We start from the raw sequence: 72,089 nt of genomic DNA on the forward strand, positions 1-72,089 counted from the left end.
AAACAACCTGCAAATGCGGATTGTTTTCAGTTTAAATTTAGTTTCTGCATGGGATTCATGGCATGTGATAATCTCCCCAGGCATGTTTCCCAGCAAGGATAATAGGAAGAACACCAAGGCAGTACACTATAATCTTTCTCTTAAAGGTTTTAGTAAATGTAACCTACACAAAGGGGAACAGATTGCGAATTTCATAGAATCATAGAATCATAGAATCGTAGAGTTGGAAGAGACCACTAGGGCCATCCAGTCCAACCCCCTGCCATGCAGGAAATCCAATTCAAAGCATCCCTGACAGATGGCCATCCAGCCTCTGTTTAAAGACCTCCAAGGAAGGAGACTCTATCACCCTCCGAGGGAGTGCATTCCACTGTCGAACAGCCCTTACTGTCAGGAAGTTCCTCCTAATGTTGAGGTGGAATCTCTTTTCCTGTAGCTTGCATCCATTGTTCCGGGTCCTGTTCTCTGGAGCAGCAGAAAACAAGCTTGCTCCCTCTTCAATATGACATCCTTTCAAATATTTAAACAGGGCTATCATATCACCTCTTAACCTTCTTTTCTCCAGGCTAAACATCCCCAGCTCCCTAAGTCGTTCCTCATAGGGCATGGTTTCCAGACCCTTCACCATTTTTGTCGCCCTCCTTTGGACACGCTCCAGTTTCTCAATGTCCTTTCTGGATTGTGGTGCCCAGAACTGGACACAATATTCTAGGTGGGGCCTGACCAGAGCAGAATACAGTGGCACTATTACTTCTCTTGATCTAGACACTATACTTCTATTGATGCAGCCTAAAATAGCATTGGCCTTTTTAGCTGCCGCATCACACTGTTCACTCATGTTCAACTTGTGGTCTACTTGGACTCCTAGATCCCTTTCACATGTAGTTTCATTCAGCCAGGTGTCACCCATCCTATATCTGTGCATTTTATTTTTCCGCCCTAAGTGCAATACCTTACATTTTTCTGTGTTGAATTTCATTTTGTTAGCTTTGGCCCAGCTTTCTAGTCTATTCAGGTCGTTTTGAATCTTGATCCTGTCCTCTGGGGTATTAGCTATTCCCCCTAATTTGGTGTCATCTGCAAATTTGATAAGTATGCTCCCAATTCTGTCATCCAGGTCACTGATAAAGATGTTGAATAGCACTGGGCCCAGGACAGAGCCCTGTGGGATCCCACTGGTCACTTCTCTCCAGGATGAAAAGGAGCCATTGTTGAGCACCCTTTGGGTTCGGCCGGTCAACCAATTACAGATCCATGTAACAGTTCCTTTGTCTAGCCCACATTTTACAAGCTTGTTTGCAAGTATGTCATGGGAAACCTTGTCAAAGGCCTTAGTGAAATCAAGATATACTATATCCACAGCATTCCCTTCATCTACCAAGCTGGTAATTTTATCAAAGAAAGAGATAAGGTTTGTCTGGCATGACTTGTTTCTCTGAAACCCATGTTGACTTTTTGTGATTATGACATTGCCTTCTAGATGTTCACAGACTCTCTGTTTAATGATCTGCTCCAGAATTTTTCCTAGTACTGATGTTAGACTAATTGGACGATAATTGTTGGGATCCTCTTTCTTCCCCTTTTTGAAGATGGGGACAACGTTTGCCCTTCGCCAGTCTGCTGGGATCTCTCCTGTTCTCCAGGAGTTTTCAAAGATTATTGCCAATGGCTCCGATATTACATTTGCCAGTTCTTTTAATACCCTTGGATGGAGTTCATCTGGTCCCGGAGACTTAAATTCATTTAGATTAATAAGGTGTTCCTCTACTATCTCTTTACTTATTCTGTGCTGAAATGCCCCTATTCTGTCCTCTGCTCCATTATCCTCAGGTTCAGCACCCTTTGCCTTTTCTGAGAAGACTGAGGCAAAGAAGGTGTTAGTCATCCATCCTGGTTTCTTGAGACACCTCCCGTTTTTCTTTCTCACTGGAACTGTTTGAAATTGTGCCTTCAGTATCTCTCTTTTGAGAAACTCCCATCCATCCTGAACTCCTTTATCTTTTAGTATTTCTGACCATGGAATCGCCCTTAATACTTCTCTAAGTTTACTGAAATTCGCTCTCCTAAAGTCTAGGATGCGTGTCTGACTATGCCTGGCTTCTCCTTTCCACTGTATTACAAACTCCAAGAGAACATGGTCACTTCCACCTAATGATCCCACCACTTGCACCCCATTAACCAAGTCATCTTTGTTGGTTAGGATCAAATCTAAAATAGCTGACCCCCTTGTTGCCTCTTCCACCTTTTGGACCATGAAATTGTCTTCCAGGCAAGTGAGGAATTTGCTAGGCCTTGAGGATTTTGCTGAGTTTGACTTCCAGCAAATATCAGGATAGTTGAAGTCGCCCATCACTACTACATCTCTCTTTTCTGACTGTGTGGTCATCTGTTCTAGAAAGATATCATCCAATTCCTCAGTCTGACTTGGGGGTCTGTAGTAGACTCCCACCGTAACATCCTTGTTGTTTCCCTCCCCTTTAATTCTTATCCAGATGCTCTCCACCTGGCTTCCAGGATCAATGTCCTAGATCTCTTCACTGGTGTAAATATCTCTGACATATAGTGCTATTCCTCCTCCTTTCCTGTTTGGCCTATTTCTCTTAATAAGGTTATACCCCTCTATTTCCACATTCCAATCATGAGACTCATCCCACCAGGTTTCAGTGATGCCTATTATATCATATTTGCTTTCTTGTACTAGGAGTTCGAGTTCATCTTGCTTATTTCCCATGCTCTGTGCATTAGTGTAGAGACATCGCAGACCATGGTTCCCTTTTACTTGCTGCCTGTGCAAGTTTTTTTGCCTCCCACTGTTGGGCCCTTGCACTGTTTGCCTTGCTTCCTCTGTGTCATTTTGACTATTTTCGCCATCCCTTTCGCCTTCCTTAATATTGTCTCCCTTCCCCTCGGAACTCAGTTTAAAGCTCTCCTGATCAAGTTCTTGAGACTGTTGGCAAAAACATTTCTTCCAACTGGCGTGAGATGCAACCCGTCTGTTGCAAGAAGTCCCTCCTCATGGAACCGCAGCCCATGATCGAAGAATCCAAATCTTTCTCGGTGGCACCATCTGCGAAGCCAGTTGTTCACATCTGCTATTTTCCTCTCCCTTCCTGGACCATGCCCTTCAACTGGCAGAAGAGACGAGATGACAACCTGTACATCCATTCCTTTCAGCTTCCTACCAAGTGCCTCGTAATCCCTTTTGATGTTCTGAATGCTGTGTCTTGCAGTATCATTAGTTCCCACGTGGACCAAAAGGAAGGGGTATTTGTCAGTAGGCTTGACCAGTCTTGTCAGCCTCTCTGTCACATCATGGATCTTTGCACCTGGAAGACAACACACCTCTCGAGACATCTTGTCAGGCCTACAAATCACTGCTTCTGTACCCCTCAGCAAGGAGTCCCCCACTACGACCACACGCCTCCTCCGAGGCTTAGCAGCGACTGTTCCCTCGGGTGGGACTCTCGGGCACCCCTGCTCTGTCCCTGAATTTGACCATTAACTTGTATCTACACCAACACAACATCATTTTCTTCAAAGTTGCACTACATAAAAGACATCTGGCTTAAGGGAAAAGTCACAAGTGACCCCAAAAGCCATCTAGTTGATACCCCATGTCCACAGATGATGTAGACTCCAGTGTATATTAAGTGTATGTGTCCTGAAAAGGAGGATGTCTGGTCATGCTGCTTGAGGGAAACTCAGAAGGGACCCAAAAGGTTATCTAGTCGAGACTCAGAAGATTATTAGATGAGGGACGTCCTGTCCCTTCATGCTCCCATCCTTTGCGAGAATGACTTTCAGATGGGATTTGCACTTATACTATCTGGGAAGTGTGAATGACAGCAATTGCACAACAGGATTTCAGATGAAGTCAGATGGATCATTAAAGCAACATTAGCTGGCATTTTGCATTAATGGAAGTTTGTGTTAATGCAACATCATTTAAATGACAGGCTAATGGTGGGGATTGGTGCTACCGTTTGAAAGCCTTTTGTGCCATTGCAGTCATGGACGGGTTAAGGACGGGGGAGTGATCCCGTCCCTATTGTGTCCCCATGTGAAAATCTCGCCCTTGTCCACAGAGGATGCAGACTTCAGTGTGTATATTTAGCGCATATGTCCTGGAAAAGGAGGATGCCTGCTCACCCTGCTTGAGAGAAAAGTCAGAAGGGACTCAAAAGGTCATCTAGTCGAGACCCCATGTCCACAGGAGATGCAGACTCCACTGTATATTCAATGTATATGTCCTGGGATGTTATCACATGGGGGAAATTGGAAGGTCAATGCAGTGTGATCCCCGATGCAATCATGGGGTTTCACGTTGTTGCGTGAGAGGTTATCACACATAATCGAAGTCAATGCTAGGTCAATTCGAACCCAATCCAGGGTCAACTGAGAGATGTGTAAATCTGGGGAAATACAGAATTTAAAAATCCTGTTTCACTTCAAAGTTGCATTCAATTCGAATTTGGCAGGTATGGAACGCACGTCTCGGTCGCCCTTGGATTGCCTCCCAATCAGACTACAATTCCCATGCCCCTTTGCTGGCTGCAATTTCCCCCTCCCTCCCTCCCTCCCTCCCTCTGGTGTGTGGGGGACTTTTCTCTCCTCTTGAAGTACTTCTGGAGCTGTTTTGGGGATGAAGCAGCCCTCCTTCCCCACAGAGAGACACACACACTGCCTCCCTCCCTCCTCCTCTCGGCCCTTTCCGGCTCTTTCCCTTTGTAAACTCATCCTCTCCAATTGGAGAGAAGGGATTGGCCAGGGCTCTCTCTTTTTCTTTTGTGACCCTGTCACAGGGTTTTCTTGGCAGGTTTATTCAGATGGGGTTTGCCATTGCCATTTTCTGAAGAGGCTGAGAGTGTGAATTGCACCAGGTCACCCAGTGGGATTCGATCCCTGCCTTCTAGAGTCATAGTCCAATGCTCAAACCAAGTACAAGGTTGCTTTGGACTGATTTTGAATTGGTGAATTGCCTAAATAACATGAAATAAAGGGTAATGAATGAACAAATAATGTGAATTGCCTAAATAACGTGTAATAAAGGGTAATGACTGAACAAATAATGTTAAACAAGGTAAAACCATGGGAACCAGAAGCAAGCCCCACGCGAAGTGTAAAAAGGTCACGATCCAATTTCGCCCTCACTGCGCATGTGCAGGGATGCAAATTCGAATTCTTGCCTATGAAGGGCAACATACTCATATGATAATTTCTTTTGCATTCGCACTGCTTTGGCTTTGGGATGGGTGCTGTGTTCTTCTGTGGTGTGATAGCCATCCACATTCCTCCCGTGTGATAACATCCCTGGAAAAGGAGTCTGTCTGGTCACCTGCTGCTTGAGGGAAAAGTCAGAAGGGACCCAAAAGGTTATCTAATGGAGTCCTCATGTCTCCAGAAAATGCAGACTCCAGTGTATATGTCCTGGAAAAGGAGGACGCCTGCTTACCTCTTGGACCCAAACTGGAGTCCCCTGAGAGGAAAAGGTGGAGGAAGAAAAGCCCCCAGAGCCCTGCCTGCCTGCCTGCCTCCCTGCCTGCTGCTTTCCCCTTCCCTCGCCCCTCAGCAGCAGCAGCAGCAGCCCCCATCCTGTAACCTGACCTGAGCAGCCAGCCCCGGAGCAGCTGTGGGCGGGAGGAGCTCCTGGCCAAGCCTTCCCTGGGTGCCCCCTTCCTTCCTTCCTTCCTTCCTTCCTTCCTTCCTTCCTTCCTTCCTTCCTTCCTTCCTTCCTTCCCTGCAGCCCCTCTTCCCCTCGGAGGGCGGGAGGGTGGCGCTGGCATGGCCCTGGGCTGCCCAAGAAGCCCCCCCGGCCTCCCTTGCCCCCTCCTCCCCTTCCTCCTGCTGCTGCTGCTGCTGCTCCTGGTTGAGCTCCCAGCCAGGGCTCTCGCAGGTAGGGCTGCCCTGAAATGGCGGCGGGGCTTGGGGTTCAGGAGGCTGGGAAAGTGGGGGGAAGGGAAGGAGAAGGGAGGGAGGAAGGAAGGAGGGAAAGGAAGGGAGGGAGGAAGGAAGGAATTCTGGATGGACACTATGGGGAGGGAAGGGGGTTTGGGGCACTTCTTCCCCAGTTCTTCCTCTTCCTCCCTTGGCTCCCTCAGCTGGGGAAGGTCTGTCTGTGGGGTGACCAGGCGTCCTCCTTTCCCAGGCCATGTCCTCCATTCCAGCCTTCTGTCTCTCCAGGAGGGAGTCCAAGAGTTGCTCCATTTTGTGCATGACTGAGAAGCATGTGTGTGGTGTGTTTTATTGGGCGTTTGTGTGTTGGAATGCCCTACATGCCCCCCCCCCCCTTTGAATTCAGAGAGACAGCTGTGTTTCAATGTAGCCCTTTGGGGACTGAAAGGAAGAAGGTGGCAGCCTGAGCTTTCCTAGGCTTCAGTCTGAAGTAGGCTGAAGTCTAGAGAAGCTCATGCTGCCAACTTCTTTCTTTCAGTCAGTCTCAAAAAGTGCTGCCAGAGCTCATTACACAGACTGGTTTTCCCAGGAAGGTCCTCCATTTTGTGGTGGCTTGTCCTCCATGGCGGTGAGGGCCTCTGGTCACTTTGATCCTGGGTCTCCTCCAGGCACTGGGTGACCAGAGGTCCTAACCCCAAGGCACTGCAAAATGGAGGACCTTCAAGGAGAAAAATGGAGGACATGTCATGGCTCCACCTTATCAAAACTTGGGATTTGTAGTTTAGTGAGTTACTTAGTTTAGTTTGCTAGCAAACTCTAGTTTTCATCCTGGAGATATAGCACTAGAATACTCTAGTAGAGAATTGTAAGTACTTCATCAAACTATAAATCCCAGAATATGAGTAAAATGTTGTCAGTCTTTAAGTATGGTTGGTTATACTTGCAGTTAGCTGTTGTTGTGTGCCTTCAAGTCATTTTCAACTTATGGCAACCCTAAAGTGAACTTATTATAGCAGTGCCCCAAACTGTGTTCTTTAAGGGATTTTGGACTTCAGCTCCCAGAATCCCAGACTATTGGCCAACATGGCTGAGGCTTCTGGGAGCTGAAGTTCAAAATTTCTTAAAGGGCACAGTTTGGGGACCACTGCATTATAGGGTTTTCTTGGCTGGGTCACACTCTTTTAAGTGGTTAAGATGCTGATTGTGTTGATTGCAAGATTGGCAGGTTGGCAGTTTGAGGCCCAAGTGCCATGTGATAGGATGAGCTTCTGTCACTAGTCCCAGCTTCTGCCATCCTATCAGTGTGAAAGCATGCAAATGCAAGTAGATAAATAGGTACTGCTTTGGTGGAAAGGTAAACAGCCTTCGGTGCAGTCATGCTGGCCACACGGCCACAGAGTCATCTTTGACCACCTCCTATGGTCAGACACAAGTTGACAACCTTGTTAAAAGAGAATACCTTTACCTTTTTTTTTTGTTCAGAGAGGGTTTGCTATGCCATCCTCTGAGGCTGAGAGAGGGTGACTTGCCCAGGGCCACTCAGTGTGTTCTCATGGCCAAGCTGGGATTCAGACTTGGTCTCCAGAGTCATACTGTAGTTCAAAACTCAAACCACTATGTTACCCTGGCTCCACTTCAAGTAGAGCTGTTCTGTGAGATCTGTCATGACTGTCTACTCTAAGAAAACATGTTATGTTAAATATGTTTAGGATGAAAGACGCTATGGGGTAGTGGTCTGAGCGTTGGATAAGGACTCTGGAGACCAGGGTTTAAATCCCCGCTCAGCAGTGGATACTCAATGGATTGCCTTGGCCACATCACACTTTCTCAGCTTCAGAGGAAGGCAATGGCAAACCTCCTCTGAACAAATCTTGCTAAGAAATTCCCAGGATATGGTCACCTTAAGGCCACCATAACTTGGAAACAACTTGAAAACATATGACCACCCCAACAATAGTTTAGGATTAAGTTTATTTTCTTATGGCTAAATAAAGTGTGCATACTGTTACTGATCTTGATCAGGACCACTGCATGTAGATGTGGGAAATCTAAGCCTTTCTTCCAGCTATTTTTGATTTCAGCTTCCCCTCCCCATGCATGGGATGAAAAAAATGGAGGGCGGAAATGAAAATCTTTAGGATCCTTAGTTGTTTTACAGTGTTGTTGAAACTGGAAGTATTTTTAATTTAGGACAGGCCTCTCCCAGCAGCTACATGTCTCATATATTTAGCTCAGGCAATAGAAGAGGTTTCTAATAATCTCCTCTGAACACTTATCCCCCAGATATGTAGAACGATAAGTCCCATCATCCCTAGTTAGGCGTACATTTCTAATGTACAACTCTCAATTCATGTTTTCTCAATCTGTACTGTTTTACTGGAGAAGCGATGTTAGCAAAGTTAGCAACCTTTGAATTCCACCAAACTCTGCCTGAGGAAGAGTAGACCTCGACAGTTTACCACCCTCACCTGTGTAGATCATTCCGTGAAAGCATAATTTATGAACTCATTTAGATATTGTGAATTTACTTCACAGTGATCTTCAAGATGATAACATCAGTTTGAAACCCTGCCTTAACTGGTTCTTGGACTGAGCTAATTGTGCAGCATTTCTCCATTCTGGGAAAAGAATGTGCAAGATCAGATTTCTGAATAATGAGATTCTAAATTTAATGACAGGCCTTACAGTGGTACAGATGGAGTTCGGTATGAATTGCCTCTACAGGACAGAAGATTTATTGCCCCTTTGAAGTTGAACTGCAGAATGTTAATCAGTGTTTATGCTGTGTGCATGTGTATTCTTTTTTTAAAAAAAACTTTATTGAAACACTTCGAAATCAAACCCAAACCATAAAATGGCTTTTCACTTGACTATACAGTCAGCCCTTCTTATACACAGATTTTTTATACACGGATTCAAGCATACACGGTTTGAAAATGTTCCAAAAAAGTATAAATTTCAAATATCAAACCTTGATTTTCCATTTTTTATAAGGGACACCATTTTGCTATGTCATCATATTTAATGGGATTTGAGCATCCACAGATTTTGTTATACAAGGAGGATCTTGAAACCAAACCCCACCGTATAATAAGGGTCCACTGTAACAGGATTCGGTTTGCACCCACTGAACATTATTCAGAGGTCCATGCTTCTAATATGCTGAAATTATTTCCAATATTTCCATGTCATTAGCTTTTTCTCCTATCTCACAAAGCAAACCTTCAACCTCCTTTAAAAAAAAAGCACCGAAAAAAGGATTGTGGACATTTGGTGTGATGGGTGCTGTTAAAAAACTAGCTATTAAAATGGGCAACAACATGAGTGTTTCTTTTTCTTTTGTTTTTCCAGGAAATTATTGTCTTGACAGTGAGACAATTTCTAATTTAAGTGGGACTTTAAAAAAAACAAAACACAAATTTAGGGGATCACAGAATTTTAGGGTAAGCTTAAGAAGGATCATAAATGTGAAAATTAGGTCACTGGTTCCCGCTTGTCTTTCCTGTGCATTATGACTGAAGGCCCCCTTCTGCCCACTTTTTCTTCACCACACTCCTGCCACCCTCTTTTCCTTCACCACCACCCTGGATCTTTCCACTGCCCCCAGCCATCTCCCATCCCCAGAGAAGCTGTACCCCCCTGCCCTAGAGCATCTCTTTCCAGTCAAGAAGGGAAGGAAGAAAAGAGTTTCCTTCCATGCCCCTGGATACTGTGGGTCCTTGTTATCTGCTGGGGTTTGGTTCCAGGACCCCCCATGGATATCAAAACACATGGGTGCTCACGTCCCATTAAATACAATAGCATAGTAAAATGGTATCCCTAATATAAAGTGGCAAAACCAAGCATTGCTATTTAGAATTTATACTTTTCAAAAACATTTTCAAGCCATGGATGCTTGAATCCATGGATAAAGAATCAGTAGGTACAGAGGACCGACTGTACTAATAATGTAGTACTTTCTGAGTTGAGGGTGACCAAAGTGGTGAAAGGTTTGGAAATTATGCTCTATGTGGAGAGACTTAGGCAGCTGGGTATGTTTAGCCTTGGGAAGAGAAGGTTAAGAGGTGATATGATAGCCCTGTTTAAATATTTGAAGGGATGTCACATTGAGGAAGCTTGTTTTCTGCTGCTCCAGAGAATAGGACACGGAAAAATGGATGCAAGGAAAAGAGATTCTACCTCAACATCAGGAAGAACTTCCTGACAGTAACAGCTGTTTGACAGTGGAACATACTCCCTCAGAGAGTGGTAGAGTCTCCTTCTTTGGAGGTCTTTAAACAGAGGCTGGATGACTATCTCTCGAGGATGCTTTGATTGTGTGTTCCTATATGGCAGGGAGTTGGATTGGATGGCCCTTGAAGTCTCTTCCACTCTATGATTCTGTGATGGCAGCACCATTGATTTCTGTGGCAGCAAATGGGGACAGGAAGGGCAACACGGTTGGAGACACATTTTTCCCACCTCAGTGAAACAGACCAACGTCGGCCACATTCACACAAAGTGGAAGGCTGGCATTGTGGAGAATACAATTCTTTTCATACTGAACAGTATTCTGTGGCTTGCTTTTCTCCTCCTGCCGGTGAGAGTGACTAAACAAACCAGATCATTACCTGCAGGAAAACCTTGGTGTTTACATCCAACTGAGACTTCTGGTTTATTGTGCCTCCCAATAAGCTAGAATCAGAAACTAGGACTTGCTAGTTCCTGGCTTGTTTGAACTCCATAGCAGGTTTGTTACTCCCAAACAAACTGCTGAGGCTTTTCTTCTCAATGAATTCCTGGTTTCTTTAGCAGTTCTTTTTGGTGAGATGGACGAAGAGTGATAAGGGAACATGCATAAACATGCTGTGTTTGAGTAATAAGCCAGGATTCTCTTGAATGCTTGTTGTCTGTTCTGTGAACACATCTGTTGTGAAAATTGAAGGTAGATGTGGTTTGAACATACATTAGATGCTTTCTAGGGTGTTTATTTTTATAGCATAGAGTGTCCAGAGCTGAAATCAATCTTGCCAGATTTAGAAGTTTTGTCTGGCTTCTCTCCATCTTTGCATCATGCCATAGCTACATTTCATTTCAACTGGAATGCTCATTAAATAATTGTTATTTAATGAGACCATTCCAGATAAATTACAATTCACATAGTTTAGCACAGGGATTGATAGGAAGTAGATTGCGTTCTCCTCTGGGCAGTTTACAGAGGATCAGCAAGAACTTCTGGCTCCCAATTTTTTTTGGTTACTCTTCAGATTGTACTCTGGTTTATACTCTGGTTTCTCTTCAGATCATATAAACCTTCCCCTTCCCAATTTTTTTTTAACAATAGTAGCAGCAAAATGAGTCTTCTCTCCATCCCCTGGCACCAAATTGTACTACAGGAGTGAAGAAAGATTTGAATAACCAGAAGTGGATTTTTGTGTTGAAGGACTCTTGAGCTCCGGCATTCAAAACAAATTCCTCAACTTGGAATTCTTTCATCTTAAGTGAATGTTTTTTCACTTCTGGAATACAACCCCCAGATTTTCATTGGCTTTTATGGTCAGTGACTCTGGAAGGACTCTTTCACAACCACACAACTGCAAGGTGTAGCCTAAAAAATAAATTGTTCAAGCTCTAGAAACAGCAGGAGTAAAAGATGTTGGACTAATATAGAAAATCAGCATGTATAAGTGCTTTTTAATCTGTTTGATATAGGGAACCAGCAAGGTTTTCCCCCACTGTTCCAGGGACCAGCACCATATTTGTGACCATTGATCAACTGACTTTTTCTTTCTTGGAAACTTGATGCAGCCAGCAGCCAGTAGCTTGTGGATTGGTCCACAGGCCACCACTTTGAGTAACCACTTTGACTTCAGATGGTGTCTCACCTCTCAATGACTGTCTTAAAGCGGTAATGGATTGGATGAGGGAAAACAAATTGAAGTTGAATCCAGACAAAATGGAGGTACTTACGGTATCGACTCCGAACCCAGGCGTTGGGATACAACCTCCAGTCCTAGAAGGGGTCACACTCTCCTCAAAGGACAGTGTTCGAAGTCTGGGGGTGCTCCTAGATTCGTTGCTTCACATGACAAATCAGGTGAATGTGACGGTCAGGAGTGCCTGTTATCAGCTCCGTCTGATTTGCCAGCTGCGCCCTTTCCTGGAAGTCAGGGACCTTGAGACTGTAGTACATGCACTGGTAACCTCACGCCTTGATTTCTGCAATGCACTCTACATGGGGCTACCCTTGTGCTTGGTCCGGAAACTTCAATTAGTTCAGAACATGGCAGCCAGACTGGTCTCCAGAAGAGACCATATAACACCAATCTTAAGATCACTCCACTGGCTGCCCATCAGTTTCTGGGCCCAGTACAAGGTGTTGGTTATTACCTTTAAAACCCTAAATGGCTTGGGTCCAACCTATCTTCGGGACTGCCTCCTTCCATATAATCCTCCCCGCACACTTAGATCCTCAGGGAAAAATCTGTTACAGCCTTGAAAACAAGGCTGTCTGCGACCTCCCAGAGGACCTGCTCAGCTGTTGCTCCCAGGTTGTGGAATGGCCTCCTGGACGAGATCCGTCATATTACCACCCTAAATAGCTTTAAAAAATTATTTGGAAGTGGATGATTGTCCTGATTGCTTTCGAGCTGTAATGAAACCCGCTCAGAGCTACAGCTGCACCAAGAACTACTGTACTGCTGTAAAAAAAAACTCAACAGTTTATTTCATATCATCACAGCCTACATCTGCGCTCAGTATGTATTTAATTTTAGCCTTGAGTTCAGCATTCTGCAGACTCCAGCTCTGCTGTTTGTATAACAGTAGTTTTATGTGAGTTATTCATAGTGCTTATCCTTAAAGAAATATTTCATGCTGTATTTTTAAAAAGTGTGTTTTCAGCTGAGTGACAGTAAGAATAAAATAATAATAATAGTAATAATAATATATTTTATATATTTGCCAAGAAAAACTTATGATAGGTTCATCTTAGGGTTGCCATAAATTAAAAAAAATGACTTGGGGGCACACAACAACAATAACAATGACAACTGGAACTAATGAAACATCAGATCAACAATCCTTGAGAGAGAAAAAAGTGAGAAAATATCCCCCCCCCAAAAAAAAATAGGCATGACGCAACAACATGGTTGCAGCCAATTGCTGTTGGAATGCCAAAAAAGTTGCAGCCAAACCTAGTTCCTTAGATGAGGGTATTCCAAAACATGCATGATGGAAGAAAAAGAGACCAGCATCGTGACCATATCTGATAGACCTCTGATGGTGGTGGGCAATGGAACAAAGTAATGATCTTACCAGGCAGGAAGCTTCATGCAGTGAGGGCCAGTGCATTGAAGACTTCAGTGATCTACACTTTGAATACAACAATTACATTTTAAATCTCAAAGGGCAAAGTCTAGTGGTGGGACAGAAGATTCCAGTGGAACTAGGGATGTGTGGGTCCGCCATTGCAGTCCCCACCGCACACTTTAAACCTCTAGAGAAGTAGGTAGACATTCAAAACTTTATTGGGGGGGCACAGAGCATTTTCTGAGGGCGGGGAGGGAAAGAAAGTTTTGAAAATTCTTCTGATGTTAACTAAAATTTGACTTGGAGGCACATAACAACAACAACAACAAACATTTACTGTGGGCTTTAGCCAATAGTAAATCTTTTTGCCCTGGGAGGAAAATGAATTCTTATGTCAGCACATTCTTAATGCTACACACACCATCTACACATAATGTTGGAACGCCATTTTATATAAGCAAGCTTATAGTAACTTCCTTTGTTCTTTCCTATTTAGCATCATTTTATGGTGAAAGCTATGTGCAGTTAAAAGTTGCTGAATCCTCCTCTACAATATCATTGAAATTACGTTTTGTAACCAGTAAATCAGATGGATTGCTTTTTCTTGCTGCAGGAAAAGATGCTTATTTTCTGGTGGAATTACGTTCTGGAAATTTACATGTAAGGTTATAAACATACAAAGCTACCATGTATAGAAATGAGTGGAAAGATCCACCTGTTTAGCTCAGTACTACATTCCAAAGCATTTTTTAACAAATGGTGACATCAAAAAAACTAAAAGATACAGAACTTGAGTTTTTATCAGTGCCAGTACATATAATTACATTAGGTCAAGGATTGTGAATAGATGATGCTATAGTAAAACATACATAAATTTAAAAAAAAGTTCTGTTTGCAGTTAGTAGAGTTTTAGATTAAATTATGCGTGCTAAGCACTAGATGCATCTGTCACAGTATTTTAAGTGTCTAATAATCTAGTCACTTAGTCTAAAATTACTGTAAATGCAATTTGAAACTTTTATTGTTTATATTTTATTATTGATTGATATGAAATATTTATATCCCACCATTCTATTTTTTTTTAAAGCTGTCAAGTTTTAAAAGCTTTTTAAAGTAGTGTATTCCTTTCTGACACTAGCTGGTTCAAACCAAATGCTGATCCATGGTTTAGCATTAGACGAATGCACTATGGCTTGTCCCAGGCTCTCTTGTTCTCTCTTCATATCTTCATCTCCTTTGCACACTGAGGGAGGAAACTGAAAAATTCCCCTTTTGTATTGAATAAACCCATCATGTCTGAACTAAATTTGGCCCAATTTTAGGGAATCATTTGGTTCTAAATTTCTCATCATGTGTAAACTCAAGACTTGTAGTGCTTTTATCTTTTGATCGCATTTTATTCTTTTAATGAGTATTGTTTTAATATTGTACTCGTCTAATGCTATTTTAATATACACTTGTGTATGTTTTTAATTGTACTGAATTTGTAAACAGCTTTGTGTCCCAATTTTCGGGAAAAAGTGGGACATAAATAAATATAATAACAATATAGTAATAGTTGAGTCTAACTATAGTTAGTTAACAAACCAGGTTTTGAAACCATGGTTTGAGCCAAAATTGTTTGAAATGAATACAGGTAGAAAAAAGTTTTCTAGGATTATGCCGTGGCAATGGGAGCCGTTGGAGCAGTTTTCCAAATGCAGATACAATGGAAAACTTGGTTTAGTCAAATGTGAAAGTTGTTAATCGCCTCCCCTTGTCAGTGATGGAAAAGTGAATGAGATTGGAGAGCTATATTGGCCTCCTGCAGGACCCTGGAAGGCTACATACACTCATTTTCACACACACTCTCCTCCCTTGAATGTGTGTAGAGGGATTCAGTTGTTACTTTGCCTTCAGAATGACCAAGGGCACTTTCAAAAGCCTCTGGAAAGGAGGTCATTTTGCTGTTTCATGTCCTTTTTACCTCACCCCCCACCAGTCCAAGCCTAGAAAGGCATCATTTGTTGTTGCCCTCTGAGTGCTGATGTCTGTGGCATCTCTCAAGATACATTCTAGGTATAGAGGGTCTACTCAGTGAGTGCAGATGAGCTTGCAGCTTGGCAGAAAGACCCATCTAGAGTTTTTAAAATGGGGATAGTAACAAAAGGCCCTCAAAACACATCAAAATGGTCAGTAGCACCCCTAGAAGATTAGGAGACCATATTGGTCATTTGAAAGGAAAAGAAAAGTTTGGAGGGAGTGGGGGACTCTGGCTTGTCAACCCTTGGGCCACCCTGGAGGCCACATGCAGGGCTGCAGTTTTTTAAGCTCTTCTTTACATTCAAGGGAGGAGAGTGGCATGGGGGTACACAAGCCCAAGTATCACCACTTCCTTTTCAATGTGCTAAACCATGATTCATTCTTACATTAGAATTAGCCATGCATATTCCATTCATTGTTACCCAATCTCATATAGTCTGAATTTAGGACTCCCCCTGTTCCCAAATATAGTGGTGGTGTTGGTGGGAGGATGTTTTCCTACCCAGACTGAAAATTGCCTAGAACCAGTTGAACCTTTTCCACACCTGTTTCATTGCAGATTGTGCAATAATTGTGATGTGTTGTTATATATTTTAACTGTGTCCTACTATGTAATTTTAAATTTGAGTGGGAGGGTTAGACAGGTTTTTTGTGGATTTTAATGTTTGATTTTTATGTACTATATAATGTTGTTACCCGCCTCGATCCCCAAAACGGAAGAGGCGGGATATAATTCATTCATTCATTGGTTCATTCATTCATTCATGTTCTGTGTGTATAATTCATTTAATTATCTTGCCATTAATTTATACCTTGCCTCATCTGAATGATTTGAATATCTCTTTTTGCAGGTCAGAATCAATATTGGAGCAGGCGAGCAAGTTCTCCTTTCTCAATGGAGTTCTCAAATAAATGATTTAGTGTGGCACCTTGTAGAAGTACATCCTGAAGGAAATAAGATTACTCTAGTTATTGACAAAAAGGATCAAGTTAGTGCAAAACTGCCAGGAGTTCTGCCTGAAATAAAACTTGAACATGGTCTTTATCTTGGTGGGAGTGGAAACCTTGATGCTCCTTACCTCGATGGTGCTCAAACTAATTTCCGGGGATGTATTGATGATGTGATATTTAACAGCCATGACATCCTAACCTCCCTGAGACCTTCTTCTAGATTTAAAAATATTCATGAAGTGTCACTGAGCTGCAGTGATGAATTTTTTGCAAGTGAAGAAGAACCCATTAATTTCTTTAGCTCCAAGTCATATGTTTCTTTTCCTTTGTGGAATGTCCAAGCAGGAGGAGTCTTGGAGTTTATGGTGCAAACCACAGCTCAGAGAGGCTTGTTGTTCTACAGTTCTGGCCCAATGGGAGACTTTGTTGCAATGGAAATTGAAAATGGTCTCGTTAAAATTCATATTGGAAAAGGGAAGGATAGAACTCAGCTTTCTTCTCTCACCCCAGTCAATGATAACCGCTGGCACTCGGTTGAAGTGAAATTTTCTGCAAAATATATCCAACTCATGATAGAAAAGGAAACAGTAAAAGCATCTTTGCCCTCACAGAGTAAACTTCCTGTTCTTAAGGGGTCCCTTTGTATAGGTGGAGTAAATGATGCTGTCCGGGCAGAAGTGCTGAATCTAGGGTTAGCCTCAGTTTCAGGGAGGTATGCTGAAGGAGGATCATTCAGAGGCTGCTTGAGAGATTTGAAAATGGACTCGCAAAGGAAGACCTTGAAGAATGTCCTTGTAACTAAGGATATTTCAGTTGGATGCAAGTCAGAGAGCGACTTCACTCCAAATACTAGTGTAGCAGCTGTTGGAACAGCAGCTCCAGTTCATGATATTGGCACTGCAATTTCCAAATTCCATGGGAAAGAGAGTCGTGACCACTTTTTGATTGTCAACAACTTAATTGTCCCTGAAGGGGGGCAAGCAACTCTTGAATCGAAGCACATTAAAGTCAATGTGGAATTCAAGAAACTAGGCATTCGCCAGTCACAGATTGTTTTTAAAATTAAAAACCAGCCTTCCCATGGCCATTTGAGGTTGAATGTTGAGCCAGAGCAGGAAGAGTCCACATTTACTATGCTAGACTTGTGGCAAGGCAGAGTTTTATATGTCCATGATGGTTCTGAGGAAAGCTATGATTATTTCACTTTCTCCATTTCTACAAGCAGTAAAAAAGAGATGCCTCCGTATTTGAAAGGAAACAAGGATTATATGTTTACCATTACAGTAAGACCAATAAATGATGCTCCAGAACTCATACTCCCAAATGGAAACTTGTTTTTTCTCTTAGAACACTCTAAGAAACGCCTGACTGTAGACACGATAACTGTTTTAGACAGTGACACAAATATAGCAGACCTTAGTATTATGGTACTTGGAAATTTGAACGCAGATGCAGGATTTCTAGAAAATTCTAGAATTCCTGAAAAGGCTATCGCTGATTTTTCTTACAGGGACTTACAAGATGGCAATGTTTTGTTTGTCCACACAGGAGTTAAGAATTCCAGGCTGGTTCTACGAGCAAGTGATGGGGAGAAAGTCAGCAACACAGTTGTGTTGCGGATTGTCGCTTTACCGTTGCATTATAAATTGATCAACAACACAGGAGTTGAGGTGGTTCAGGGCAATGTGGCCATGATCAGTCTCAGTCATTTGGCCATTGAGATCAACATGGTTGAGCAAGAGCTGGAGATACGATATGAGATCACAGATCCACCTTGCTTTGGAGAAATCCAGAGGCGCCATGGTGCTGGAGAATGGAAGAAAACAATATCTTTTTCTCAACGCTCCATTGAACGTGGCCGTGTAAGATACGCTTCTACCTTCAAAGCCATGCAAATGGATAATGTCCTGGAGAACTTTAAATTTAAAGTTACCATTGGTAGCATAATAAGTGAAGAGTTTCTGTTTCCTGTCATGGTGAAATGGTTGAGGTATAACTTCTTGAGACATGTGCCATTAGTAATTGATAAATCAAAGCGAGAATACCTTACCTCCAGCAATCTTCTTGTTGTGATTGCAGATGCGGAAGTACCAGAAAATGAATTGTATTATAAATTATACTCGTTGCCTGAGAAAGGAAGCATTCTGCTTAATAATTTACCTTTGCAAATAAATTCAAGCTTTAGCCAGCAGAACATTTCTGATAATAAAGTGGAATATCAGTTGATCAATAGGCCCCTTGAGGAAACCCAGGATTCATTTCAGTTTCTAATTTTTACAAAATATGTGATATCAAATACCTATGATTTCAAAATTGACATTAAAACAGACCCCTGGAGCATTCTTTTGACAAACAGTGGTCTCACTGTTACTGAGGGAGAAGGAAAACTGATAACAGAATTGGAATTATTTGCACAAACCATTGATGATAAGACCTTCCAGTATAAAGTTATCAAGAGTCCGTCCCATGGAAAGTTAACACTTATTAATTTTTCTGATTCCCCAGAAAGTAACAATAATCTCACTGGTTTCACAAATCAGGATATAATTGACAAACGTCTTATGTATGTGCATGATGACTCTGAAACACAGTATGATGAAACTGATATCACAGCTACTGCTATAAAATTTGGGGAATGGGCAAACTCTGACATGGGAACAAAACCATCTTTATCAGCGGAGATCAAATTTAACATTTCTATCCAGTTGAAAAATGATGAGAAACCAGTACGTGTAGTAGATAAGGTGTTTCATGTTGTTAAGAATGGAAGGAAGCTGTTGACATTGGCTGATCTTTGTTACCATGATCCTGATATTGATTTTGATGATATGCAATTGTTGTATACAAGGCGTGGCATTCCAAATGGAGACTTGGTTTTTGTCAACGAAACCTCTCAAAGACTCTATCAATTCAAGCAAGAAGACTTAGCACGAAAACGAGTCCTGTTTGTCCACCATGGAGCAAACTATGGCCGTTTTGTGCTCTTCGTCACTGACGGGAAGCACTATACATCATCACTGCTAGAAGTAAGTGCTTCAGACCCTTACATCCACCTAGCAAATAATACAGGTTTATTGATCCAGAAAGGAAGAGCAGAAACAATCACCACAGCTAATTTGAGTATTACCACAAACCAAGACATTAGAAGTGATCATGAAATTGCGTTTGAGATTTTTTCATCTCCAAAGTATGGACAGGTCTTTGTAAATAATTTATCACAGGGTACTTTCACTCAGCATGATCTTAAAATGGGACATGTGACTTACAGGCATGATGATAGTAGCAATTTGGTTGACAAGTTTAACTTCACAGTATATGCTAAAAGGGTCCAGCTGGATGCTGAAATGAATATCCGTATATACTTGGAGAGCCATCAGCGTCCACCAGTGATTGTACATAACAGCAGCCTGTTGGTTGAAGAAGGAAAACCAGTTAAAATCAGTAAAGGAAAATTGCTGGTAAGCTGAAGTAGTCTAATAATTAACAATACTATGTTTTGAATGTATTTTTGTATACTGTAAGCACATTCACAGGCCTACACATTTTACCATGCCCTTTAAGCAATGGACTGGTGCTAAAAGTGTCTGCAGGGATGATTCTGTGGTGGCTGGCACCTTTTTCCTCCTGGGGTAGCATAACTACACTGGGGAAAACACAGAGAAGTGTGGGGCATGGTAAGCTTGTGTTCACTGCACCTGCCCAGAACAGGGATTTTTGTTTTCATCAGCTTACATTAAACTGTCAGTATGTACCCTAGTGGTCTCAACCATGTTAGATGTGTATGCTACAGTTGATACTATAAGCTAAAAAGCTCAAACAGAATAACCCACCATCATACTGACCACATTCAATCCTCATTGGGGGGGGGGGGGGGGACAGATGTAGTGCTGGCTAGAGGACAAAATTATATTTAAAAAAATAGTTTTTCATCCTTAACCAAAAAAAAAGAGCTTCCTGTCACATCCAGAGGATGCACTTATGCTTATTGGTAAATAAATATGGGGTGCGGGTGGATTTGCTTTAAAAGTAGAGTTTTGCACTGAAAACATGTTTTTCAGCAAAAAAAGTAACTTTTTTCTACAGGAAGTATTGCACAAACACATTTTCCATGCCACCCCTGCCCCCCATATGTTCTGCACAAAAGCCACATTTTTGTCAACAGTAGTTTTCAAAAGAAAAGAAAAGAAAGCTTGGTGGTTTGAGTACTGGAAATCCTTACTCAAATTCCCACTCAGTCAGGGAAACCCATTGGGTTAACTTAGGCAATTCATTCTTTTTCATCCTCAGAGAAAAGCAATTAAAAACCCCTTCTAAACAAATCTTGCCAACAAAACCCCATGATGGTTTGTCTTAGGGTTGCCATAAGTCAAAAACGACTTGAAGAAACACAACAACAAGAAGTTTTATCTACTATGGCAAGTATCCATTCCATCACAACTCTACCAGTGAATGAGTATTCTGTGATTTATTTGTTAAGATTTAAATACAACTGCATGGAAAAAGCCTACTTATCATGTGTCTTTAATGAATTATGCATCTGATTTATAAGGTTGTGCATGAAAACAATTTGCCATCAGAGATAGAGTTCAAAGTAATGTCACCTCCACTCTATGGGTACCTTCGGAAGTTTACATCAGAGGAAGGCTATTTTGGAGCAGAAGAAAATCCAGTGTTGTCCTTTACCCAGCAAGATATCAATGATGGGAACATCCAGTATGTGCAGACCAGTTCCAACCAGCTCCAAGATAAGTTTTCTTTGGACGTGACTAACGGCATCCAGGCAGTCAGTGGAATAAAAATTGTGGTAGACATCATCCCAAAACTCATCCCATTAGAAGTACACAACTTCACAGTTGCCGAAGGGGGATCAATAACTCTGGAAGAAGATCTTCTAAAAATTGCTAATAGCCATTTTGTGGGGCTCAATTGTGAATTTAATGTAATTGAGGCACCAAAATATGGGCGTATTTCAACCTCTCAGTTTCCTGGAGTGGCACTAACTAAATTCACAAGGAAACAGGTAAGGATGCTCCATGATGTTTTCTGTTTAGTAGTATTTTGATTTTAAGCAGAATGGATTATGGTTTGGAGATCATGTAACACATTTTGCCAGGTTTCCACCTAGCTCAGTACCTTGCCTCTTATTATTAGACCTAGGGAATCCAACTAGACCACAAGTTGAACATGAGTCAAAAGTGCGATGTGGCAGCTAACAAGGCCAATGCGATTTTAGGCTGCATCAATAGAAGTATAGTGTCTAGATCAAGGGAAGTAATAGTTCCACTCTATTCTGCATTGGTCAGGCCTCACCTGAAATATTGTGTCCAGGTCTGGGCACCACAATTAAAAAAGTACACTGAGAAACTGGAGCGTGTCCAAAGGAGGGCAACTAAAATGGTGAGGGGTCTGGCAACCATGTCCTATGAGGAACGACTTAGGGAGCTGGGTATGTTTAGCCTGGAGAAGAGAAGGTTAAGAGATGATATGATAGTCCTGTTTAAATATTTGAAGGGATGTCATATTGAGGAGGGAGCAAGCTTGTTTTCTGCTGCTCCAGAGAACAGGACCAGAAACAGTGGATGCATGTTATAGGAAAAGAAATTCCACCTCAACATTAGGAGGAACTGCCTGACAGTAAGGGCTGCTCAGCAGTGAGACACGCTCCCTTGGAGTGTGGTGGAGTTTCCTTCCTTGGAGGTTTTTAAATAGAGGCTGGATAGCCATCTATCGGGGATGCTTTGATTGAGAGTTCCTGCATGGCAGGGGTTGGACTGGATGGCCCCTGTGGTCTCTTCCAACTGTATGATTCTATGACCTTCCCATTTTTAAATTTTAATGGTTTTCTATAATAGTATATAATAATGTAAATGAAACAGGCCCATAATGATGTGACAGGATAAACTGACAATTGTTGCAGAACTGGTGTGGCTTTTGACACTGTGGATTCTTAGTTTGGTGACTCTCTTCTTTTTAGGTAGAACAAGGATTAATCTTATATATTCATGAAGATAGTGAACAGCTTCTTGACAGTTTCACCATCATAGCAAATAGCACAGAACTATGGAAACAGAGTCTGCCTCAAAAGATATATGTGATTATTACACCAGTAAATGATGAAGCTCCTGTTGTAAAGAGAAACAAAATTCTTCGGGTAAGTTGTGTGCATCTTCTAACACTAAATGTTGGTATCTTCTTTCTAATAAACAGAAACATGTAAATTTCTTAGATATGATACTCTGTTCCTTAAGATTTTTCATATGTATGAAAAATACTGCTTATCCATTGGTTTATCTACATTGCATGAACACTGTATAATCTTTCTACACTCATCTTCAGGGGCTCAAACTTGGATTTATTTTTTAATACAAAACTAGGGCAGAATTTATTTTGAAATAATTTTTAAAAACCATATTCATATTACATAGGTATAGTGAGTTCTGCTATAACATATTTTTACAATGTGAATTGTCAGTAACATGATTAGTTAATAGAGGAATATAATTTGCAGAACAAAGCACTTAATTGGCTATAGCACTATTCCATCTTGAGCATTCAAAACTGGCATCTCTCCACATGTCAGCAGTTAAGTAGCAACACTGCCTCTCCTTGTCTTAGTTCAGTTTTTCAGCTGTGTAGTTTGAGAAGTGTGTGACTGAAGTGAGGTGAATAGAAGACAGGGAGAGGGCATTTGCATAAGATTTTAGGTCAGGAATGGGTGAATGGAAATAGGAGGTGGGAGTGTTTCAAGAGATGAAATTTTAAGTTGGGTCATGAGTAAATGAAGGCTGAGGGAGTATTTGAACAACATTTGACTGTCACAGTAAGCCAGGGCTTGTCTGTGCCAAGGCACAGCAAGTGTTATTACCTGTTTAAAGTACTGGGCAATCTCTCCATTTTTCAGAGGCTTGTGGGGCATATGTTGCACATCCCTGCCATAAATACCTATTTTCATGTTTTTCAACGGTATGGGCTCCATTTATACTTATAAATAAAATATATTCATTAAAATTTGTGGCAAATTAAATATCCTAGCTACCACAGCACCTATGTGATGTGAATTAGTCTCTTGAGAGATGAGATATGTTTTGGATTTTGGATTATTATTTGAATATTTTCCCAGTAAAATTATTACCGTATACTGCTGTAAATGAGCAAAAATGCAATTTTATTTATTTAGTTAATTAGTTAAGGCTTATTGTTTTAAACATAGATGTAGTGGTTTGCCTGGTATTACAGGAATATAACCACCAGGGGGCCATGTTTTCATTTTTGTGGAAGTCTCTCCATTCACCAAAAATGATTCAGATTGTTGTAGTTAATTTAATTGTCTAGGAGAGAGGGGAAAATGCATCTAGCCTCGACTGAAATCATAAAAAACATAAATATGGAAGAATTTACTATGATTTTGATAGTTTCATTTGCCTAATGATTAATTTGACTCTCAAATTGTTTTGATAGCTCAATAGGCAAACCCAAACCCTAATAGCCAATACAGAGTCTAGGAGGTCATGCATTAAAATACTCCACAGCATGACCTTGGAGCAAATATCATTCATAGTAGGAAGCTTATCTGGGAGTTGAGTTTCAGATTGAAATAAGTTAATTCATAGCCTCCAGTATTTCACAGATGAAAACTGGGACACGTGTAGCCAACTAACATCAGAATGGTGTCAAGATGTCAAAAGTTATTAATAAGGAAAAACATGCAAGCTAGGAGAGGCTGCAGCAGTGTGCTTTTGCCTGAACCTGCAGGGAAGAGCCAGGTCAAAGTTGGAAAGTGGAGTAGAAGAAAAAAACCAGGAAATGTTTAATGTGATGACAGAGGATTAATCAGGGCTGTCCTGCCAAATTGGGACACTTGGTGGTATGTTAACTGGACAGTGCATATACCTTCAGCTTTTGATAAACCTGATTGCCAACAAGCCTTTTGTTCATTTCCATTCGGTGCTTCCTAATGATGCTTTTGAGAATCATTTTCAGAGGTCAATGCCATCTTTCTTTTGTAACCCTTCTGAGTGTGACTGAATTGACCCATGGATAATTTTTTTAGTTGACTTTTTGACTAAAATTTCTCAGCTTATGCATGAGTATATTCAGTACTTGTTTAGTTACACTGAAATTGAGAAAAACCTATCCCTCTGGTTTTGGCAGGAATGACTGACTTCTTCTGAATGCAAATGCAGAATTCCAGTCTCATGGTAATAATTTATCCTGCCAGGGGGACAGGGATACTTGAGAGAGAGAGAGAGAGAGAGAGAGAGAGAGAGAGAGAGATGTACAGGAAAAACAGTGTAAAGGAAATATGGAATTGATCCAAGATCATAGGTGGAAGAACTCCATTCACAGAAAATGCCTCTTTCTGATTTGGGGGGAATCCCTTTGTACCCATAGTTCATCCTTTCAGCAGAATCTGTGACCTTCTTTTTAACATTTTCAGGTGGTTACAGGAATTGGGGTGTGGAGGTCAAGTCAGAGTAGATCACATCAGCCAACCCATTAGCATGTACCTACATTTGAATCCAATCCAACATTTTAAATAGAAAGTTGCCAGAATCCTAATTTGGCTACTTAGTTACATCACAATTACTAAGTAACATGTCCTGGCTCAACCTCCCCCTCCCACTGCCCAAGTCCAGCTTAAGAGCCAGGCACTGGATTGTTTGAAGGAGGTCCATTCAGCTTTCAACTTGGATGCAGGGAGGACAGCATTTCCATTCCCTTTTCACCAATGAACAAGCCTGCAACAAGGAGTTGCAACAGGCTGATTGTTGCAGGCTCGCTTGTTGGTAAAAGTGGGGTGAAAATATTGTTTTTCTTGGGCTGTGATTGGAAACTTGAACTAATCTTTTTTGCCTGATCCAGTGGCTGATATTGCAAAATTAAAATGCCTTTATTGCACCTTGAATTTCATGTTTCTGCTTACTTTACTGTCTTATGGTAAATATATACTTTAAGCGACCAAGTATCATCATTAAATTATGTTTTCCTTTAGCAAAATCATCATCAGATATGAATTGACTTAAATTGTTTAAATGAATTAGTGAAAAATATGTTTTGTTGAAGATTATCAGCTCTTTAAATATTAATGTCAATAGTGTTGTGCCATAACTGTTGCAGTTTAAAATCTGAACTTGGTGGCTAGTAAAGTAACAAAAATGTGAAATATAAATGTACAAATAATATACTGTACATAAGAGTACATTACTTACAAATAATATACATAAGAGACATTAGCCCTGTTGCTGAAAAATGCTCATGTACTAAATGGATGCATAAGTCAATCAGCTCAAAAGTGGGTTGGAGCAAGGAGAGCCTTCAGAATTACCATAAAATCCTGACCCAGTGGGATCACAAAGTCCTGGGCACCTTTAAGACCAATAGTTTTATTAGAATATAAGTGTGTATTTTTAAATATGTATCCTCTGGCAATCTGCAAGTTGCAACAGGATAGCCAAGGTATTTAGTCTGGCGTCTTTCTTTTGACCCAGTCTATGAGGTGCTGAGCATAAGCATCAGCTGAGCACATTTATTGCCCCATTTGTTGCAGTCACAGATCTGTCTGCTGTTCAAGACTACAATGAAACTCTGCTACTGTTGGGATAGCTATTGAGATGAGACAGCTTTTTAGTTTCCCCTAGAATTAGTCATACAAAATGCTTTTATAAGCATTCCTCTGCTTCCAGGCTATATACAATGTCTTGTCCTATTTCTTCAAATACTAATTCATGCAGGATGTTGTTTGATGTCTGTTAGAAGTCTTTGTAGTTCTAAATGATTTTCAGTGCTAAGCCAGGGCTGAGCGGACTTCAAGCTTGTTCGGTCTATTTTGTTTCTTTACTAGAATGCTGAGATCCACCACCCACACAAGAATTTAAAGAATAGGGTGCATTCTAAGCCTAGAAATTTGTTTTTAGTAACAGAACAGAACTGAACTCACTGTCCTGTCATCCTAAAGTCCGCTCCTGATTACCCCAAGCTCTCTTCATTTCAGCAACCTAAGTGGTTAAAGCCATGCTTTTATTGCTATTGTTAAACAGCTGGGAGTCAGAAATCCTTGCAAATCTATTCCAGATAACTCAGAAATCTATCAGTAGATCCATCCTCTGGCTTACCTCTGTGCTTGACACTTGATTGTCTTATCACTTCATATGGTTACTGCACCTTATAGTTCAACTTCAGATAAGTAGAATTATTTTTGTGTAATACTTTCCTTTTTATTTTAAAGGTCTGGGTGGATTCAGTCACGGAAATAACAATGAATGATCTTTGCACAGAAGATAAAGATTCCATTCCTGCAGAACTTGTGTATTCTGTTTCTCCTCCAAACAATGGTCACCTGGCTCTCAAATCTTTTCCAAACAAAAGTATCCTTAATTTTACCCAAGCTCACATTGAGGAAGGACAATTAGTGTTTGTTCATAGGGGTATGTCATTTTGTCAGTGGAATATTCATGTCAATTTTAATGATGTCATTCTGTTAAGTCTCATTCATTAGGCTGGGAAACTTTACTTCTCCAGAATTACATTGCTTTCAGAATCTACATAGAATTAAATTTACATTGTAAGCATTCTGTGATATTGTCACCTGTCGAGTTGTAAACAAAGTCCACAGTATTCAACCACTTGCAATGTATTTGTTGTTTTTAACTACCCTCAAGTTGACTATGACTTATGGTGACCCTGTGTATGAGGCATCTCCAAGACCCCTATCCTCTGCTGCTCTGCTTAGGTCCTGTAAATTCACACCCATGACCTCCCTGGTTGAGTCTATCCATCTGGTGAGTGGTCTTCTCATGATGTGGCCAAAGTACAGCAGATTCAGTTTCATCATCTTTGCTTCCAGGGAGAGTCCAGGATTTGATTTGTCAAAGACCCATTTGTTTGTCTTTTTGACTGTCCATGATATCCTCAGCACTCTTCTCCAGCATGGCATCTCAAATAAGTTTAATTTTTTTCTGTCAGTATTCTTCACTGTCCATCTTCCACATTCGTACATGGTAAGGGGAATATAATGGCTTGGGCAATTCTGACTTTAGTGCTCTGTTGTATATATTTACACTTAAGAATCTTGTCCAGTTTTTTCATGGCTTCCCTTTCCATTCTTAGTCTTCTTCTTATTTCTTGACTGCAGTCTCCATTCTTATTGATATTTGATCCAAGGTATGGGAACTCTGTAACTATTTCAACATCATTATCTAGGCTGAATTTAGTAGATCATCCTGGTCATTATTTTTGCCATATATAGTTTTGTTTTAATAGACCAAAACCCAAAATGACTGAGATAGAACCTGTTCCAACAAATCTATTTCCTTTCCACTGGGTTACCTTGTTGTCCCAGCCAGTGATTACACTGGGACCAAATAAAATCACATTTTTTAAGGGGGTGAATCACAATGCCAAGAAGCAGAAGTGACTTATTCTCATTCTGTAGGCTTGTCAGGTTTTCAACTGGACTTTTGTGGAATTGTTGTTTGCCTGAGACTGCAAATGGGAAGAGAGATATCAAACAGCACTGGAGGAGGGATGGGGAGTTATTATTATTATTTTTTGCAGGCATGATTGTTTGAAGTCCATCTGTACTCATTTTGGGCTAGTGGCAGGCCTCTGCTCAGCATGAAGATGCTTTTATGGGTGTGGCACATGCACTATTTTTATGACAACATGGGCTCATTATGGCACTTGGAGCCATGAGAGGAATGGTTGCAAGTGTTGCATCTTGTGAGCCTTCTTGTTGTACAAACCCTGGCAAGAGGAAGGTGGCAATGCTCCTTCACAAACCCCAGCAGCTGTATAGGGCCTGGAAAAACTCCCCTCGTATTATGTAGGGAATGGAAGCTACTACTGGGTACGTTTTGGCACCTTCCTGGCTGCTAAAAAATGCCCAACACTTCTGATTTTATGTGATTAGCCAGGTTTACCCAACCTATGTGCCCTTTTGCCTGCATCTTCTCTCAGGCCACAGTTCTCTTTCATTTCCACAGTTAGCTGACCTGCCCTACTCTGTGACATAATAAGGGCCCTCCACTGGTTTGAAGGTTTTCTTTCCAAAGAGGAATGAAATTTTGCTGACGTCACAACCCTGTCACTGTCAGTATGCTGGCTTCTTTGGGTAGAGAGACTGGACTTATCAGTAGCTTAAAGAAATACAAGAAAGACATACAGTATCTACTGCTAAGCTACTGGTAAGCCTCAATGCACTGGAATTCTAATCAGCTCAAAAATGCTAGATTTTTTTGGTTTTCTAGGCATACCTCTATTAACAACGCCCCTGTCAAAGAAGCTCCTTTTTACAAAGCCTTTTTGTCAAAAAATGCTAGATTTTTTGGGGTCATGTAGGCATACCTCTATTAAATCAAAAATTCTGAGTAAACTTTGCCTTCACACAAATGTATCTCTGTCTTTTTGTAGGTGCTATGTCTGGGGGCTTCAATTTTCAGGTTACAGATGGCTTGAACTTTTCACCCCGGCAAATATTTAGCATCACAGCTCGAACCCTGGTTATCCGACTGGAAAAGAACAATGGATTGGCAGTTTTTCCAGGTAAAGCTATCATCATGTGATTTCATTTTTAAATATCAGTGTAATACAGATAAGATGACCTATTAAATAGAGTGTCTGATCAGTACTTAGAACTTTAGAAAATTTAGTTTTTGGACTACAGATCCCAGAATCTCCTAGCCAGCACGATTTAAAAGGTTCTGATTCAATACTTCCTTTTGAGAAAGAAAAGATGTTGGGGGACTCAGACATGGAGCTTCCATGTCATAGCTTGTCATAACTAGCCAATACTGGCTCAATATTTATTTATTTATTTCAATATTTATACTCTGATCTATATACAAAGATCTCATAGCAGTTTACAGCATGGTTTATTTGAACATTTTAAAACAATAAAAATAACTTTGACTAAGAACATATGTTTTTGCTTGTTGCTGGAATGACAGAACATTGATGCCAAGCCTCTAAGTATTCAATGACTGGGGTGCCACATCAGAAAAGACCTGTTCCACATTCTCCCAGATATTTAGTTGGTTAGTTTATATCCTGCCTTTCTCCCAGTATGGTATCTAAGGCTGTGTGTTGAGATACAAAGCCATTTAGGGCTCTGAGGCCTGTTACAGACTGCCAAAATAAAGCTGCTTCAGGTCTCTTTGGAGGTATGCTGTTTAAATGATGCATGCATCCTAAGAATCTGGAAGCTGCACCAAAGCTGCACTCCAGTGCTTAGGAATGGAGTGTGGCTTTGGCGTGACCTCCAGACTCTTAGGAGGCCTGAACGTCATTCGCTTCTGGGCACAATACAAGGTGTTGGTTATCACCTATAAAGCCCTAAATGGCTTGGGCCCAGGGTACTTGGAGGACCGCCTCTCCCCATATAGTCCACCCCACACACTCGGGTCATCTGGGAAGAATTTGCTGAAGATCCCTTCGTCTAAATATGTGTCTACCTCACAGAAAGCTTTTTCTATCTCGGCACCTGGGATCTGGAACACCCTTCCAGAGGAACTCCACGCCGCCACCTCCCTAGACCTCTTTAAAAAGAGATTGAAGACCTTTTTATTTCACCATGCCTTCCCCGACGTCCCTTGTTAATGCGATCCTTCCCCTATAATGTACAATATCTTCAAGTATTTTAGCTGGCCTGGTCTTGTTTTAGTGGTTTTAATGTGTAATGTTTTAGTGGTTTTAACTATGTATTGTATATTGTTTATTGTATTTTGTGTTGCTCTGTGTATTGATCTTTTTTGTACACCGCTATGATCTAAGTGGAATAGCGGTTTATAAATAAAACGTATTATTATTATTATTATTATTATTATTACCAATACCTTCAATTTAGATCAAAGGCATATTTGTACCCACTGCAATTTCTTTAATACTGATATTACTCATGTGTGTTTTCTTTATGATATTCCAATCAGCAGTCCAGTTGCTGCATTTTGCACTACCTGCCAATTCTGAGTCATCTGCAAGGTCAGCCCCATGAAGAGCACTGCACTAATCAAGAAATGATCAGTGCATGTATTACAATGGCTAAGTTATCTCTTTCCAGGAAAGGCTGTAGCTGGCAGGCCATTTGAAGCTGGCACCAAGCACTCCAAGTGATGGAGTCCAGTTGAGCCTCCAGTGACAGTGATGGATGAATATTGCATAGGTCCCCAATTGCTAAGTAGTTGGATGCTGGGAAGAGCACTTGAGACATTCTGCATTCATAGGAAGTGCTCTACCAATAAGCGATGGGGTCCTTTTCCCTTCTCAGGACCATGGCTACTCTTTGTAGAATGAAGTGGATGCCTCAGAAAGCAGATGCTGAGTGATAGTAGCAATGTGGTGAAGGAGATGGTTGTCATCACACAGTTGCTCTGAGCCCTATAAATTTACCAGATGCCATTCACAGTGTTCAGGGTGGATTCTTCTGCCAGTCACCTTGATTGTGTTTTGTTTTTTAACAGAATGGGGGCATGACTCTTTAAACTTGGAAAGTGGGGGGAAGTGAAAAACAGACATGTGATAATTTGTATAATATGTATAATTAATTTTTGTTTGTAACATTTGGGTTTTAGTTTGGTTCATAGCAGAACTACTCATAATAAGATGATTCAACAAAAAAAGCAGGAAGTCAACTGATTTCAGTTGGAATAAATATGACCTTAATACAATGCATTGGCACGGAGTTTTACTCCAAACCGCTATCTCTGTAATTGCTTTTGGTGTGCAAGATAGCTTCAGGCATGAGCTTTTATAGGAATTTCCATAGTAAGCCAAAGATAATTATAAGCAAACTGTCCTTGATGCATTTTTGAAGGAGGGGTTGCTCTGCTTTCTGCCACATTAAAGGAGTAATATTTATTCCAGCGCTTCCAACTATGCTCTGCTTGGCTTGCAGTAATGGCTGAGATTTTTCCTCTCCCTTTGACTTAGAAAATTTCTTGCACAGCTTTGACTGATTGGATTCACCTGGATTCATTGGGCTTTCTTGTAGTCTTCATTTTCTTCCTGGTAAAAAGACACAAACGTTTCACTCTAAAATACTGAAAGGAGCGAGTCATAGTGTTTTAGTTTATATCTGCTTATTCTCATGTCTGCTGTAGATATTATACCAGAGTCACTAATCTTGATCTTGCAATTTACATATGGTCAGGATTATAGGTTACAGAACTTACCCAAGCCATGTTGTTGCCTGAGGCAGAGTATCAAACATTCTTCCTGGTCCCCTTGAACCACATCAAGGTGCACAGCACCAGGGTCAGCCAAAGTATGGTAGAACATGAGACAGAAATGCACTTGCCCTCAACCTTGATAGTAAAAAAAAAACACCCCAGCAACAATAAGAGTAATATAAGTAGTAAGGAGGAGCCCTGGTGGCGCAGTGGTTAAATGCCTGTACTGCAGCCATTCACTCAAAACCACAAGGTTGTGAGTTCAAGACCAGCAAAAGGGCCCAAGCTCGACTCAGGCTTGCATCCTTCCGAGGTTGCTAAAATGAGTACCCAGACTGTTGGGGGCAAATTAGCTTACTTGCTAATTAGCTTACTTGCTGTTCACCACTATGATCTTTGGAATAGCGGTATATAAATAAAACAAATTATTATTATTATTATTATTATTAATCTGCTGCTCTTGCCTGATATCCCAAATCTCCTACAAGCGGCTACCTCACTCTGCCTAATAATAGGGCAGATCCTGCTATGGAGTGCTTCCAAATGTTAATAGTGCTGCTATTGTACCATTTCCCCCCTACTGAACAGATTTTGTGTGTGTGTGTGTGTGTGTGTGTGCATGCGTGCGTGTGTGTGTATGTGATAAGAAAAAAGTTAGAAGTGGTGGAAAAACACATGAGGGTTATAAATGGAAGATGACAGTGTCTGTGGCCTCTGTAAGTCTGTAAATGAGGAAGAACTATTTCACAACAAAAACTTTATCTGTAAGAAACATACTAAGATATGCAAACAGAAATCACTATAATACTATGTGAATGTTCCTTTGGAACTTGTAGTATTCAGCTCTAGACTGAACTTGGTTTCCCTCTCTGAAAATGTGTGAGGGCTAGTTTTTGGAGATTATCACACACAGATGGGATAGGAATGGGATCGTTCCCCTGTCCTTATCCCATGATAAATCCATCCATGACTGCATAGTGTGAAAGGCTTCCAAATCGTGGCGCTGACTTGTCATTAAAGCGGCATTGCAAGAACGTGAATGTTAATGCAAAATGCTGGTCAATATCACTTTAATGACAGGTTAATGATAAGATCTGCATGATGTCATCTGAAAGTCTTTTCTGTAATCGTGGTCAGTTGCACTTTTTGTATGGGTTAATTATGAGATCTGCCCAACGTCGTCTGAAAATCCTTCGTGTAATCATGTGGGAAGGACCAGGCAAGAACAGAACAAGGACAGGATAACCCCCGTGCGATAGTATCTTTTGACAGCATGAGACATCAGAAGTTTGTTTTCTGGTAGTATGTGCAGTCAGTGAATAGAGCATCCTCATAGAATGGTAGTCTGCACAGATGGTTTACAAATGCTTGTTCGGGTTACCATAAAGGTCTTGTGGTTTTAATAACATAAGACATGCAGTGGGTTCTACTTTCTCTTCCTCCTCCTCTGCCTGATAAAACATCACCTGCTGAATGTCTCTCTGTGATAAAGTCTCCTTAATTCAGTCCTGGGTCCTAAATGCCCTCAACACAAAATTCTAACTGAATAAGATGGCAGTCCAGATACCCCCATTATATATTTTTTTTAGAACTGCAGATGCTGAGATTCTGACCTCAGCATGATTTAGGGTCCCCAGTCAACCTAATATTGGGCTGTTTGGAGTCCTCAGATACCAGATTCTGTAATGTTCACACTACACAATTATAGTACTGTTATTCCATTTTAACTGCCATAGTTTCATCCTGTGGAATCCTGGGGTTTGTAGTTAGGTGAGGAACTAGACCTAGATCTTTTTTATTTTAGGTATACACACACACACACACACAGAGAGAGAGAGAGAGAGAGAGAGAGAGAATAATAACTAGTAATATGTAAAAAGAACATTTAAAAAAGGAACAAAGAAGTAATAAGGCAGATAAAAATACAGTGGACCCTAGATTTACATGAGGGGTCTGGAACAGCTTAAAGGAAATACTGTGAGATCTCAAGTCCCATTGTTTTCAATGGCAGTGCGTTCCTGTGTGCTGCACGTGCTCCATGGACACATGCACCATTCATCTAACTTGAACCCGCCATCTGCAGGACATCAAGTCTGTGTTTCGGGAGCCCCCCTGGCTCGGGTGCACTGTAAAGAGAAATAAAAGGGAAAAAACAATTTAAGAAAGATAAAGGTGACTTCCAATCTTCTCAGTATTATTATTAATCTTTATTTATATAGCGCTGTAGATTTACACAGCGCTGTACATACAATTAAAAAATCGATAAAAATAAAACCTGCCAATGGCGTACATTCTACAGGATAATAACAAAATACATGTAAAACAATAGATAATAATACAAGATAGCATTAGATAAAATAGGCAAGCAATAAATTAAAAACATTGAATACCCCATATCAAAGCAAATATGTTATGAATGTATTAAATTAAATCTTTTACAATTAAAGATATAGTCCCTAACTGAAAGTCAATCAAACATTAATATGTAGGCCCCAAAGAAGGAAGGCTCGCCGCGGCGAGGCCTCCTTCAGCGACTCTGCCACCCGCGACGGAGCTGAGGGGCCTAGCCGGCCATCTAGGCCCCAAAGAAGGAGGCCTTGCTGCGGTGAGGCGTCCTTCAGCAGCTCTGCCGCCTGCAAGGGACCCGCGAAGGGCTTAGCCGGGCAGCTGGGCCCTCTACAGAGAAGCCGCTGTGCCAAGGAGTCCTCCAGCGGCTTCCTCCAGCAGCGGCAGATGCGTCTCACAGGTCGGTACAGATGCATTTTTCATTACATCTGTTGTTGTGTACCTTCTATCTAGTGTCAAAATCTCATTGATTTCTTTTTTGTAAATAATGATTTATATTAATTTTTTTAAAAAAAATTATTAATGTTTCTGGCTTTTAGCTGGTTGTGTCCTCCATTTTTCTTGAATGTCCTACATTTTGGGGCAAATTTTGTCTTACATTTTGTCCTACATTTTTTCTATGTTTTGTCCTGGTTTGGTTGTAGCAAATTATGGCAACCCTAGGCAGTTCACACACACTTAGCCCCAGAAATGCTGATAGGTTCACCTTAGGGTTGCTTAGGTCAGAAACAACTTGAAACACACAACAACAACCACAGCAATAGCAGCAGCAACAAGCCTAACATTGACTGTGTCTCCCAATCAATCACAAAAATAAGAAAGGGGGGGGGGTTAGTTACTATAACTTTCCCTAACATCTTCGTTATACAGTCTCACTCAAGTTCATATCTCTTCCAGACATCTAAACGCAAACTGGTAAAAGTCAGTTTTGTAAATTATTTCTGAAATCAACAGACTTTGTTTTTTAATTTGATCCTTTACCTATATGCCACAAATAATAAAGCCCTCATTGAAATCTTAAATCAATATCATATGACAAGTCTCATAATAACATATTAACAAGAGCTATGAGCACTCGAGTTAAATCTAAATGCCTCTCCCTAAACTGCACATCCTAGAATTTCATGTGATGTTGTCATGGCAGTTAAAGTGAAATGTAGCATTATAATTGTGTAGTGTGAATGAACCGTAGGTCTTCCCATGACTCATGGCTCCCTAATCATCAGTCCTAGGTACCTAGGGAAACACAACATTTTTTAAATGCTATGTAACTGGAATTGTAAGCCCAGAACACTGGATAACTATGATGGGTCCCCCCCCCCCCCAGTTAGTAACTTGTGTGCTCTCTTAAGTAATGGGCCTGTAATAAAGATAATGTTTTTCATTCTGCTCAGTGGCATATTATACCCTTTATCTTCACAGTAATCCTTGAAGAAGATGCAGAGCTTTGAAAAGTCACTTATTGATTACAACATCTAGAACTCCATAGCTCTCCGATTAATAGTTGTACTGACTGGGGGACCGGGGGGGGGGGGGGGGGCAAGGTCGTTCTGGGAGCTGCAGTCCAGAAATATGACTTTTCCAAACTCTAGGGATGTGGTTAGGTTAAACTGAGAAAGCAAAGCTGATGAACAAATGCCAGTACTTCTGCAAGTGTCCAAATCAAAATGCATTTAACTCACCAAGATTAGATATTGCTACTACAAGGCTCTACTAGCTATTTAAAGTCAGTAAAATGATTTACCATGTCATTTTTTTCATTTCAAACAATGACCTAGTTTTAAAAAATATTTTCTTTTGAGTTTCTTTATTCTTACTGTCTTTTCTGTACATTTGGATGAATTCTTCTTTGGACTCTTTGACCCATTGCGTAATTGCCATCTGTTCAGCATATGACACAGCAGCAAATAACTTTTATTTCTTAATCATAGATCTTATTTTTGGCAAATAAATTATATTCTACTGCATCAGTATAGATCAGTGTTGTTTTGATTTGTCCCATTTTTGTCTCATTTTTAAATGAGACATTACTGCTTTATAATCACAGGTTAATTAATAAGTTACTTAATAGCTCCTGTTTGGTTTGTTTCTTTAAATAATAGCCATAATAGGCTGAACCTATTTTTATCAGTAAGAAAGAGCATATTGTTCAGTCCTTTCTGGATCTTACTACTTCAGGTAGAAAGAGAAATTGGAAAAAAATTGAATTCTGGATATTTCCCCATTTGAAACATGAAACAATAAACCCTGTTGGAAAGAGATAGTTCACTGAAGATAAAACTAAATTAATTTTTCTCTCTGTTACGCTAACTTTCCATGTGCTTTTGACACACTGGAACATTCAGATATGCAATCTCCCATTTGAAACTGCACACTTTGATTAACTGTATCCTATTTCCTGCATGTTCAGACAAGATTTGTTTTCGCAAAATTACAAAACTGAGACTGTTCAACTTATGTTGTTATCCTCATCTTAAAACTTAAGCAAGTAAAAACAGCTTGCTGCATACTTCAGAGCAGTAGCTAGGAGCCTGGTTGTTGTTTTTCCCCCTGTAATGAGCCAATTTTTTATTGGTGGAAACTACAGAGAGCTGCATGGTAGTGGTGGATGAGAGCAGAGCCAACAGTGGCGATGTCCATCCCCCTTTCCCCTTGTGGTGTCTCTTCTATCCCTCTCCCCAGGACAGAGAAAAACCACTCTTGTTAGAAGTCTGAACTGGTCCTTTGTAAAGAGTTTTTGAAATTAGACAGTGGGCTTCATATGCTCATAGGAATTGTTCATCTCTGCTTTGAGAGCACTCAAGAAAATCAGTGTGTAGGTCCAGGTATTGGATGGACCAAGGAATGTGGGGTGCAAACTTTTTCACATAATTTTTTTATGCTGTATTTCATCTGTGCAAAACCAACCATACCATATATATCTAAATTTATTCATAGTTGTCTTCCCTCTTGCAGTGCAATCCATTTTGTTATTGTTGTTACATGCCTCTGACTCCAACTTATGATAACATAGGGTTCTCTTGACAAGATCTATTCAAAGGACATTTGCCATGGCCTTCCTTTGAGTCTGACAGAATGTGACTTTCCTAAGATCATTCAGTGGCTTTCCGTGGCTGAGTAGGAATTCATACCATGGTCTCCCAGAGTTCTAGTCCAACATGCAAAGTGCACCATGGCAGCTCTCAATCAATTGCATTACACAGGATAAATATAGAGTACAAACTTGCATACGTTATTCTTCTAAGGAGACAAGCATTGATAGCCCCTTGTGCTCACTTGCTCATGGGTTAACTGAAAAATCACATGTTAACAACCTCTTCCTGTGCACAATGCAGTGCAGTTCACTTCTGGCTCAGTCTGGACCAGACTCAGCCCATCCTTAGTGAACAAAATGTTTACTAGTTGTAAAAAGATGAAGGTTTTCCATTTGGCATGATTGTCAAGTTGTGTCTGACTGAAAGGAGTGGTGCTCATCTCTGTTAACTTAGCCGAGGGACTCCATGCTCATGCGGTCAGCATGACTGCATGGAAGGCTGTTCCTGCCAAAGTGGTACCTATTTATCTACTTGTACTTTTACATGCTTTTGAACTGCTAGGTTGGCAGAAGCTGGGACTAATGATGGGAGCTCACTCCATCAAGCAGTGCTTGGGTTTCAAACTGCCAACCTACCATTGTTGTGATCATCAGAGTCAATGGTGTACTAGTTGTACTAGTTGTCCTAGTTGTACTGAAGCAGGTTTTTTTGAGCTTGAAATAGAATGGATATGCACGGCAGGGAGTGCATGAATGAAGCTGAGGGCACTACCATTATACCTCAGCAAGAGAAAATTAAACTCTGAGATAAGATATATCAGGTACAGCTCTGTTTAGGTTGTGTCCGAGGAGAAAATAGAGTTCCAGTAAAATTATTTCTACATAATGTATTACATTGGACCCTTGACATCCACAGAGGTTTGGTTTCAGGACCCCCTGTGGATACAAAAATCCATGTATGTCCAAGTGCTATTAAATATAATGGCATAGTAAAATGGTGTCTGTTCTATAAAATATTCAAAATCAAGGTTTGCTTTTTGGAGTGTGTGTGTGTGTGTGTGAATACTTTCAAGCTGTGCATGGTTGAATCTGTAGATAAAGAATCTGTGGATATGCAGGGTCAACTGCACTTTGAAAGCACATGAAGTTTAGTGGTGGATGCGACAGTCAGGAGCACCTGTTATCAGCTTCGGTTGATACACCAGCTGCACCCCTTCCTTGAGCCGGGAGACCTTGAAACAGTACTACACACACTGGTTAGCTCTCTATTGAACTTCTGCAATGCGCTCTACATGGGGCTACCCTTGTGCCAAGTTTGGAAACTTCAGCTTGTACAAAATATGGCAGTCAGATTGATCACGGGTACTTCTCATAATGATCATATAACACCAGTTTTGAAGTCCCTCCACTGGCTGCCAATCCATTTCCGGGCAAGGTACAAGGTGTTGGTGATTACCATTAAAGCCCTACATGGCTTGGGTCCAGGATACTTAAGGGAAAGCCTTCTTCCATACTGTAGGTCGCGCACACTAAGGTCCTCTGTGAAGAACTTACTACAGTCTAAAAGATATAGACCCATGATGGCGAACCCGTGGCATGGGGCGCGGTTTCGCCAGGCACGGGGGGCGAGGGAGAAGGCGGAACAGGTGCGTGCCCATTCCGCGTCCTCCCTGCCATTTTCGGGCCTCCTGCTGTCCCCCAGAAAATGGCACCTGGGAGGAGGAGACAGAGGCGCGTGCGCGTCTGTCTCCTCCTCCCAGCCCTGTTCCCTCCGGCTTGCCTTGGCTCGCCGGGAAAGGGCTCCGCGGAGCCCTTTCCCGGTGAGTGAAGACCGAGGAGGAGGCGGCTGGAACGCGTGCCCAGCCGCCTCCTCCTCCTCCCCGGCTTGGGAGGAAGCCTGGGCCTGCTCCCAGGCCAGGAAGGGGCGTGGTGGCTGCTTGGCATCACGGCGATCGCCGCGGTGCCAAGGGGCCTCCTCCTCCTCCTCCTCCCCGGCTTGGGAGGAAGCCTCGGCATGCTCCTAGGTCGGGAAGGGGCGCGGGGGCCGCTTGGCATCCCGGCGATCGCTGTGGTGCCAAGGGGCCTCCTCCTCCTCCCCAGCTTGGGAGGAAGCCTCAGCCTGCTCCCAGGCCAGGAAGGGGCACGGGGGCCGCTTGGCATTGTGGCAATCGCTGTGGTGCCAAGGGGCCGCCTCCTCCTCCCTGGCTTGGGAGGAAGCAGCGGCCTGCTCCCAGGTCGGGAAGGGGCGCGGGGGCCGCTTGGCATCGCGGCAATCGCCGCTGTGCCAAGGGGCCTTCTCCTCCTCCCCGGCTTGGGAGGAAGCCTCGGCCTGCTCCCGGGCCAGAAAGGGGCGCAGGGGCTGCTTGGCATCGTGGCGATCGCTGCGGTGCGAAGGGGCCTCCTCCTCCTCCCTGGCTTGGGAGGAAGCCTCGGCCTGCTCCCAGTCCGGGAAGGGGCGCGGGGGCCACCCATCATTGTGGCCATTGCCACGGTGCCAAGCGGCCTCCTCCGCCCGGCTTGCCTTGGCTTGCCGGGAAAGGGCTCCCCGGGGCCCTTTCCCGGCAAGCGAAGGCCAAGGAGGAGGCGGCTGGGACACGTGCCCAGCTGCCTCCTCCTCCTCCCGGCTTGCCTTCACTCGCTGGGAAAGGGCTCTGCGGAGCCCTTTCCCGGCGAGCGAAGGAAGGGCAAGGGCCCTTTTGCTGGCCTCTGATGGCCCCAGGAGGGACCCTCAGGGGCCGGCAAACGACAGAGGAGGAGCCAGAGGCTCCCTCCCTCTGATAAGGGGGTGGAAGCCCCGCCCCCTGGAGGGTGGAAGTCCTGGCCCGGCACCCAGCCCCCATCCTGGGGGTAGAAGCCCCGCCCCCGGCACACGACCTTAAAAAGGTTCGCCATCACTGATATAGACTAACGTCAGTCACCCAGAAGGCCTTTTTCACCGCTGCTCTGAAGGTATTTCTACTCTTACAGCCTTTAAGAAAGTTCTTAAGATGGATCTCTTCGGTAGGCTTTCCCAACCTAGCTTCCCCTCCCAAAATACGAATAACTTAAAATATGGTTGTCGTTGATCCCTCTCTCTATCCACCCAATTTCTCCTCAATTTTTTAACTAATTGTATTTTAATGCTTTTATATTGTGATTATTTTAACACGGTTGGTTTAGAACTGGGGTGGGGCTTGGGAAAGGGTTTAATTTTGAATTTTATTGTAATTTTGATGTATTTTTACTGTTGTAACCTGCCCTGATTCTGTGTGATTTGGCGGGCTATCAATCAATCAATCAATCAATTATTATTATTATTATTATAGTGTATGTATTACATTTATGGATGCAAATGTAATTGACAAAAATAATTTTTCACTATTATTATGAAAATACTATTAGAAGTGGCCTATGGTAATGGCATCTGAAGTCATTTTATAGCTGTAACCTTGCCTATCCATGCTTTTACTTGAAGATGTTTAAAGCTGCAAGTCTATGTATATATATTTGAGAGTAAGTCCCATTGGACTCATTGGAAATTATTTCTGAGTGAGGATGGATAGGAATGCATCACATGTGAGTGACTTCAGTGATACTGGTGGCTCAGTGGTTAAATGCCAGTACTGTAGCCACTCGCTCACAAACCACAAGGTTGTGAGTTCAATCCCAGCCGGGAGCTCCAGGTTGACTCAGCCTTGGATCCTTCTGAGGTTGCTAAAATAAGTACCCAGCTTATTCGGGGCAATTAGCTTACAGTTGTAAACTGCTCAGAAACTGCTTAGTGCGGTATGAAGCAGTATGTAAATTAAGCTGCTGCTATGTTAAGCAATTGTGTGCTCAAGAACAGGGCTGAGAGGGAAGATTTGAGTGGAAAAAAAGAAATACCAGCTTTAGTGACAATATTAATGCAACTCTACCTTGTTGTCATGATTACTCAAGGTTCCAGGAAAACAATTACATCCCACAATTTGAAAGCTGTCACCAATGATATGGTTGAGGCAGAAAACAGAACAATATTTTTTACTGTTACAAATTCTGTGAAACTTGGAAGGCTCATCAGTGTGCACTCTGGTAACAGCACACAGGATATTTCAAGTTTTACGCAACTGATGGTAAGAGTCTGTTTTACTGTGGGCGTTGGTAACATTCCTTTATTACAGAATATGTCTTAATTGTGTCTCTCCCCTACAAACATGTTGGAGGGAATATGACAGGATTTGTTGTATGGCTTGCATTTGATAAATATGAACAGAAGTTAGCTATGGGTCATATTATACAGTGTGCTGTGTACATAGTATGGCATGGGTTGGGTTAAAGTCAACATTTACTGAACCTCAGAAAGAAAAGAGAGTGGAAAATCCTGAGAAATTAAGTCAGCAAAGATATAAAAACAGGTTTGTGTTTGTTATGAAACACAATTACAAGTGTGTATGTTTGTAGTCCCTGTGAATTCACTAGTAGCAAACTAAATTACTCTAGAGGCACCTGATCCCATCGGAAGTTAAGCAAGCTTACTACTTGGCTGAGAGGCCACCAAGAAATACCAAGAAATGCTGTAGGCATTTCAGAAGAAGGAACTGGCAAAACTACATCTTAGTATTTCTTGCCTAAGAAAACCCTGTAAAATTAATGGGTTTAAGTGACTTGAAGGCATGCACACACACACACAAAGCCCTATGCATGTTTATACAAAACTAAATCCCACTGTTTTAAGTGGGACTTGCTTCCAATATGTATGCGTAAGAGTTCAGCCACTCTTTTTTAAAAAATAAACCTCCCTACACCCTGCACCTCATAGTAGAGTATTACATTAAACATAACATTTAATTCTCTGAAGATGCCAGCCACAGATGCTGGCGAAATGTCAGGAAGAAACTCTTCTAGAACATGGCCACATAGCCCAAAAAACCCACAAAAATCTATATAACATTAAATAATGATACACATTTTAATCAGTCAATTAAATTTTTAGGGAAAGCGGTAATTCTTTTAAAAAGAGTATCATTAATTTTAGTTTTTTTTAAAAAAATAATGTGATGTATCACATCTTATTTTATTTATTATTTTATTCATTTATCCTGCATATTATTCACAATAATGGAACTCAAGAGGGCTTAGAGAAGCATTTGTCTACTTTCTTTTTTACAGGAAGGCCTCTTCTAATCTCCAGTTTGTATAAGTAGCTATGATAAAGATAATTGTAAAAGCAATTACAAATATGCTTTGATCAAAGTTAATCAAGCAGTTTTACTTAATGAATCAACTAAATGTTGCAACTGATAATAATACTTATAGCAGGGCATTGTAAAGGTGACTCTTAATAGGAACATTAAATTGTTCACATATAACTTGCCTTGTAATTATAGTTGTCTGCTTTGGAATTAGGGTGGAATCCAGAGGGGATCATGCCATGGATGGAATTGCTTCCATTATCACTAAGGCCCTTTCCAGAAGGGTACCCTAGTACGTACTCCGTACATACTAGGGTTGTCCGGAGGCGTCTTTCAGACGCCCCCAACCCTAGTATGTACACAGTACGTACAAAATGGCGGTGCCCATTCTACATGGGCGCCACCATTAGGACGTCACGGCCGCACCACCTCCAAACGGGGCATCATGGATGTGATGTCCTGGCGCCGCGGAAGGGCTCCTTCCTTCATTTGTGTCGCTGGTGCAGCCTTTACACGGCTGCGCCAGCGACACAAAAGAAAAAGGGGCCAAGCAGCCCTTTTCTCTTTTTCCCCGCCGCTGTCGGGGTGTCCTTGGGGCTTGAAGCGACCTGGAAAAGCGGCAGATCAGGGCCTCAGGACTGCCGCTGTGGCAGCTGAGGCCCCGCTCCATCGGGGAAAGGGGTGGGTACAGGTAAACCGCCTAAGTTTGGTTATCTTTGTGCAATTGGGGGCAATTTTCTGATCCAAGGATGCTCAAGGGAGTGGCAAATGGACTGGGAAAAATTCCTGAAAAACAAACAAACAAACAAACAAATGAATGTAACAGTAGTCCACTTCTGGTTTTAAAAAATGGTGTTTCAAAAACATTAAATAGTGCTGGGGACATGTCCTGCAACTCTTCCACTCCTGGAAGCTTCTTTTTCTCTTTACTCTCAAGACCTCCTCCCCACCCCACTGATCCCTCAAAACTTTCTCTGGAGATCCTTTAGAGCAGATTTTCAGGAAGGCTGCAGAGGGAAGAAAAAGACAACACTATCATACTAGTTGCCTCTGCTTAATACAGTGTTAGATTTAGGTCATAATTGGAAGCTATGGTTAATTGAACCAGAAAATATCAGAATTCAATTATGTTGAGAATGGAGGAGAACAAGGGATGGTGTGAGGATGGAGTGGAGATCAGGGAAGTTTATAAAAACTGTCCCAGAATCCCCTGAATAGTATTCTGGGAGCTGTAATTAGCTCTGGGCCATAACATATTGGCCCAGGATTTGAGAGTGAATGGGTACAATGCATGTCCTATACTTTAAATATTTTAAATCAAGGGTGATGAATGTGAGCCTCTCCAGATGTTGAGTTGCAGTTCCCAGCATTCTTTATCAGGGTTTCTGGAAGTTGGGAATCAACAATATTTTGAGGACCATGCAATTCCCACCCCTGTCCTAAATCCACTTGCTAGTCCAAATACAGTAGATCAAATGAATTAATTGTTAATTAGTAAATTAATACATCGATACATCTTACTGATGTAATGGGTCTACTTGAGTTGGGATGAGTAATTGTATTTGAACCCAGGTATTATTATGTGCTTTAATGTAACATTGGTTAAAACACAGTTGTTTTGTACTTATCATCAAACCTTTTTTCAGTTTAAAAAACACTATCACATTTCCATATTCATGTTGAAGACAGTAGAAGGAACTCAGTACTCACATTACAGTCCCAGTCTGTTCAGACTGTTACAGTTTGTACCTTGTTAAAAAAATAAAGCTTAAGTTGTTAGGGAAACATCCCCAACATGTTCATTTGAAAGGAGTGTCCTTAAGTGACGACACGAGAACCCGAAATGTCCGCACACTCACTCTGGGTTTCCTGTTTCCTTATTTGGTCCGTTAACCTCTAGGCTTTGAAGCAAGCAGATTACAGAAGCAGAAAGCAAGAAAGCATAAGTTCAGCCATATTTATGTCCCTCTCAAAGTCATAAGATAAAACCATGATCTGAAAATAAAAAACACCTCGCTTCTGAATTTCCTCCCTTATTAACAGTGTTTATAAGACTAGATTAAAAGGTGTTCAAATGACCACTTGTTAAGCAACCTTTAGCAAATGTGTTAACTAGCATGAGGATAAATCTCTTGGATTACACTCAGAATTAAGGTTTTGTGGTTGCGGAGTTCCCACGGTACATTTACAGGATTATAGGTTTTAACCCTGAGGTTTGGCCAAAGTCCATATGAAGTCATTCTCTTCTGTAGGCCAAAGATTTAGCTGAAACTGTATTCAGGACTCATTTTGCTGTCGTACCTGAGTGTTCATTTCTGTTCTCTTTTGGAAAGGTGAATAAAGGGATGGTCATCTATGAACATGAAAATAAGGAAACAGTTGATTGGGATACCCAAGATTATTTTACATTTACCATGTCCTCCCCACCAGCTGTCCTGGGCCCTCAAGTGTTTCACATTAATATATCTTATGGAATTAAAGGACATGGTCAAAGCAGCCAGCTACTGGCAAACACAGGTAAAACAAATAACCCTTTTCAGTTGCATTGCATCTCATCTCTCTTCAAAGAGTTCAAGGCTGCCCAAATGGAGCTATCTTTTTTTAGCCTCACAACAACCCTGAGAGGTAGGCTAGGTTGAAAGAAAGTGATTTACATGCACACTACAGAATTATAGCACTATTATTCTATTTTAACTTACTTGGTTCCATCTTATAGCATTGTGGGATGGGTAGGTTAGGGGGGAGACACTTACAATTGTCAGCCAGCATCAAACTACAAACCACAGGATTCCAGGATAGAATGGAACCATTGTGGATAAAGTGGAATAATAGTGCTATAATTCTGTAGTGTGAGTGGGCCTCAACTCTATTTTCAACCATGTATTTGTCCATTAAATCACACTGGTTCTCATCTTTACTGTCTTTCTTATGTACAAATGTGTAAAAATGTTTTTCCCATTACATTTAATTGGCAAACTGGTTTTTATAAAAAAATAAATAAACATCAGTTCCCAACATTACTCAAAACCCACCTTCTTTCTCTCATTTGGTCTCTCCCCACCACCCCATTTCCATTCAGAAAAAAAAAAAAACCCTACACAGTGTTAATCCATTGATGTTATTCTGAAAAGCAAGTGGACCTTGCCTTTGATAGATAGAAACTCAGTGGGTTGTTGTGTTTTCATTTTCATTACAATAATAGGCACAGAGTTAGTTAGGACTGGCTCTACCATTAGATAGAGCAGTGGTGGCTAACATTTGGTCTTCAGCATTTTTTGAACCCCAGCAAATGTTCACAGGCCACGCTCAGCATGGCCAGTGATAAGAGATTGTGGGACTTGTAGACCAAAATATCTGAAGGTCCAAGGTTCCCCATCTCTGAACCTTAGTGAGGCAGATGCTTCAGATAGGAGATGCCCATGGAGTGGTCTTACCACCCTCTACACCTGTTTCCTCCCAGGTTCCTTACATTGGCCTTGTCTGTGCCCCTAGGCCAGCTGGCTGCTCTGTAGTACACTAAGGGGATGGTGTGTCATCAGTTGCCAATGTTTAGCTATTAATACGATTGAATTATGTATATGGAAGGGGATGTCATCTTGTTCTTTGCTTCAGACAGGAAAATGTCTTGACACAGTCTTCTAATTTTTTTTTTAAATCATGATTTATTGCTCCTGCCACTTAATGCCACTTAATATCCTCTTTTTACAGGTGCTGTTGTTCAGGAGGGAGGCAAAGTTTTAATTGACAAAACTAACCTGGATGGTTCAAACTTGCTCTTCAAATTACCTGAGGCACAGCGTTCTGCATTTGAAGTGTGGTATGAAGTTGTAAAATTGCCCCAACATGGGAGAATTATTGTGGGAGAAAGAAACATTACAAGAGAGAAACCTAATTTCTCCCAGTACATCATAAACAAATTTGGAATTACCTATATGCATGATGATTCTGAAACACTCAGTGATCAGTTCATATTTGCTGTGTGGTTAAACCAGAAGGGCAAGTCTACAACAAAACCTGATTCTGATATTTTAGAAGAGTCATTTAATATCACCGTTGTGCCAATGAATGACCAAGCTCCAGAACTAAAGACAAAAAGACTACATTTGAATGTTTTACAAGGAGATACAGCAGTTATAGGGTCGGAAAATCTGAAAGTAGAAGACTTAGATAACACTCCAGAAGAAATCAAATACACTATCATAAGTGACCCCCCAAATGGTTATTTAGCATTCTGGGGTCATCTCAATGAATCCATCAAAGATTTCACACAAGCAGATGTTGATGATGGAAGAGTCTTGTTTGTTCAAGATGGAAGTTCTTCATCTGGAGTTTTTTACTTTAGTGTGACAGATGGCAAACACCGTCCACTGTACAAACTCTTTAGCCTTGAAGTTACACTCCTGTCAGTTACCTTAGTCAACCTAACAGAGGTGGTGCTTCCGCAGGGACAGAACACTGCTGCTATTACAAACATACAGCTTTCTGCAGCAACAAATGGGAAAAATACTGAGATCATGTTTGTAGTAACGGAACCTCTCAAATCTGGACATCTACAAATTGGCAATGAACAGGTAACCACATTTCGTCAAAGAGACATAGATGCAGGAAGACTGTCATATTGTATGACAGACCTCACTGCAGTTGGAGATACAGTGGAATTCATGGTGTTCACCTCGGACAGCAATCTAACAGGACAGATTATGAATATTACAGTACAACCCTTTGTGCAAATGGTGCTTGACCTGATCGTTCCAAATGGTATCACCTACAAACTAAAAGCAAGTGATTTGGATACTACAAAATTAGCAAACCTAACAGATAGTATTCCAGAATTTGAAATAATTGTGTTTCCCATTTATGGAAGAGTGTTGAGGAGACTATTGGGGAGTGTTAAAGCTGAAAGATCAGCTGTGTTCACACAGAGTGACCTTGAGAGCGGTGTTGTATTTCTTGAAGCACATGCCAATATGACAGATGTTGATATTCTAAATGATTCTTTCACCTTTATACTCCGAGCAGACAATGTGCAACCTGCTCTAGGTCAATTTCACTATGCCATAGTGCCACATGACCCTTCATTACTCCAGATGTTTGCTTCAGAAGTGCCTCTCTTAACTAGCACAAATATTTTAAAGAGTTATACCATGGCAAAAAATGAACCTCACATCATTCCAAAGAAGGACACACATACTGAAGCACCAGCACAGACACAGTGGCACAACCAAAACCACTGGGTAAAACTGAAAGACAGAGAGACAGTGTATAGCCAGGAAGTTGCAAGGGATAAATCTGTTTGGGCTGAGACCACAATGAAAACAAGTGGTACAAGCACCGAAGATCAGTCCCTGCATAGTAACAACCAGCTGTTCATCATTATACCACTTGCTTCTGTGGCTGTTTTATTTATTGTGACTGCTATTGCTGTTTGCATCTTTCTAATATGTCACAAACCAAAGAAGGCCAAATCTCTCATTGCTGAACATCCACCAACAGCCCTTAGTAGCCCGGGCTTTTCTCCTGAAAGGAGTTTAACTGTTCCTACAGTCACAGTGACACCCCTGTTAAAAGGTACAGGTAAAGCAACAGCTCTCCCATTCTCAACCCTTAGACAGGAACCACTTCAGCCAGTGCCTGTTGCTCCAGTTCCAGCTTCGCAAGCTGCAGAAGGACTTCTGCAAAGCAGCTGGTCCAAACTTGACCCAGATATGATCCAACACTGTCGAACCACCAATCCGACTTTGAAACGCAATCAGTACTGGGTATAGTGCCACCACTGGAGAATGTGCCGACTACCATTGCATTTAACAACTCTAGAAAGTTTATGTATTTTGAAATAATGTATGCATTTCCTGTTTCAAGAGTGGTCAACTTTGATGCTCCCAAATGGGGAAAACACATGTCAAACACATGACCAGTAGTCCCATTTCTGGTTTTGAAAAATTTGAATTTTTACAGTGTTATAGACTTCAGAGGGATTGTGCAATCTATTTAAAAGGTGAATCACTGCTCCTCCCTGTCAAGGGGAGTTGAAGGTTGTAAAGTAGTCTGACCCTGGATGCAGCCCAAGGCCTACTATGTGCTCCTCTAATTGCTGCACAGTTCAAAGCTTAGAGAAACCAATAGTAAACCTGATGAGTTTTGAACAAGTTCACTGAGATCTGTCATGGCTAGCCAAGAGCAGCTCTCGGAAGAGGAGGAGGATGAGGAGGATGAGCCTCCTCCAGAGCAAGAGCTAATTGAGGCTACAACAGGTGCTAATCCTGCTCTGCCAGGTCCCAGCTGTGATCCCCCAGCCCCAGAGGAGGAGGCTCAACCAGGTCCTAGTGCTAGTGAGATGCTGCCTGTGGTGCAACAGCCTAGTGGTGACTCTGGGGAGGAATCATGCCTGGATGTGCCTACCTATAAACAAAGAAGGGCTGAGAGTGCTTGCAGGTGCAGGTCCAGGAGAATTGCAGAGAGGCAATTAGCAAACCAGCCTCAGGGGGCACGGGGGAGAGTTTCCCTTACTTAAGCTGTAGAGAGGTCTCAACTCAGTGCCAGAATTTATTGCATGATCCTTTGGTGTGATTGCTGCCGGCACTGGCTCCTTGTATCTTGACTCCTTGTTGCTTTGACCTCGGAATGGACTGGACCCTTGTTATCTTCTGGCTGCTTTGACCCTGGACTGATTTGACTACTCTGACTTCTGGTATCCTGACTTTGGCTTGGCTTTCGGATTGCTCTCTAACGCTGACTCCTTGCAAGGTCTGTGGACTGCTTCCACTTGCTATGCTAAGCCATTCTTATTGGCATAGTCGGGGTGTGCTGGCTGCAGTCTAGGACAAGATCCAACTGAGGTAATCCCTTTATGAACAAAATACAGTTGCCTCTCCTTTCTCACGGACTTGAGATCTGTGTTCACAGAGGAGTGACCTCCATTATCTTTGATGGGCCATGCCCCCATGGCGCATGCCTCCACATGCTCGTGGGGCATGCCCCATTCAGGCCCCCATGGGCTTGTTGCAAGTTGCTGTTTTCATGGGAGCGGGGGTCTGGAATGGATCCCCTGTGAAAATGGGGGGTCGACTCTAAGTAGGCAGAAAAACAATGAGCACTGGTGACTAAATACTCTAAAACCACCATATCCCATCTGATCTTGGAAGTTAAGCAGGGTAAGATCTAGTTAGTACTTTGATATGAGATTGCGAATGAACATCAGATACTGTAAGTATATCAGTGGCGTTATTAAAGTGACATCATAGCGATCTGTGTTGAGTGACACCCCAGAAGAAAGGTGACACCCAATCAGACATTCTTCCTACTTGGGGGGAGGGGGAGGGGGAGCATCCCTGGCCCTGCTTCCCCACAGTGATGATGGTTCCTCATGAGGAGGCACCACCACTGCAAGCAAAGACAATGGCAAGGACCAGCCCCTGTCTCCCTGTGATGGTGGAGATTGCTCTTGAGGAGCTGCCACTGCAAGGAAAGGAAAGGCTGAGCATGCCCAGCCCTGGTTCCCTGCCATAGCAGTGGTTTCTCATGAGGAGACTGCAACCCCTGTGAGGAATGAGAAGGCCAAGCACACCCATTGGTTCCTCACGAGGAGACTGCCACCACCATAGGGAATGTGAAGGCTGAGTGTGCCCAGCTGAGTGCTTCTCCACCACAGCTGCAGTCTCCTTGTGGGGAGGCTGCCGCCACCCTGGCAAAGGAGAAGGGGTGAGCATGGCCATGCCCTTCAGCATCCCTGCCTCCTCAACCAAGTGACACCAGTGGGGGCAACAGTGCTGGGATATATTTCAGAGGAAGGAACTGGCAAAATCACCCCGTATTCCTTGCATAAGAAAATCCTGTGAAATTCATGGGGTCACCATAAGTCAACAGGTGACTTGAAGGCATACAGTATATGCACACATCCAGTGAGCACTAGACTTTACCAACAGTTGTGTTGTATAGGGGTCGAATTAGACAATATTGGTCTGGTACAGAGGCCGCCCTTTTCTTCTCTGGATTGTTGCCGTGGCAACCACACGGCCACAACAATGATCCGGCCCAAAAAGGCTGTAAGCGCTTTGGGGCGGTGTGGTGAGGTCTTGCATTTAAGCATGCTTTCTTATATGACTGATCATGGGAAAGTAAACACAAGCCTAATTTGCACGTTTTAATGCTAAGGTATGTATCTTTGAGGAAATCCTATTGTGGTAGGGAAAGCAGGTTGATCGTAGGGAATTTGCCCACAGTTCTAAGAACTCACAAGTTGGAATGGAAATGTGAGTGGCTGAGCTAGAAATTAATCAGTGAGTTATTTAAGCTTGTGTGTTTTGGGCTTTGTTCTAAATTCAGTTAGAGGATTGGTACAGCCACAGTCCTTGCCATAGACTGATAATCTGAAGCTTCCAGATTTCACAGTACTCTTGTCATGCAACAAATCTTGAAACAAATTTTGTCCTATTCAGCCTTTGTGCCTTTATGCCTTTGTCTTGGGTAAAGGGTACAGAACAATGCACAGTGGGTCCACATTGATATCCCTGTGCTTGTCATCTCCTCTCTCCTCTCCTTTCCTGCATTCAGTGAGGAGTCTAAAGAAGATTTTTATTTACACTGAGCTTTAAAACCTTGGAAAACTTAAGTTTTGGACTATAACTCTTAGAATGTATCTGCTGAAACTGTATTGTGGCCTTGCCATCTGGGGGATTCTGGGAACTACGGTCCCTAAAAGTAGCTTTTCCAAGTTTTGGTTACATCCTAACTAACCCTATGGTAGTACTTGTTCCATTATATATTTTTAAGCTTAGAGAATTCCATGGATAATTATGTATTCCCCCCCCCCCCCAATGCTATATTTATAGAAGTTTTTTGCTACTTCTGCAGTGAGCTGGGTGTATGTAATGTTTCTTTGCAATTATATATATATATATATATATATATATACATATACATATATATATTTAAAAAAACAAATTTGATACCAGTAATTTTACATTTTGTCTCATATTGTGAGCCTACATGCTATCAAAAGATGTGGATGGTTTTCCCCCTAAATAATGGGGATGGTGCTAATCTCTACTATGTCATTTTGACCTTTGCACAGTTGGAAGGCAAATGTTAAGACAAACAAACCTGTGATTATTTTGACAGATATTTGTCAAGGTCAGTGAGCAAGAAATCCATTATTCTCTTGAACAGTTGAAATGGATGGCAAAGGACAGTTGCTACCTTTAGCATTGAGCCCCCCACCCCCACAGTGTTTTATCATGATAAACCGTAAGACTTGGGCATCATGCTGAGTATTGTTCTAAAAGATGTGGTTCAAGTCTCATCCATACAGCAAAGCTATGTGGCTGCCAGCCAGTCTACAGCAATATCTTCATGTTTATGGTTTTGTCTAGAGAAACTTATCTTCTTGTATAGTATCAAGTCAGGCCCAAATTCCATCTGACTAGCACAAAGAGAACTGATTCATTGGAAGGCAGCATGTTCAGCAGAAGGTCTGTGTAACCAAGGAAAGAAATGGTGTCATCACAAAATTTTTTCTTCAAATAAAGAAACAAACACCAAAAAAACCACTCATTCTGAATAAACACCACAACTTATGACAACTCTCCAAAATCAACAAACCAAGTGTTAACTACCCACCTAATTATTAATACTGTGGTCTGCCAAGCACTTGATAGACTTCCAGTTTGTCCTAGGAAGTGTATGGTGGTGTTTATTTGTGTGAGTTTGTGGGAGGGGGGAGGAATAGGTTTACTGTATTAATTTGCTTCTCCATTTGAGACACCCTGGTGTGGGGGCTATTTGGCTGTTTCCAGCTTGGTAGATCAGAATCTGAGAATCAGAGAAACAAGAAACGCCAGCATTGGGGTGGAGTGGGCCTGGCAACCGCAAACTGCATACCCTGACTCCACCCCGATGCTGGCATCACGCCACACGCCTTACCACATGGCAGGCGGCATCATGCCATTTCTTTTGCACAGCATTTAGATTCACTGCGTCAAAGAAATGCTGAAAAGCCACAGCAGCAAGGGCTGCTCTTTGCTGCTGGCCCCTATCCAGCGCTGAAAGGGATGGCAGGACACTGCTCTATTGGGGCAGTCTGTTTCTTGGCATAGTCAAGTTAGCGTTAGCGTTAAAATACTATTTTTAAAAGAACAGGGCTTTGGGCTTCAGTATTTCCTTTTACAACTAGCAGCCTCTATTCTTCATAAAATAGAACTTGGGTAGAGAGAATTGATGGTAGGCTATTCTATTCTATTGCCATGATACAAACAGTTAATCACTTTTTAGATCCATTGCTCTTAAAGAGTAGGTGGGAAGTAAACCATCAAAAGTAAATGAAGTCAAAAGTTGCTTCACTGTGGATAGATTGTGCGTTTTACTTTTTTAACCTTGCAAAATATGGGATTTTAAGGTAACATTTTCTTTACAAATACTACTGAACTTAGAGCAATGAACTGTGAATGCAGAGATTTTAAAAATATTTTTATACCAATAACTTTTGCTATATAATTTATGGAAGGTAAAACTGTAATGCAGAAATTTACAAAATTTACAAATAAAACCTAATACCAAGTTATTTTGTCTCTTTCAGATATTATGCATGCTTAAAATTAGTTATTCAACTTCTCTTATGTCATATGTGTGTTACTGAATGTTGTCTAAATTCATGCTGGTTCTTCTTGTATGAACATATGATCATCTTACCTTCCATTGACTCAGGTGGGAGGGGATGTGTCTTTCTCTGTCATATTTATTACTCATGTGCCGTCTTAAACATGCTAAAAACTCAATGCAACTTCAGGAGAGGAAATCATGCAATCCTACAAATGTTTGACTGCATTTCACAGCATTCCTTATGTTAGTTATGCTGGCTACAGCTGCTGGGAGTTGCAATCCAAAAACATTCATAGGGCTGCATGGCTACCATCACTGGTATAGATAGGCATGCATAGGATTGTTTCCTGCTGCTCCAGAGCAATGGATTCAAAAGCAATGGAGTCAAACTACAGGAAAAGAGACAGTAAGAGCTGTTCAACAGTGGAACGTGCGGCCTCAGAGAGTGGTGGAGTCTCATTCTTTGGAAGTTTTCAAACAGATGCTGGATGGGCTCCCCTGGAGTGCTTTTGTTAACCCAAAGTCTGGCCTTTTGTATCCCTCCTCTTTTTCAGTATCAAGATGATATCAGATATTTTAGGCATGTAGCTGAGAAGACACTACCAATGCAGGAAACTAGTCATGCCATATAAGGACATCTTTGACCATAGAAGTAGATCCAACTGTCTCAGCATAGGGGAGCTTAAGAGCACATAGCCAAGATAGATCAATCAAGATTGGAATCTGCATAATCACTTCATTGATAGGAGTGATGGTGGGTGATAGACCTTGTGTTTACAAATAAACAGAAACCCAAGTATACTTCCCTCTGGAGGAGGTCCTCCATTGTCCAGAGACATTTGCATGGATTGTCTGTGTCTCCTGCAAATATCCTTTTAATCCCAAAATCTGCCATGGGATATGATTTGGTTTCACTCCGATTTGGTTTCACTTGCGATTCAGACACTCACTTGAATCCTCAGCATTGCTGGCCACTATCCACGGGCAGCTGCTCAGCCATTGCACTTCATAGTGTCCCTGACTGGAGCTCCATATCTGGAATTGGTACAGTATTACCATCTGCAACTCCTTAAGTTCCAATCTGTTACTACCTTTATTTCATTAGTTCATGGAACTGTGTGTGAACGAGTGTCTTTGTATGAACAGTGGTTCCCTTTTATTCATAAATAAAACTATAGTGTGCCCACGTCATATGCGGGTGTGCTATATGCAGATTTCCACTTATGTTGAAAGCCGCACGATGAAAGAGGCAATGGCATGTGTGCCTGTGGCATGCATACTGTGCCACGCGTACAAGCCCCATTGTTTTCAATGGGGCTTGAGCATATGCAGTATTTGCTTACACTGGGGGGGGGGGGTCTGGAATGCATGCCCTGGGTATTTGGAACTTGAACTCTGGAGTTCTGTTTCTCAGAATTGGTATACACAGGACTGTAGTAAGGAAGATATATTTCTGTAAAAGGAGGCTAGGTCATGATGAGGGGTCGTCTAGATCGCTCTCTAGCCAGACTTCCATTATTATGAATCACCCTTTTTAAATATCTGGAAAGCTGCATGATTCCAATGTAGAGATAAGTATATAAATTAAATCTGGAGCATTCTTTTTGTTATTAGATCAACAGGGAAATATCACTTCTTCTGGAATCAGATGTTTGAATCAGATAGCTCCACTTTGTTCATTGTATGCCAGAACTTAGGCAAGTCTCTTCTTAATTCAGTTCTGGAGACGTACATTTAGACCAGGGATGCAGAATAATAAGGGATGGGGTGGGGTGGAGTCAGAACTCATATTGCCACACAACACTCCTGGGGCTGCATGACACAAGGGGCTGACATCACAGCTCTTAACAGCTTCCTCTTTCATGTCTGTGTAAATTGCTAACCCATCTGCACACAGCATAGCTGTTTCAAGGCAAAAAGCTATCATTGGTCTATAGTGGCATTTTCCATTTTGTCTCCAATACCCAGCCAGGAACAATTTAAGATCATTGCTGCAGACCTGTGAAATATTTGAGTCTTAAAGCATGCTTACGAAGAAGTGCATTCCATTGAACTTGGGGGAATCATGCTTCACAGTAACCTTGCCTTACAAAAGAAACTGGAGCTCTTCCTTGAACAAAACACACATCTTCCCAATCACCTCTACCTTCTGTGAAACTGAAGTACAGTCGAGGCATGTTTTTAGCTTGCTGGAAATGATTGTATGAACACAGACAATGGATACTGTATTAATCAAAACAAGAGTTCCAAAATGAAAATGCAAGGGGCAGTTCCTGCCAGAGCTGCCAATAAAGTTCATTTACAGCACAAAGCTTTCTTTCACTGCAATCTGAGAAACTTCTGGCTATGAAATGGTTTGTGCAAAACTGCTTTGTGGTGAAATCGTTTTCTTCAGCCTGCTCATTTTCCCCACTTCGAGAGTTGCTTCCTTCTTCCTTTATTATATTACATTATACCTACTGGAAAAAGAGAGAGAGAAAAACCCACACTAGCCGCTGATTAAGCTGTTTGTATGTAAGTTGAAAGGTTTAAGCTGAGTAACAGTTTCCTTGACCTCGCACAGTATGAGAGACTTAAGTCTTGTTCAAAACTAGAGGAAGGGGGACAGAGAGGATTAAGTACTGGAACGGAGCTTTATCGAGTGTTTTTCAAACTTCTTGGAAAGGAAACAACTGACTGAAAGGCTAGATGAAATGTGTGGAATTTGCCACACGATTGATGTTAAAATCCATATATACCACAAAGTAATCCAATGTGAGTTATGGATATTCTGTGCATTGGGTGGCTACTTAGGCCTTGCTAGAAAAAAAATGCACTACTGACACAAAGAGAGGAAAATAGGTCATAGATTTGCAGAAAATCAGTACATTCTGTTTTAAAATAATTGTTCAGAATGGCAGAAACAGTGAATATACCTTAAATAGGAATATAAGAAGTTGCACCACAGCCTGCTCAGTTGTCTGTCCTGGATACAGCTCATGTTCTCCCTTCCTATAGTTCTTTGCCTTATAAACAAGACTTGGCAACCCTTCAAGTTAGTGCCAGTCTTCTGGCAGAAAGATGCTGCATATCATCCTTCCAGACTGAGGACTGTCCTCAGCAAAGCAGGCCATGTGGCCGGCTTACATACATGTATGTGTATGAGCGTCCACAGGTATGATTGTGTTCTTCATATACAGACATTTAGGCATCATGCAAACACTTACAATTATTTATTTATTGGCTTGAAAATATTCCAAAAAAGGTATAAATTGCAAACAGCAAAACTTGATGTTACCATTTTATGTAAGGGGGGGGGGCACTATTTTACTATGCCATTGTATTTAATGGGACTTGAGTAACATGGATTTTGGTATACATGGGGGGTCCTGAAATCAAACCTCAGTGAATGCCAAGGACCCACTGTATAATCCCTCTCTCTGTTTTAACATATAAGTAGTTTTGGATAATTGACTGATTATCCCCCAAATCATCAGACACTGGCCCCTAAACCGCACTTTTTTCCCCTTCTGACAAAAGCTTTTTAAACCAGACATGGGAATATTCTAGAGTTTCTTCCTTAGAAGAAGAAGGCAGACGGAGCTGAATGCTCTGCCTGCACAGTTCCATGTCTACCCCTCTGTATGTCTTTCTTTGGCACAAGGGATTATCTTCTAGATTGTTGTGCTCTGCCCAAGACTTTTCTTCTCCAGCAGGAGGCAAGACAGATAATAAAGAAGCAGCTTGTAACTGCTCAGGGGAAAGGAAATGACCCTGCACTCACAGATGGTGTTTGCTGTGGTGTTCCTTCAACTGCATCTGACTTATGGTGACCATAAGGCAAACCTATCATGCTGTTTCCTTGGCAAGACTTGTTCAGTGCGGGTTCTGATTTTGCCTCCCTCTGAGGCTGAGAGAGTGTGACTTGCCCAAGATCACCTAGTGAATTCCATGTCCAAGCAGGGACTTGGCCTCCAGACTTATAGTCCAACACTCAAAGCATTAGACCACTTTGGCTCTCTACAGATGGAGTGCACCCTGATATACTTTGCCCTCAGAGTTAGATCAGTTGAATTGCACATTTTTGCTCCATCCAAAAAGAGACATACACATGCCTAAGCCACACTTGTGTGTGTGAATGTCACTGACAGCCATCTGGTTATTTCTTATCAACCCATTTCCTCTTCCTGTTAAGTGTTAGACCTAAGGGGATAGACCACAAAGGTTAACAGAAGTCAGAAGATTGAGAATTGTATAGGAGAAACATTTTTCAGCCATTGTCTTTTGCTACTGAGAAAGTTTCAGTAATTTAAATCAAGTCCCATTGATTTTGATTCAATTTGAGCTCAGGTTTGCGATTAAAATATGCAGCACATAAAAAGTGCCTAGGTTTATTGTAATTTGCACAATATTCCTTTCAACAAATTGTGTACCAGCCCCTTCTATGTACAGTAGCCAGATGAACTTCAAAATGGGCAGTGAGGCAATATGTTTCAAACGCCTCTAAAGTCAGTAGGGTAGCTTCAGGTTGTAGGCTAGGCTGCATGGGAAGAGATAGCAAAGTTCCTTGGAAAGGATTAACATGCTGAGCTAATTGTTAAAAGGTTAAAAAAAACCAATTCACTTGTGTACCTTTCAAGGATTACAGTTTTAACAATTACAGTGGTCCCTCCATGTTCACTGGGATTAGGGGTGCAGGACCCCCATGAATGTGGAGAAACCACAAATAAAAAAAGAACACTATTCTTTTTACCTAAAAGAATACCTTTCTTCAGGTCCTCCAGTGCAACTCTCTGGTCAATATCTGCCAGACATTGATCATAGAATCATGCTGGAGGACCTACAAATGCCTAGAGAAGTATTTTCTCTAGGACCTTCATAACTTTGTGGTCAGTTTCTGGTAGAGTTGCGCTGGGGGACCTAGAGATTCCTAGAGAGAACATATTAATCAAAACAGCAAATAACCAAATCTGCAAAAGTCAAAGCTGCAAATGTGAAGGGCCAACTGTAACTTTAAATATGTACAATTCACATTATATTATTAAACTATCCACCTTACCAGAGTAAAGTTTTCTTTTTACATTTGAAAAACACCATCCATGATTTTATTCCAGGGGTGTGGGAAAAGGTCAGGGATTTGTACTTAGAGCCAACAGCTTAGAAGATGAGCTGTATCTCAGGAATGTTTAGTCATCTTTTTCTGGAAAGAAAGGAATATATTTCTCAGAGCAAACACTTTGCACTATTAGTAAGGAGAGCATCAGGAGGGACCAGTTACCTAAACTGCTAAGCTCAAAAGTTACGTAAGGCCCATTAATCCCACTGGAACTACTTTTGAGGGGAAAGGCGGGACTCGGGAGGCTTGCAATTCTCCAATCCTGAGGAATCAAGAACAGCAGGAAGTAGTTTAGAGGGCCAGCATAGTATAGTGATTTGAGTGTTGGTCTAGGACACTGGGAGAACAGGGTTCAAATCCCAGTTTGGTCATGGAAACCCATTAGGCGACCTTAGGCAAGTAACACTTTCTCTACCTCAGAGCAAGGGCATCACTATTAAGTGCAGAGAATGTGGGGTGCACAAGGTGACACTTTGGGGTGACACCATCCTCCATATTTCTGCCTTTTGACATAAATTGACTGTGGAATTCACCTGCATCCCTTTAAAATACTGAAGAGATGTGAGTCAGACAAGGCTCAGTGAGAAGAGAAAGGAGAGATACCAGGGTTTATTTTTTTTAAATAATTTTATTTTACTTTTTAAAAAATCAATTATTTTAACATTTTCTTTAAAAAAACATCTTAACAAATTTTCACTTTAATCACATGAAATAATGTACATGTAAATAATTTTTAAGCTGTGCATATGATATTGTAATTTAAAGGCATAATTTAAATTTTGCTAGTTTATGTTACAACTGTTACACTCAGTGATATTCGGGAACTACAATTTATGAACTACATTGGTATAAAACCATTACTGTGTTTTCTGTATGGAGTGGTATGGGAAGCAATCGATGGGTGAGTGACACTATGAGTTACTTCATTGGGTGATGCCAACCCTAGTGATGCCACTGCCTCAGAAGATGGAAAGGGAAATTCCCCTCTGAATAATTTCTGCCAAGAAGAAACAAAAACCTCCTGATATATAAGTCAGAAATTACTTGAAGTTACACAACATCAAGTCGTTTTGCAAAAATCAAAGAGAACTATATTTTGGGTCAAGAAACAACTGGGTAATGTAAAAACTGATGGCTCTTGGTTTTTCTGGTGCCCTTAATTGATTAGTTAATTAATAACTTAATTCTCACAAAATGGTAGTGCTGAAAATCCAACTTAATTCAATCTCTTTTATTAAAAATAAATGTAATGAAGTTGCTCATGATTAAAGTTCCAGCTTAATTCATAATGTACTTTAACTAGTCAATTCCTGTCATTGTGCATCCTACTTTGTCCTTGCACACCTTACTGTGTTCCTGTCCATTCACCAGCCCCTTCTCCATAAGATAGCTTCTCCATTCTGCCTAATGACAGGGCTGCTTCAAATGCTCTAATACATCACAAAGTGAAGGGATATGACTTTTAAAATGTGCATTTTTTAGAAAACCCCTCTCTAGTCTGAGCTAAGCATCTCCCTCAAATGTGTTGGGACATCCAAGAAAGCCTTTGAAGATTATCTTAGTACGAGTAATAGTATTTTAGTAGTACTGCTGCGTAGCATTGAAAGGCAAAAGTGGGAAAGTTCCACCCCCTTTATTGCAATTTTGTGAGAGCTGTTGGTTAAATGTAACAAACTGGCTGGTGAGTCACCATTGAATGACTAGGCTTGATCAAGATTTACCCTGTGTATACTTCGCAAGACCCTTGGTGAGTGCAGGGGACATTATGTTAACCTCAAACTGACCATGTCTTCACAGTTCACACTATTCTCTGGTCACTTGCTTGCATCTTATTGATTATGGTGTTTTCCTTAACTTAGTTGCTGAGTATCCCCAATATGCTGGAGGCAGGGATTGTGTTGGACAGTTACTTTTAAAAAGTAAGATCTTCTCATTACTCATTACAAGTTTGGATGGTAACCAGTTGCTGTTACTTGTTACAATGTTGAAAATAATTTTTAAAAGAGACTTGTGTTGCTCATGTTTTTCTTCTTCTCTTTTGAGAAAATAAACCCGAGAGTTGATGAGAGAGTGGCATAAAACATGGAACATCCCTGTCCAGATGGCTCTAAAAATGCCCTTTCAAATAACTTTTGAAATTGAAGAGAAACAGCTGCATATTATACCAATAAATGTAAAATCACTCTAGCTCATTACATTGCTTTCGAAATTTGACTTTTTAAAAACTTTAGCCACCTCAGTCTTTTACTGGCAGTTAAACTGGATAATTTAAGCAGAATGGAAGGAAATCCGGTTTTGTTTTGTTTTTCCCCAGGGGATAGTGATTGCATTCATTTATTAAATCCTCAACTATCCTTTTGGCTAGCTTTGCAACTGAAATGTTTTGGTATTTCCTTTAAAGATCTTCATCAAAAACCAACATATCTTGATAAAATGATAGATTTGTAGGCCTCCCCCCCCCCCCCCAATGTATGCTTGGCTCACTCACAATTTGCTTGTAGCAGGTGGAAGAATAGGTCAAAAGCACTTTGCTGACCTTTACCAGGCCTGACCTGCCTCAGTTTAGTATGAAGTCATTTAGTCTCTCTGAGGTCAGTGCAGACAGTGACTAACTCAGACTTCTTTGTTAGCAGATGAGTGGTGCAAACACTTTCAGGTTGTGCAATGTGCCATTCACTGTGGACATGGATGGTATTGAATGACAGAAGTGTTGTAATTTACAACAGAAATACAGTTTAGAATTTCCGGTTTCATATTACAAAGCGTCTTATTTTAATGGTGGGGAAAGAAGAAAGAAGACGAAAGCACTTGAGAAGAATGGGAGAATCATGTTTTTTAAAAAGACATCAAAATGGAAAAAGGTGACACAGGGGAGCAACAATTTTCATTCCTCTTTGCAAAATACATTAAACAGGAATTCTACTTTTCAACTCCATATTTAAACTCTATATCTATATTTATACAGTATGAACAAATGACACTGATTAGATATGGGATGAACAACTCCCTCTGTTCAAGGAACCACAGTGAATCCCTGCTGAATGTATCTTTGCCAGAAGTATCACTGTCCACTCAAATTTGGCAGCTGTGGCCAGATTTGTCACTACTTGTTGCCAAAATTCAGCAGCAACGGTCATGGCTGCCTATGGTGTGTTACTCATTAAATAGCTGGTTATGTGCAAAGTGTCATAATCGTGCTGACCCCAGGGCAACACAAGATGACCACAGCAAGCATGTGCAAGGTTTTAGCTTATTAAGAGTGGCATTGGGGAACTAATCAGTGTAAGGGCATCACTAGTGGGGTGCAGACCGCACCAGGTGACACTCTAAGGAGGGGCTGACACCACTGCTCCCCATACTTTTCTGCCTTTGGGCAGAAGTGGGCTGTGCCTGCATCCCGTTGAAATGCTGAAGAGTTGGGGCAAGGCTCAACAGGAGATGCCCCAGGGTTTTGTTTTTTTTAAATTAAATTTTAAAATTTAAAAAATCAGAGGAAAAGAGATACTGGTACCACTTAAACATTAGGAAGATCTTCCTGACAGTAAGAGCTATTAGACAGTGGAACACTCCCATGGAGAGTGGTGGAGTCTTCTTCTTTGGAGGTTTTTAAACAGAGGATAAATGGCCATCTGTCAGTGGTGCTTTGATTCTGTGTTCCTGCATGGCAGGGAGTTGGTCTCTTACAACTCTATGAAACTACGAAGGTTATCGCATGGGGGCAAAAACGTCCCCCGATGTGTTCTAACGAGCACGAGCGTGGGCGCGCACGGAGCGTGATGGGAACCCGATGGGGTCCAGAACCCTAGTTTACCGCACGGTGGAACGCCGCCGCTGCTGCCGGGCGTTCCCATCGGGTTCCCGATGTGTTCCAGGAGGCGCCATTTCTGGGAACGCTTTTGAAACTGTTCCCAGAAATGGCGCCTCCTGGAACACATCGGGAACCCGATGGGAACGCCCGGCGGCAGCGGCGGCGTTCCACCGTGCGGTAAACTAGGGTTCTGGGCCCCATCGGGTTCCCATCACGCTCCGTGCGCACCCGCACTCGTGCTCGTTAGAACACATCGGGGGACTTTTTGCCCCCATGCGATAACCTTCTACGATTCTATGATCTTCTGTCAAATAGTAACAAAGAAGAGAAGGGGTGCCATCCTTCCAATGAACTGAAAGGTCATCCTCTTTGGCATAGATGCCTATGGCATTAAGTTAAAACAATGTGAGTTAGATTGGATTGGATACTGGGAATTGGTGTAACTTTGCAGGCTATCCAATGTGGAGGAGGAGCAACTGTTTTTTCCCAGTGGGCCAGGAACGACATAATATTTGTGCCTGTTTTGTCCCAAGAGCAATACTATGGGCTTTGGGTGTAGCAAGGCCTCTGGCTCTCAGGAACACAGCCAGAACAAAAGACTTGTTCACAAATTTCTTAAGTTTTAAAGGTTTTACTGGTTATAAACACAAACACAACAAAGGGATTTTGTTGGTATACCGGCCACCTCGTGCGCTGACTGACTCCCTGGACGAACTGACACAGCTGGTCTCGGAGGTATTGTTGGAGTCTCCCAGGCTTTTAGTCCTGGGTGACTTCAACATTCCCTTCGCGGCCAGCTATGTTCCATCCGGTGCAGTTCGTGAATTCATGGATACCATGACTTCCATGGGGCTGTCTCAACTGGTCTCGGGTCCAACGCATTCTGCAGGTAATATGCTCGATTTGGTTTTTTGTTCGAGCATGGAAAATCCGTGGGCGGAAATAACCAACATTTCCCCCCTGTCATGGACGGATCATTTCCTTGTGGAGGCAGCGATCAAGGCGTCTACCCAGATCCCCCTCGGAGGTGGCGGACCTATTAGAATGGTCCACCCACGAAGGCTGATGGAACCCAAAAGGTTCCAGGAAGCCCTAGAGGGGCTTATGGATGGAAATGACGGCGATTCTGTTGATGTCTTGACCGGTATTTGGGATACCGGTCTCTCCAAGGCTATACACAGTATCGCTCCCAAGCGCCCTCTCAGGCCTGCTTCCAAACGAAAGCCCTGGTATACAGAAGACCTCCGGGCACGGAAGCGGGTTCTGCGACGGCTAGAGCACCGCTGGCGGAAACACCATCGCTTATCCGACCAGACTCTCCTAGACCATCTTTTGAAGGACTATGGAGAGGCGATACGTGCAGCTAAGAATTCGTTCTATGCTGCACGTGTCGCGTCCGCGGAGTCGCGTCCGGCAGAGTTGTTCAGGGTAGTGAGGGAGCTAACTCAGCTCCGTCCTGCCCCGAACCAGATCCTTGAACCTTCTAAGGCCTGCTGCGACCAATTTAACAACTTCTTCGCGGATAAAATCTCTCGGATAAGCGAAGGTCTTGAGGCCAGCCTTAGAGCAGAACCTAGAGTAGAGGTATCCAGGGCTTCCGTGAACTTGGTTAGTCTGGATCAGTTTGAGTCTGTCAGTACCGAGGATGTGGACAAGATCCTTGGAAGTGTTAGGAAGACAACATGCCCTCTCGATCCCTGTCCCTCATGGCTAGCGGCACAGGGGGGCCCAGCTGTAACCTTGTTGTTACAGCGGATTATTAACACCTCACTGAGGGATGGGCAATTTCCAACAAATTTGAAATTGGCCGTAGTTAAACCTCTATTAAAAAAGCCCTCCCTTGACCCCCTGTTGCATAACAATTATCGGCCTATCTCACTATTGCCATTTCTGGGGAAGGTGATCGAGCGGGCGGTTGCAATCCAACTTCAATCGATCTTGGATGAAACGGAATATCTAGACCCATTTCAAACCGGCTTTCGGGCGGGTTACGGGGTTGAGACTGCTATGGTCGCCTTGGTCGATGATCTCCGTCTGGGCATGGACAGGGGAAGCGTGTCCCTGTTAGTGCTCTTGGACATCTCAGCGGCTTTCGATACCATAGACCATGGTATCCTTCTGGGGCGCCTGGCGGAGGTGGGAATCGGGGGCACTGCGCTCCAGTGGTTCCGGTCCTACCTCTCCGGGAGGTCCCAGATGGTGCAGCTGGGAGACGTGCGCTCCGATGAGAGGGCCCTTACATCTGGGGTCCCTCAAGGAGCCATTCTGTCTCCCATGCTTTTTAACATTTACATGAAACCACTGGGAGAGATCATCCGGAGACATGGGGCGCGGTGTTATCAGTACGCTGATGACACCCAAATAGTCTTCTCTATGTCTCCGACTGATGCAGTGACCGGGATTGGCGTCTCTCCTCTCGTGGCCTGTCTGGAGTCGGTAATGGGCTGGATGAGGGACAACAGACTCAGCCTGAATCCAGAGAAGACGGAAGTACTCGTGATAGGTTCCCCCGGTCCGGGGTTGGCGGTGGTTCCACCAGCCCTGAACGGAATCACGCTTTCCGTGAAGGACTCTGTACGCAGCCTGGGGGTGCTCCTTGACTCGTCGCTTCACCTTACATCTCAGGTGGATGCGACGGTCAGGAGCACCTGTTATCAGCTTCGGCTGATACGCCAGCTGCGTCCCTACCTCGACCGGGGAGACCTTGAAACGGTTGTACACGCCCTGGTAACCTCTCGTTTGGATTTCTGCAACGCGCTCTACATGGGGCAACCCTTGTACCATACCCGGAAGCTGCAACTTGTGCAGAATATGGCAGCCCGTCTGGTTACTGGCACTGCCAGGGCCAGTCATATAACACCAGTCCTTAAAGACTTACATTGGCTGCCTATTCGCTTCCGGGCGCAATACAAGGTGTTGGTTATTACCTATAAAGCCCTAAATGGCTTGGGCCCAGGGTATCTGGAGGACCGCCTCTCTCCGTACAATCCGCCCCGCACACTCAGATCATCAGGGCAGCTATTGTTAACCGTTCCAGAGGCGAAATATAGTTCTACCATCAGGAGGGCTTTCTCCATCTCAGCCCCCAACCTCTGGAACGCGCTGCCCTTCGAGCTCCGCTCAGCCACCTCCCTAGCCCAATTTAGGAAGGGGCTAAAGACCCACTTATTTGAACAAGCTTACCCCTGACCAGTTACTCTCCCCCCCTCCCCTTGTCAGCACTGTCTTGCTGGCATGGACATTTTGTTATTTTTATTAATCTGTTTTTAATGTTTTGTATGACTTGTTGTTACATTGTTCGGAATTGTTGTTCACCGCCCTGGTTTTTTTAGAAGGGCGGTATACAAATAAAGTTTTTATTATTATTATTAAATAACATGAAACTGATCTCCTTTTTCTTAATAGTCCTTCCTAAATACCTTGCTCTCTCTTCTTGGTGGATTCTATCTTTCTTCTTCTCAGGACTATCTTTCTTCTTTTGTGGACTTATCTTTTTGTCAAAGGAAAATACTCTCTCCAGGTCTGACTTGGCTGAAATCTTACTACAGACTGAAACTAACTAGAGGGAGACAGCATAAGACCCTGGGATTTCCCACAATCCTTGTCTTTCTTAAAGCTGTAGATTTCTATTTCCCCTCCTAAACTGATACATAGAAATAGGGTTGCCATAACCCGGCGGGCCCCGTGCCATTCATGGTTTCGGGGGGCCCCTCCCGGTCCCGGTCCGGTTTGGGCCCCCACCCGTGCCTTGTTCCCGGTTTGGGGGCCCGCTCCAGCCATTGCCGCTGCCGCTAATGCGGCTGCTGCGGCGCCAACCCACCTCCTCCTCCGGCTCCGCCTTCCTCCTCTTCCTCGGCGGGCGGCAGAAGCGCCGCCGCCACCGCGCCCCCACTGGGAGGGCTTGCGCGCCGCCCAGGCCTCAGCAGGGGCCAGTGGCAGCGTGCACGCCTGCCCCATTCCCTCCGCGCGCACGCACGCCTGCCCCACTTTCCTCCCACCCCCGCACGCGCCTGCCTCACTTTCCTCCCCCCCACGCCAGCTATCAAAAGGAGGAGGAGGGGGGGGAGGAGGAGGAGGAAGGAGCCAGAGGAAGGGTGCCTGAAGGCCAGGGCAGAATTGGGCCGGAGGAGGAGGAGGAGGAGGAGGAGGAGAGCTGAGTCAGTGGCCATTAGGTCTGCCTTGGTTTTTTGGGGTTTTAAAATGATATTTAAAAATATAAAATACTTATTTTATTTAATTTTTTAATTTTTATTATTGCTTGTTTTTATTTTATTTTATTAATTTTTATTATTGCTTGTTTGTTTTATTTCATTAATTTTTATTATTGCTTGTTTTTATTTTATTTTATTAATTTTTATTATTGCTTGTTTTTATTTTATTTCATTAATTTTTATTATTGCTTGTTTTTATTTTATTACATTAATTTTTATTATTAAATATATACACCCCTGCCTTGTTTTTATTTATTTTTTCATTATTTTTTATTATTAAATATATGCAAGTGCATTTTCTGTGTATTTATGGCGCTTTGAATGTTAACAAGTCTGCCTTTCTTGCACAATTATGGTGGTGGTGGTGGTGGTGGTGGTGGTGATGATGATGATGATGATGATGGTGATATTGATATCAACAAGCCTCTGAGGCATGGCCAATGTAACTTGCTGTGATTTTTACTAACTCATGCGCAGTGAAGAAAAACCACAGTCCCTTGCCCAAGTACACACTTCTGAGAAGTACAGTTGAACCTGAGGGCAAATACATTTCTGCCATCTGTCTAAGAATAATGCCAAAATGTCCTCCATTTTGATCATGCCTAAAAACATACATTTATATTAACATTTTTTTTTAAAAACCTCAATTTTTTGCGCATCCTCCATTTTTATAAAAATGTGTCCTACATTTGAAAATGTTGCCCTACATTTGTCCTACATTTGTCCCGGTTTGGAGGTCCTCACTTATGGCAACCCTACATAGAAAGCCTAATATAATCTCAACTAAATATATGTCTTCACCTCTGGCTTGAACTCACCACCTTGTTGCGCACCGACGCTGACCAGTTTTGGCCAGTGGATAAAGCTTTGCTCTAAAGCAGCAGAGTTACAGAGAATAGGCTGAAGACCCTGACAAACTCTCCAAGCCTTCTCACTCTTGCTTCCACAGAAGTCTTCCCACTTCTTCAGGATTCTGCTGGTTCTTGTATCTTCAGTCAAGACACCAGACAACTCAGTAGTCTTATATAAAAGATCTACTTTATTCTACTATATACAGCTCCAAACTATCCAACACAACAATACTCCTCACTACTCCAATACTACCCACAAAACACACTGGGATTCATAGTCATTATTATAGTCCTTGGATCATACCACCCACTCTTGTCAGTTTCCACCCAGTGGGCGTGTACATCCACTCTCATTGGTTCTCTTGTTTCTATCCAGAATTAGTGATTTCATCATCTCAGCCTTGACCACTTAACAATTCTCAGGTGTGTTCAATTATCCACTTTGCTTTTCTTGTCCTTGGCATTCAGGACTTGTTAATTCCATTACCATGTACACCTGTGTGGTTTCTGGTTTGCTTCTGCTGAGTCACTTTGACTCTCACATACATGTTTTATTTCAATCACTGTATGTCCCATGTTGCTTTTTCCTTAACATCAAGAGCATCAAAGATGCTCTGGAGGCATGACAGTGCCCACTGGCTATAATTGTTTCTTCCTTTCCTGGAAACTTGTTAGGGACTGACATTGGTCCAGGGACCACCATTTTGAGTAGCATGGGTGTATAGCAAGAGGGGCCTGTGTTGTTCAGAATTAAGTGTGTTTGTAAAGTGCATAAAGTGCTGTTTTTCTCCAAAGGCTTATTATCCACAAAAACAAGAGAATACAAATACAGATTGTTCTATAGATCAATTATCTTCCTATCATTCTAGGTAGCTCTTCTTAACCTAGTTAAAGATCACATCTCCCAGCACGGGTTACCATTGGCATTCACCATACTTCATCAAATAATCAGTGGCTACATTTTGACTCTGTTGAGAATGCTGCAAAAGAAATTCAAGCAGCTCTGTGGTTCTGGGTTGTGGCCAGGATGATGTCATTTCTGCTAAGAGTAACAATGGGAGCTTAGAAAAATGCTTGACAGAGTGGTAGCGGCGCAGCCACCAAGGCTGGTTGACTGTTGGGAAAAGGGGAACGCACCATCAGAGGCCTGAGGAGCTGCTGAAAGGGGGGAAAACTCATTTAAATTAACCCCATACAGGTACTCACATAGAGGCATTTCAGACTGCTTTATATTAAAGGTATGAATTAGCATTTAAAGGTGCATTCTTTTTTTCTTACTGAAATCTTGTCATTTTTGAAATCACAGTGTGGGATAAGAGCCGGTAGAGAAATGAGGAACCCACTTTAGTTTCATAGTCTGGGCCTGCGGAGCTGTATATATTTTAAGCCAAAGGGAAAGTGGTGGAGAGCCAGATCAGAATCGTGGCATGGGGGAAAGTTGGCTTTAAGCCTTTACTTCAACCATGGCCCCAAATGGAACCATACACACATACCTCAAATACACAGGGAGATATCTGTTCTTCATAATTGGAATAACAGTCTCTTTAGTTCCAGTTGGGACATTTCCTCACACTGCCAACAGCAGGTGGGGGTATGTATATTTCCTGATTTTAATCAGGACTGTACCAAACACAAAAGCTGAAAGTTACTTTCTCTTCATTTGCACTGTATCTCCAATCCAGTTCAAGAGCTATACTAATTCCTGTTTGTTTTTAACTTGGATTCTACCTACGCTGCATAATTATAGCAGTTTGATTCCACTTTAACAACGATGACTCCCTTGTATGGAATTTTGGGATCAATCTGGTGAGGTTCTAGAATGCTCTAGTGTTTGTTGTTGTTAACTGCCCTTGAGTCACCCCTGACTCATGGTGACCCTGTGGATGAGACACTTCCAAGACTCCATGTACTCCACTGCTCTTCTTCACACCAGAAGTGTTAAAGTTCACGATGCGTTCAGAGCCCCACTGGGCATGCGCAAGGATCCCAATTCGAATTGGAGAATCCGCATGGTATGCACTTTTCTGATAATTTATTTTGCACTCGCTCCTCTTTGGATTTGGAACAACTGTAGTGTTGCTCTTCACGTGTGGTAATTAATCACATAATTTGGCTTATTTTTGAATTGGCCCTGCTTGGCATTTCCTTCAGAATGGGGGCACATATCCCATGTATGATAACGGCCATAGGTAAAACATAGCTAACGCACAGCATATGAAAATTAAAGTTGTAATTAAAGTATCGAAAAACTGAAATCAGTTAAAAACTGGAACCATTAAAAAGAAAACAACACAAATATAATTCTGCTTTTTATGCAAGGCCTGTTCCCCCTAAGCAATCAGTCAAAAGCCTGGTGAAACCAATAAGGTCTTCACCTGACTGTGAAAAGATATCAAGGAGGGTACTTTTCTAACTTCTCACAGAAGGGAGTTCCAGAGCCTGATAGCAGCCACCAAAAGGCCCTTTCCCACATTCCCACCAGATGTACCTGTGAGGATGGTGAGAAAGAGAGGAGGGCCTCTCCAAAAGATCTCAAAATATGAACAGGAAAATAGAGTCCTTCAGTCTTTTCAGACTTCAATTGTATTTATGTTTTCTTATCTATTTGTTTAAAAAAATAACCTTGTTCCAAATTAAAGCCATATTACCAATTGCACACAAACTGATTTCATAGAACACATTGTTTTCCTATTGCACAGCCTAGGTTCACATTTGAATAATGCCTGAAAGTTAACATTCGACAACTAGACAGATCCTTGGACTTGAATCCAGACCTGCAGGGCTAAGGCTAGGACTTGGCCTACTAAATAGGGGCTGACACTAGGTCTGAAAGGCATCTCACCCAAGTGTGCTTTGACGAGTCCCATCCAGCTTCAGTTGGCTCACTGCATGAGTTTACTTGCCAGTTGTAACAACAGCATCAGGAAATACCCGTCAGTCTTAAGCAGCCCCACAGTAATAATGAACCTGCCATGTTTAATTTTCCAGAGCAGCTCCAAAACAGAATCATCTCACAGCATTATGGGAGATTATCAACTTTCCTCCCCAATGGGGCTCAATTTTTTTGAAAAAAATAGTTTTAAAAAGAAAAACGATAACCCCCTGTCACTGAGACCCACCAAGTGAAGTGTTAAAAAAAATATTATGTACAGGCTAACCCAAATTAGGCATCAGAAGTGAATCTTACGGGAGTGCTTGGGCACTAGCAGTCTTATCATGGGCTATATACTGGGTATGTAGGCAGGAGGTGGCTCAAGATCAAGCAAGTTTCTCAATCCCAATTGTTAATATCCTCCCACCATTTTCCCAGTTTCAACCTCAAAGCAGTTTATATCATTTAAAAAGAAACACAGTTAAAAGTTAAAATACAGTTAGAGGATCATAAAATAAAACCAGTGAAAGACATAAACCATTAAACAACAACAAAGAAAAGACCAGCACATTATACATCAAAAGGAAGCAAGCATGATATAGTGATTTGAGTGCTGGACTATGACTCTGGAGATAGGATTCAAATCCCTGCTCAGCAATGGAACCCAATGGGTAACCTTGGGCAAGTCACACTCTCTTAGCCTCAGCGGACAGCAAAAACAAGCCCCCTCTAAACAAATCTTGCCAAGAAAACCTCATCATGCCATAAGTCGGAAATGACTTGAAGGCACATAACATTATACATCATACAAAACCTGTTCCCCCTATTATAAAAAAAGCAGTACTCAATGGCCTGCTGGAATAAAAAGGTCTTCATCTGCTTGTGGAAAGATAGTAAGGAATGTGCCAGTCTATCCTCTCTGGGAAGGGAGTTCCAGAGTTTTAGGACAGCCATCAAAAAGGCTCTCTCCTGTTTTCTCTCTAGGAACAACCTTATGGTTACTAAAAATAATGCTTGGGAGGAAGAAATGCATGTGTGTGAAAGGACTTGGGAGTGTCAATCTAGACTAATACTAATAATATATTCCTGGGTAAACAACATGTTTGTTGTTCCTCAATGTTAATTTCATGTGTACTCAGCTGAGCTGCTTTCCTATAACTGTACACAGTACACAGTGCAATGATATCATCCTTGGGGACCTCCAGAGGGCCCCAGAAGGTCCTGGAGGATGCCTCTCACTTACTATGTACTTAAGATTTAAGTCAAAACTGAATGTGGGAGGAAACCAAAGCTGACACATTTGTTCATCCTTATGCTTTGCAGATGCAGAAGGGAGAAGGAATGTGTAACATTGGCCCCAGGGCCTGGCAGACAGCACCGAACTTCTAGGTTGGCCAGGCCTGAAATAAATACTAAAAATGTAGACTTTTGCCTTTTATCGGCCAAAAGTATAAGCACCGCTGTATATATTATAGTAAACAGAACACTGTTTGCTGTTTATTTATCAATGTAGAATTGTAGCCATGCCACAAAAATCCATTGTTTTCTTTGATCCTTTTTTGTTTTTGTAGCTGTTGAATATATTCATTTGTTCATGGATGATGATTCACTATAGCAACAGACTTGCTTTTCTTCAATCATGCTAGAGTTCCTGGAATCATTTACACACAGCATAGCTGTGGCTGTAATACACAAACGCTTTGGAACTGGAGCAACCATCTAACCAGAAATAAGAAGTGGTCATGGAGTAAATGTTTAAAACACACACACCCCACACTTCTGAGCTAGTTAACTGGACCAAGCTTGAACTAATCAAACAAAATATTACCAGAAGAAGGAAGGAAGGAGGAAGGAAGGAATTATTATGTGCTGCTTTGAAAGAGGCAGTGTGGTGAAGTGGTTTAAGCATTGAAGTACAACTCTGAAGACCAGGATTCCAATCCCTGTTCAGCCATGGGAACCCACTGGGTGACCTTGGGCAAGTCACACTCTCTCAGCCTCAGAGGGAGGCAAAGACAACCCCCCTCTGAACAAATCATGCTAAGAAAACCCTGTGACAGGTTTGCCTTGGGGTCACCGAATAAACCAGAAAAAACTTGAAGGCACACAACAACAAGCTGCCTTGAAGGAATGTGAGTACTTTTGGTATACCAATTTCCAAATGAATGGAATGAGAACAAGAGCGCGGAAGACGTAAGTAGTGATACCAAAGGAAACCAAAGCACCAATCCTGAGCATAGGTGGACCAAGTGACTCTCAAACTAACTGGACAGAATTCTAGCCCAAATCAAGATATAATTGAAAGCTTGCATTAGAAAAGAAGATGCTCAGAATCCATAATGATCTGTGCCTGGGGTTTTCAAGCCCACCCACCGCCATGGCAGTAATGGGCACAAGTCCTGGGCACCACATACCATACAACGTATGAAAGACCCCCCAAATACAGCAGATGTTAAAGACCACAGCTTGCATCCTGCTAGTCAGCTATGATATCATAAGTTAAACTTACAACCACATAAGTATTTGTCATTCACGTTTACACTCATGGCACCATTGCCACAATCATAAATGCTGCCAAAACGCACCTTAAAAGCCAGTCAGCCATGCTGAGCTATAGAGTTGCTTGGTACTGGTAAGCAGGGCACTGCAGAATAATAGCAGTAGCTCATGAAGCTTTGATTGAAGGAGGAATGAATATATTACTTCCTCCCTTTATTTGGGGAGAGGAATATGTCATTTTCTCTATGGAAATATATAAGGGCTTCCTTCATACACTGAACTCTTCGAGAGTCCCAACCATTGAGAAGCTGACC

The 72,089-nt window shown here is 42.1% G+C and overlaps 1 protein-coding gene across 1 annotated transcript; it reads left to right on the forward strand.

Annotated features, from left to right (window-relative positions):
- The first annotated feature begins 5,781 nt into the window (after positions 1 to 5,781).
- On the forward strand, positions 5,782 to 52,401 carry LOC149324040 (chondroitin sulfate proteoglycan 4-like). The gene is made up of 10 exons (XM_089485965.1): positions 5,782 to 5,893; positions 13,679 to 13,842; positions 16,056 to 19,613; positions 20,705 to 21,175; positions 22,130 to 22,306; positions 26,381 to 26,579; positions 28,564 to 28,695; positions 40,615 to 40,787; positions 44,180 to 44,363; positions 45,555 to 52,401. Exons 1-10 carry the CDS (start codon positions 5,782 to 5,784, stop codon positions 47,609 to 47,611), a joined length of 7,227 nt encoding a protein of 2,408 aa, XP_089342091.1. The 3' UTR covers positions 47,612 to 52,401.
- Positions 52,402 to 72,089: the final 19,688 nt, after the last annotated feature.

This window comes from Sceloporus occidentalis, unplaced genomic scaffold (genome assembly GCF_023333645.1).
Source record: "Sceloporus occidentalis isolate IW3139 unplaced genomic scaffold, rSceOcc1.0.p SCAF_1, whole genome shotgun sequence".
In the NCBI taxonomy this organism is placed as follows: Eukaryota; Metazoa; Chordata; class Lepidosauria; order Squamata; family Phrynosomatidae; genus Sceloporus; species Sceloporus occidentalis.

Excerpts from the sequence above, each read along its gene's own strand:
- LOC149324040 (XM_089485965.1), top strand. The coding sequence starts at position 5,782 with ATGGCCCTGGGCTGCCCAAGAAGCCCCCCCGGCCTCCCTTGCCCCCTC. Across the intron at positions 21,176-22,129 it reads CTAAATTCACAAGGAAACAG|GTAGAACAAGGATTAATCTT; the intron begins GTAAGGATGCTC and ends TCTTCTTTTTAG. Across the intron at positions 26,580-28,563 it reads ATTAGTGTTTGTTCATAGGG|GTGCTATGTCTGGGGGCTTC; the intron begins GTATGTCATTTT and ends GTCTTTTTGTAG.